At 37.7% G+C, this 72089-nt stretch overlaps 1 protein-coding gene across 1 annotated transcript; it reads right to left on the reverse strand.

Annotated features, from left to right (window-relative positions):
* Nucleotides 1-8102: 8102 nt before the first annotated feature.
* LOC122808107 lies at nucleotides 8103-47540 on the reverse strand. Its single transcript, XM_044079079.1, has 3 exons — nucleotides 47353-47540; nucleotides 19911-20112; nucleotides 8103-9346 (listed from the first exon to the last, which is right to left on the reverse strand). Exons 1-3 carry the CDS (start codon nucleotides 47528-47530, stop codon nucleotides 9016-9018), a joined length of 711 nt encoding a protein of 236 aa, XP_043935014.1. The 5' UTR covers nucleotides 47531-47540; the 3' UTR covers nucleotides 8103-9015.
* Nucleotides 47541-72089: the final 24549 nt, after the last annotated feature.

A 72089-nucleotide genomic window follows, 5' to 3' on the forward strand; every position in this document is an offset into this window, starting at 1 on the left:
AGATGCAAGGGCAAGATGATCATTCAAATGTGAGATGGAGGTGAAGATTGTGATGGAGAGCTCAAAAGACCATAAGAAGAGTAATTGGGTAAATGTGGTCAAGAATGTGGAGAAGGAACACATAATCAGGAATGTAGATATTGTTAGCCAGTTATATAGGTGAAAGTTTCCCTGAAATTTTTCCTCCAAACAAATTCCAGTTCTAGACTACTGTGGTCAAGCAACAAACATCTCCTCTCCTCACCATGTCCAAAATAAGTATCTCAGTTGAGGATTCTTGATACTTCCACCAAGTCAGTAAAAATTGGAGTCCTATTCCACTGCAAATACAACAGACAAGACACATACCTTCAATTTTTGCTCCAGCCCTGCATCTGGGTATAATAAAATTTGTGACCAGAACTGTTAGCTTTTACCTAAATTCTTATCTTTTCCATTTCCCCTTGTTTCTCCATCGGACCAGAAAGATACTCAGTGAACCACAAGGAATAACTTTGACTGTAAACTCAACATCCCTCCAATGCATTCTATCCTTCTCCTTCTATTTCTCCTTTCCACCTCACACATGAATTGCAACTGTAGTCACCTTTAGCCCCACTACCCTTATCCTTGCATTCTTCTCCAATATGCATTGTATCACCCCATTCATCTATTCCAGTGAATTATAATCCCTATTCTTCCCAGCATTTCATCTCTGCTTCTTAAACCTCTTACCTCTCCTTTCCATTTTTTTTAAGACATTAGCAAGGCCGGACAAGTTTTTTTCCCTAAAATATTTACTTGCCACTGTTGTCACTCCTTACCATACTTTTGTTTACTACTGGCTAATACCACTTCACTTTATCCCTTAAAACTGTAAAATGCTCCCTTCATGTATAATGAGCTCTTCGTGTACCAATCACATGTTCCTCCAAAATCCCTTCTTCCCTGCTTTCTGTGACTTCTAATGACATTTGACCTTACTGCATAACATATCCACTTATGGCCCCAGGACTAGTTTGAAATCTCTCCTTTACCACCCTTTCTTCTTCTCTAGAGGTCTCCCAACATATTAGCCCCAACAATATACCAATATCACAAAGCTTCCCCATCACATAATGAAGAACCTTCATCCAATCAAAATTAGCGCCAGTCATACTCATGTCAACAGCAGTGGAAGTTCTACTCCTTCTCCTCATTAAGACCTTAATTACTACGTACCCTTCAAAATAGTTATTTCTCCTTCAGCCTCCTCTCTTTTTCTTCGCATCTCTCACATTGCATGTTCACACACAGACACAGACACACACACACACACACACACACACACACACACACACACACACACACACACCTACACACCCTGTAGTACCCATTAAACAATTTAAAATATCAATTCAAATAATGTATGCATTTTCTAACAGGGTATACAATTTTAGATAAAGAAACATAGGATACGAATTTAAAGAAAAGAAGCAAGGACAGAGTTCGGCCTGCTGTTGATATAGATTGTGTGACTGCTTACAGATCTCACTTTCCTCATCCTACAAGTGATTGTCTATATGTGATATCTCACACATATCAGAAAAAAAGAATAAAAAAAGTTAGCTCTCCAGAACCACACACCAAATGTTTCCTAGCGTCACTGCAGGAATTACCTGTCCCACTAATCAATATTCATTCTGCAGACAACAGCATAAGACTAGACCAGCAGTATCAGAAATTTTCAATAATAGAAAACATTTCATGGTGTATTAAAAAACAAAGTAATTTGCTTTAGCAGTCATAGTAGTGCACCCTTAGTTTTCAGATGAGGAGACTCCAAAGCATATAAACAGCTTCCTGCCCACCCTTTTTGGAGCATATGTCTGCAGCATACATAGTAACATGGTACTGTACAGACTACCAAGCAAAATACAGGCTAGCATGCTGTTCATGTCCTCTGACTCTTACGCTCCCCAGTAAAACTGCTTCAGGTCATTCTTCAATAAGATCAGTAAGATACCCCTTTTATTTCTGTATTTTTCCAACAAATTTCACACCCAGACCCGTTCCTTTCATATGTCAGAAAATGCTGGATTTAGTCTTAAAATGATACAAGATGCCAGAAAAATCCCAGGCAAGTCCCATAAATCATAATTTCTTAGTATTTCCAGACTAGCTAGCCCGTGCATCATCAGCTTATGGCTCTGTGGCATAATCTACCACTAAAGCAGTGACTACAACTGACATGTGATTTCAATGCAAGGGGAATGATGGTTTAGTTAGTATTTCTTTTCCTGCTCATTTCTTGCTGGTGTTGGTAGTGGGGGACAGACGTATGTAGGAGGAACACAGCATGCTGATATCGGTCATCAATGTTTCAGTTGTGCCATGCTACCATTATGAAACCAGACAGATATGACTTTTTTTATGTTTTCTGTGCTGCATATTTTAATCCCACATTAGGCATTTGAATTGATCATAGTAAAGCTGTTAGCACTGTAAATTGTGTTGCATGCATGATTGCAGCCTGTAAATGAAAGCATGCAGAGCTGGCAGGCAGACTGGTAGCCAGACAGTTAAAGTTCTGTGTAACACTTTAATCTCAAGTGATTAAGACAGCTGTTGATGAATAAAAAGACAAATGCACACACAGCCAGGAAATGGAAAAGCTTGTTGTTAAGTTCACCAAGGCAGATTCAGTAAATCCAGGTAGGCACCAAACAAATTCAAATAATTCCTTTATTCAGAACCACAGAATAATAACACACAAGCGCTTTCGCTCAGAGGAATTCTGAGCTTTATCAAGTGACACCAAGCTGTTGAATCAGGTGTCTTATATACCTTGAAAATCCTAGGTTAATTAGAAAGCACTACCAATTAACATTTTAAAGAGACTGTGCACTATTCCACATGCTTAAAAATTCATTTAAAACAAAATATATAAAAAAATATAATAGATTGCTTAAAATAATGCATTAATGCATCAGTCACTACTAAAAATGCTAATAGCTTAAAAATAAACAAAACATTGTGCACTGTTTCCATAGTGTTTAACTTTGTAATAAAACTTGCTTTGTGCAAAAAGTTGCACTTCTTTTGAAAATTGGAATAAGATGGAGTGACTTGACGTACCAACTGTTGTTCGTGTAAGTATAATATAAGGCTAATGCCTAGTATGGGTATGACAATATTTTCCTTTTCTTGGTCTTGTTGACAACCCTGCTGGAAAAAGAACACTATATCTTAACCAAGTTAAACTATGCTGTACAATAGGTCTTTCCTTAACATAGACTTTGTATAGTGTAGCATTAAGTGAAAATCATGCCCATGTGTATGAGTACTTGCCATAAGTAATTGTGTGGGGAATGTCAAACTAAAGTCTTGCCCTTCTTAGTTTCAATAGCGGCTTGATACTGATCAAACCGTTAAGCCCAGGGGATCTCCCAGCATCTAACTTTAATTGCCAGAGGAGTTCTCGATATTCTAAAGTTGATTCCCAATCACCCCCCCTGGCATCAGGCTTAACTTGCTCCAGTACCATAAATTTCAGTTTTATGTTTGGACAGGTCAGGGAGTGCTTATAAAAAGCGTTGGTTTCCTTCTTTTTGTTTATATCATAAAAATGCTCGTATATCCGCTTGCGGAATTCCCTTTCCATTTTGCCTACATAGAAACTGCTGTATGTGGTGCAGAAGCCTAAATAGACCACCCCCTTGCTACCACATGTGACATGGCCTGCGGGGTAGATTTTAAACCTTCTGGATGGAATGGTGATACTTTTTTCTTCCAAGATGGCATGGCATTGGCTACATGCCCCACATTTAAATGTTCCCTTTCTTGCTGGGTTAGTTTTCCTTGTAATGTTCTGCTTTTTCTCAAACATTTCCTTGAGATTGGTACCCCTTCTCCTTACAAATGAAGGTTGGTCAGGCAATAGCCCCTTAAACTCTTCAAAGAGGGCAAGTACAGGCCAGTACTTTCTTACAGATTCCTCCATTTCCCTTGAGTGCAAAGAGTAGGTGTAGATAAAACTGTTCTTAAATTCATTGTTGATAACGGGAACGGAGCTGGCTGGTATGCCCGTTCCCTTACCCAGAAGGGGTGGATAGACAGTTCCTCTTTTGGAATTTACCTCCTCGACCAGGATTTTTAAGAGGTCCAGAGGATAGCCCCTTTCTAAGAACAGACTTTCCAAAAACCTGACCTCTGCCATGTAGTCGTCATGTCCACTGCAAATCCTGCTTGCCCTGATGAGTTGTCCTTTGACAATGCCTTTTTTCTGGAAAAAAGGATGTGCACTCTCAAAGTGCAGAACAGAGTTGGAAAAAGTAGGTTTTCGATACAGCTTAGATTGAAAACTGTTCTCCAAGTAATTTTTGTATATGGTGACATCCAAATAATGCAATTTGTCTGGATCGGTGGAGTAAGTGAACTGCAGAAAATTGGTACTTGCATTGATGTGAGCAAAAAAACTCAAAAGCTCATCCTCAGACCCTTGTCACAAGATGCAGATGTCATCAAGGTAATGTCTGTAGAGTAGTAGATGTTGCTCCCAACGGGGGATCAATACAAACTTGTGCTCCCATACGTGAAGCACCACGATGGTGTAAAAGTTGGCACAGGATGCCCCCATTGCTACTCCTTTACTTTGCTTGAAGATTTCTCCATTGAAAAAGATGAAATTGTTACGTAATACGATTTCCATGAATTCAATGACCAAGTTGCTTAGTCTGTTGTTCAAATCGGTTTCATTGGTGAGAAACTCACCAAACCAGTCCAGACCCTCATCATGTGGAATGCTAGAAAAGAGATCCTTGATGTCAATGGTCACCAGCAACAGGTCAGGAGAAAACTTGGTAGGTATATAAGACACCTGATTCAACAGCATGGTGTCACTAGATAAAGCTCAGAATTCCTCTGAGCGAAAGCGCTTGTGTGTTATTATTCTGTGGTTCTGAATAAAGGAATTATTTGAATTTGTTTGGTGCCTACCTGGATTTACTGAATCTGCCTTGGTGAACTTACAACAAGCTGTTCCATTTCCTGGCTGTGTGTGCATTTACTTCCTGGTTTGGTTCTCTGCTGTTTGTTTGAATAAAAAGACAACACAGAGTAAGAAACCTGTAAATTGTAAAAGAATAAAAGTATGGAGCATGGCTTAGTGTGTCGCACAGTAAATATTCAAAATCATGATTAAGTTAAGCATTTTTTTCCTACTGTTCCATTCCCGTTCCTTTTATTTCAGTCATTCCACATTTTTGAAAATGTAGCTCTTGATGGTTAACCACCTGAACTGCATAGCTGGACATTAACCCCTGACAGTACCATGTTGTATGTTCTGTGTCCCTGAGCCCTAATGACTATGAGGATGGAACAAGTCAATGACACATGTCCTGCTTGTAGCTTGATTTTAAAACTTGAAAAGCTATCTGCATTCCAAAAAGATTATAGAAGCTTACTTTTCAGCTATGTAAGATCAAAGAGCATTAGTGGATAAAGTTGCATTAAGAACTAAAAGGACAATGACTACTCTCTTCCTTTAAAATGCAAATGTACCCGTTGTTCATAAAGAAATTATATTTAGACTGTGACTACACAGGCTGCGCTCAGTCACATGGAATGACTGTCACTCATGAACTGGAATTTCATGCTGTTACTGAATGTCATTTAGTTCTGCTCTACATACACGGATGAAATAGTCCTAATCCTGTTTTTACCTTCTTTAATAATGGTGTTAGTAAGTTCTCTATTGCATGATGCACATAATTGTAATTAATAATTTTCTAACATCATTAATCCTGCTGGTAGGTACTCTTGACGTATTAATTTTGATGGAGGCTGTTGACTTCATTTTTCTTACTCTGATTCTGTTGACTGATTATAGTAATAATACCATCAACTTCCTGACCTGAATGATTGCTTTTGGACATCCATGACACTTAGTTACTGGGGCGTTTTTGATCCTCTTTAAACTTGCTGATAACCTTTTTGAGTTTTACTTCTGCTGCAGATCCTCATCCGTTAATTCCATGAGTAGCCCTTTCATCTTTAATCTTGCTATGGATTGACTGATTCCATTAATTATGTCCGGGCTACTTGAAAGTGTTAATTCTGTTGGGAAATCTTGAGTTTTTATGGAAGAATCCAAAAACTCTAAAGCCAGTTCCGTCATGCAAGGCTAGAATCGATGTCTTTTAGAGTGGCACTTTTTGTATTTAACTGTTCTAAACCGAATGCTACTGTGAAAGATTAAATTGGGGAAACCAGGCTTAGAAAGCTGGAAGCACCTGTTATTCTGACTTTTCTCTACTTGGAAGTGTGTTATTGTGATAACAGTGCAGGTTCACATTTCATTGGCTTGTTCCTGAATGCGGTGTATGCAACACTATAAACATGATTTGTGCTTTTGCATCTCGAATAAAAATTGAATGCTTGTGTGTTACTAGTTTCTTCCCAAGGGACATCATTAGTATTTCATGATTCCTTATAAAAAACGGAGGTCTTCAGCACCTTGCAGAAAAACAGAATCAACTCCTTCACATGTCTAAGTGACGTTATGATGTCACTGTCATTAGCTGACATTTGTTTTGGGCTAACAAATGGTTAGCAGCTACAAACGATACACGATAGGCAGCTGCTGACATTTTCTGCAAACTGAAAGTAAGAAGTAAAAGCAGTCGTGGTGCTTCAGTGTGGCAATGCGACCGATACCAAGAGACCCCCACTAACTGCATGTACTGCATATGCCTAGAACCAGCTATGGTCATTTCTCCTCAGCAAAAAAAAAAAAGAAAGAGGCTTACGCAGTATATGTATGTCACTTGCTTGTTAATTAAATGCTTACAGAGGCAATGATTGATTTTCAGTTTTGTTTTTCCCTCATGAATACTTGCTTGAAAAAATTATAAGTGAAGTAGTTATCCACCAGGTTCACAATAAAAGATTTATTGCACACATCTATGCAACGAGGAACTATTCATTGGCCCTGCGCCATAGTCTGCACTGAAAGCATGCATTAAACAACTTTTCATGCAGACAGGTTTATAGCTCTGTATATTAATTATTGCTTGTAAAGGTACAGTAAATCTCAATTCAGCAGAGAGAACATCCATTGTTAAGCAGTTGAAGGTCAGTGGTTTTATTCTTGTTTAAGTCCTATAATAGTTATTGCCTGTTAGCATTCTGTTTTATAAGCTGAGTATGAAAATTTTAGTTTTCAGTTGTGAATATTTTGATCTGCTCATGGATGGGTCTCAAGGCCAAGCAAGTTCTGTACTGTTGTGGACAGGGCCACAGTGAGACCAGATTAGACATGAGCATGTAATGGTACATACTTTTAAATTTTCTCGTAGTAGTACTTTAATTATAGAAAAATCACTTATCAAAGTACAGAACCTTTGTCCCAGCAGTGAGAAAAAAAATAGTATTTGCAGCAGGTTAGTTAAACTATTGTAAGCTGCAGCTGTTTCCCAAACCTTCAGAGAAACTGGGTGATGTTACTTTACTGAGGCTACACTGACTATATGAGGCATTGCTGCCTAGCAAAGCCATGTTTATTGGCTCTTGAGGTTCTTTCTGTGGTATTTTATTTGAAGATTATAGAGAATGCCTGCAATAGTGTAAAAGATCACAATAGTTAAAATATAACAATCAATGTGTAGAATTTCTACATTAAGCAGAATTAGGACTAGCATCTGAAAAAAATTCTATTTATTTATAAAAAATAGTATTTTATACCTGCTTACATTTTACTATCATAGTCAAAGCTTAATAAAACAATATTATTTTGTTTATATTTTGCCTAAGTTTGTCGTTCCTGTTTTTTAAACTTTTTAAATGTTATCTCTGAGTGGTGGTATCTCACCTTCCTATTGGAAGTTGGAAGAGTTATGATTTTGTTTATGCAATGGTAATGCCTATTAGCTTTCCAGATCTTTGGGCATTTTGCAATGGTAATGCCTATTAGCTGTCCAGATTTTTGGGCAGATGTGCATAGTTAAAAGAACCTGTTCTGCAATTTTCGATCTCTGCAGTTTGATAGATATGCAATGGATACAGCCACATTATTTCAACGAAGACCTTTATTAACCTTAACATAGAATGGTACAAATGATGCAATAGCAAAGTGTAATGGTGCCATACAGAAAACAGCAGCATTATGTGTTCATTTTATAGCTACAAGAGAGACATAATTGGAAAGTAGAGTGACATAATGTGATTTATGATCATGGCTCCCCAGATGCAACACATCTGGATTTAATCTGCGTATTATACTTAAATGTTTCTATACCATGGTAATAGCATTAGTTTAAACATGCTTTCCATATTATTACAATGCAAGCATTTTCTTCAAAGCTGTGTGAATTGGTTGCAAATTCCTGTATAGCATCAGTACTCAGAACTGCTGAATGTATATAATGAAACATTTTTTATTGGTTATCCCCAAAACATTTGCTTAGCCATTACACTACCATTACTAGATGAAGTAAATATTAAAAAAGAAATCCTAACTCTCATTACTCAAAATGAGGACAAAACTTTGCATAATTAGGAGCAAAGGTGCAGAAAAAGTGATGCTTATAATATATTGATAGTATTCCCTTTTAAAGTTTGTACAATAAAATGATTTATATTTATATATGCACTTTATAAATAACATGAATTCTACTATTCTAATGCATTATTTGACTGGTTACCTACATTTCATGAGGGACAGAATTACTTTTTCTTGCAAAATTAGTGAAATCCTAAAAATTAAGAATAATTGAAAGGCACATAATTTTATATACTTAACGAAGTATTTTGCAATTTTAAACTAATAAGTCACTGATCTTAGCATTTGTAAGTGTGGTCTAGAGATCTGGCATTCATTTGAAGGGGGATTGCAGAAATCATCACGCTTACTGTTGTTCAGCAATGATAGTTGAGCTAGTACAGCAGCAGTTCAATAAAAAAGTAAGCAGGTGTTTCAGTTTCAATATCACAATCGTTCTACACTTTAATTTCACAACTTTGCAAATTCTTGGCACAGTAAAGACATAATTTAACTTGCTATAACATGTTAAACAGCAATAACATTATCTGGATAACAAGGTAAAATACACAATTGAAATGTAGAGAATTCAACCCAGAAGCTAAACTTGAGGCTGAGGTGAAGATAGCTGGCTTGTCCTCTGCTGAAGCTGAGTGAGGAGGACCAGGTGCTTTGGTTGCAAGATGTGCTGTTGAAGTTGTATCTGCATTCTGGTTTGGCCCAACATTTTCCAGTAGTGGCTTATTTTTACTGACGTTGTTTACTTGTAAGACAGAATCATTTTCCCGAGTAGCAAAGTAAAGTGCTTTTTCAAGCCTGTATACAATGCTTTTCATCTCAAAGAAAGCTCTGTATTTAAACAAAAAAAAAAAAAAAAAAAAGAAAAGAAAAAAAAAACATGAAATAAAAAAAAAAAAAAAAAAAAGATGACTTCTGCATCGTTTTATTACATTAGTACAGTATTTTATATATGTGATTGCTTTAAATTGCATTTTATTACAGAGAAATCCTAATTAGTCATCTAATGCAAAATTATTTCATCTTTATTTACATATTTCTGGAGTGACGTTACTCATTACAACAAAGACTTATTTTCGGATCAGAGTTCATCATTTCAAACTGGGTTTTTGCAAATTGTTGAGGATGCAGATAAGAAAGATATCTCTTTTCAGAAAAAGAAAAATATAATCCCAAACTGCTTCTAATTCAAATTACTGCACTTCAGCAAAACTATTAAATGAGCCATTGAAACTGTATCAGGAGAAGGATATGGTAATTTTTTAAAAATTCTGATTGAATGTCAATAGTTGCATATGACATATAACAGTGATAACAGCTCTATAAAGCATGTGGCTACTCTTTGCATTAAAAAAGCTGCTAAAATATAAAATAAGAAAATCCCAAAAATTCATCAAATTGGGCTTCTCCCAACACATGCCCATTTGCAATTCAGGAAATATGTTGGCTACAATGAAATAAGACTTATTTATTAGTTAATTTGCATGTTTCTTGAATCACAATTATTACCACAATGTGCAGTTTATAGCTGATCTGCACATCACGGTACTAACCTGGTGCTCATACAGGCACGTGCATCCCTCCCAGTCATTCTCTCGCACTCACAAGTACACACACACACACACACACACACACACACACACACACACACACGCACGCACACACACACACACACACACACACACACACACACACACACACACACACACACACACACACACACACACACACACACAGATACACCACAGCTCCTATAGCTGCATTACCTCCCTTCATGTAGTTCCACCCATGAAACTTTAGTACAGTTAGGGCAAAAATCTACTAGGCCCTGGTGGTCTAATGTATTTCCCCTGCCCCTGATTCCTGTTACAATGTTGATGTCATTAAGGCAGTTTACAAAGTAATCCCTGGGGTCCAGCTATCTGCAAACATTGACCCCTGTTATGATTTTAGTTCTATAACAACACTTAAAGTATCCCTTGGCTTCTAGTGCATCCCCTTCCTCTTTATCCCCATAATACCATTGATAATAATAGCACTTAATCTAATTCCAGGTTATCTAGTGCATCCCTGACCTCCTTATCCCCATAATACCATTGATAATAATAGTACTTAATGTAACCCCAGGTTATCTAGTGCATCCCTGACCTCCTTATCCCCATAATACCATTGATAATAATAGCACTTAATGTAATCCCAGGTTATCTAGGGCATCCCTGACCTCCTTATCCCCATAATACCATTGATAATAATAGCACTTAATGTAATCCCAGGTTATCTAGTGCATCCCTGACCTCCTTATCCCCATAATACCATTGATAATAATAGTACTTAATGTAATCCCAGGTTATCTAGTGCAACCCTGACCTCCTTATCCCCATAATACCATTGATAATAATAGTACTTAATGTAATCCCAGGTTATCTAGTGCATCCCTGACCTCCTTATCCCCATAATACCATTGATAATAATAGTACTTAATGTAATCCCAGGTTATCTAGTGCATCCCTGACCTCCTTATCCCCATAATACCATTGATAATAATAGCACTTAATGTAATCCCAGGTTATCTAGTGCATCCCTGACCTCCTTATCCCCATAATACCATTGATAATAATAGTACTTAATGTAATCCCAGGTTATCTAGTGCATCCCTGACCTCCTTATCCCCATAATACCATTGATAATAATAGCACTTAATCTAATTCCAGGTTATCTAGTGCATCCCTGACCTCCTTATCCCCATAATACCATTGATAATAATAGTACTTAATGTAATCCCAGGTTATCTAGGGCATCCCTGACCTCCTTATCCACATAATACCATTGATAATAATAGTACTTAATGTAATCCCAGGTTATCTAGTGCATCCCTGACCCCCTTATTAACCATAATACCATTGATAATAGTAGCACTTAATGTAATCCCAGGTTATCTAGGGCATCCCTGACCTCCTTATCCCCATAATACTATTGATAATAATAGCACTTAATGTAATCCCAGGTTATCTAATGCATGCTCCACCTCCTTATTCCCATAATACAATTGGTGCCATAATAACCCTTAAAGTAATACCTGGTTATCTAATGTATCCCCCACTCTCCAATCTAGTGTATCCCTCACTCTCCAATCTCAGTAGTACCACAGATGCCACCAGAGTACTTTGAAGAATCAATCCTGATGTCTGTTGTACCCGTGAGCCTACAATCCCATACTGCTATTGCTCCCTATATGGTACTTTAAAAAATTCATCTCTGGTATCTAGTGTAACACCTCCTCACCTTCACCATCACCCCCCATGCTCCCATTACTGTTATGACGTCTGTGCCAGTATGGCACTTTAAAGAATCACCCCAATATCTAATTTGACCCCCCCAACTTGTGATCCCCAGTACAATGTCTGTGTAATAAGGCACTTTAAAGAATCACCCCTGGTTACTAGTGTAACCTGCCAACCCCCATTCCCTGTTATGATGTCTGTGCTGGTACTGTACCTTAAAGACTCATCCAAACTGTCTAGTGTAACTCCCCACTCTCTAATCCCTGTTATTATGGCTCTGCCATTAGGGTGTTTTAAAGAATCATCCCTGATTACTAGTATAACCTCCAAACCCCCATCCCCGTTATGATGTCTGTGCTGGTACAGTACCTAGTGGTCCATCCCTCCACCAGATTAGTGTTAGGCAGTTGAGCACAATGTTTTGACTGTGTTCAGTACTGTGATGCTGATCTACACAGTCAAGTCACGTTTTGAATCTCTCAACCATATAAATGCCTTCCTGGAAGTGTTATGGGGGCGAGACCACATATGCCTCTCCCCTCAGAATGCCTCATTAGCATTCAGCATGGCCATGGAGCCAATCCTTTGCATTGCTGAACTACGTAAGGATAGTTGCTGAATCAAGGACAGGTACTGAGAGATGTGCATCTCCATGCTCACACCACAGTACCAAAAGGAATTCAACCCAATGTTTGAAATGTATAACTTGTTTAATTTATCCTGGAGCTATACATACTATAGTTAAACTGTATTCAGATAAAATGCATACATTACTCCCTGCCAAAGCTGCCTTCCATTTTTTTGGAATTTAACTGTTTTCTATGTATTTTTGTTTAATAAAAGAACAAAAAAGAAAATCTTATTAGATTTGAAATGCTAAGTTTCAGATAAACTTGATCCAGGAATATTGAATGTTCTTTTAGTTGAACTATAGGCATTATGGAATTTGAGCAAATGGAAGCAATAAAGTATATTTACAAAGAAGGCTAAAAAATACACATTGCCTTTGCAAAGCCATTGACCTCAAATGCCATTTTTTTTTATGGGGGACTTTATGATAAGTGACATACTTGAGTATATAAGTATCTAGCTGAATGTCCAGCAACTTGTATCAGCTGAAGAGATGTATAAAAATGGTACAGCTGCCCACAAGAGGGGTTTACATAGCAATATATAAGATTATGTTCCACAGGTAAAGAAAAAGCTACCAGTTGCAATGCATGACAGGGCATTGGGGCTACTGTTTCTCAATGAAAGAAAGCAGGACGTCTATAGTCTGAATGTCCACCACAATAGCAGGTGGGGAAAAAGCCACGTAGGGAAGCCAAAAGAGGTATTAACATGGTAGTAGTGCAATGATTTTAACTGGAATTGCTACAGATTATCCCAACAGTCTGCACCTTATTTTATAGCAGGTAAAGAAACTATTGCTAAGAATCCTACTGCATCAGGCATATGTATGGTTAAAAAGAAACCACAAAGGGTTAAGCCTGCAGTTGTTCGAGGAGATAGTATTAGTTACCCTAGAAGTCTGCTGTCATTAGGGTTATGTACATCTTCCAACTACCACTGACCAGTATTCTCTTGGATTTGGAAGGGAAGCTTGTGGTTAATGATATCCTGGGAGCAGATCTGACTGGAAAATTACCTTGATGATGCATTATTTTTGTACAAGGAAGTACACAAAACAAGGCATCAAGATAAGCATATGGAGACGGCATTGCAGGGTGGCACAGGAAACAGACAAACCTCCTATAGGGGCTGCTGATGTGGCTACTTCAGTAAACATACTACTCAGCAGCAGGAAGCCTGAGTTTGAGCCACAAATGTCATAAATTACCAGACTGTTTCAAATTTGCTACTTTGGGAGAAGACATGGTTGGTAGCAGTAAGTTGCTGTCTGTTGCACAGTTTACATGAGACACTGGTATCATACATCTCAAATGACCAGATTTTAACAGATGTCCAGATTTTTGCTGCATATTTTTGTCCTGTACCTCATAAAATTTGTGGTTTTATAACAAATCATTGAGGATTGAAGTCATTAAGTAATAACAGACATTTGAGAGTCAGGATTCATATCCATCAGAAAATGCATGTTAATAAAAAAACATTTATTCTAGCAACTTTCTAAGTTTATAAGAGCAATATTTAAAATCTGTCTCTATCTTTGGCCTTTTGTCCTCCAATTATTTTTATCTCTCTCCAGATTTCTTGTTCTAAGAGGTTGAGAAGTTTGCCTGGTATTTCCTTTGGAAGACAAACTGAGGAGGACCAGGATGAGAGCTTAAACATGCAGATATGAGAGAATAGAAACAAACACAGCTCTATGAGCAGGGATGAGAGACTAGTAACAAGCACAGCTCTCTGAGCTTATACTGCAGGGATGAGAGAGTAGTAACAAACACAGCTCTCTGAACTTATACTGCAGGGATGGGAGACTAGTAACAAGCACAGCTCTCTGAGCTTATACTGCAGGGATGAGAGAGTAGTAACAAACACAGCTCTCTGAGCTTATACTGCAGGGATGAGAGAGTAGTAACAAGCACAGCTCTCTCAGCTTGTACTGCAGGTATGAGAGAGTAGTAATAAGCACAGCTGTCTGAGCTTATACTGCAGGGATGAGAGAGTAGTAACAAGCACAGCTCTCTGAGCTTATACTGCAGGGATGAGAGAGTAGTAACAAGCACAGCTCTCTGAACTTATACTGCAGGGATGAGAGAGTAGTAACAAGCACAGCTCTCTGAGCTTATACTGCAGGGATGAGAGAGTAGTAACAAGCACAGCTCTCTGAGCGTATACTGCAGGGATGAGAGAGTAGTAACAAGCACAGCTCTCTGAGCTTATACTGCAGGGATGAGAGAGTAGTAACAAGCACAGCTCTCTGAGCTTATACTGCAAGGGTGAGAGAGTAGTAACAAGCACAGCTCTCTGAGCTTATACTGCAGGGGTGAGAGAGTAGTAACAAGCACAGCTCTCTGAACTTATACTGCAGGGATGAGAGAGTAGTAACAAGCACAGCTCTCTGAGCTTATACTGCAGGGATGGGAGACTAGTAACAAGCACAGCTGTCTGAGCTTATACTGCACGGATGAGAGAGTAGTAACAAACACAGCTCTCTGAGCTTATACTGCAGGGATGGGAGACTAGTAACAAGCACAGCTGTCTGAGCTTATACTGCAGAGAAGGGAGACTAGTAACAAGCACAGCTGTCTGAGCTTATACTGCAGGGATGAGAGAGTAGTAACAAGCACAACTCTCTGTGCATATACTTCGGGGATGAGAGTAGTAACAAGCACAGCTCTCTGAGCTTATACTGCAGGGATGGGAGACTAGTAACAAGCACAGTTCTCTGAGCTTATACTGCAGGGATGAGAGAGCAGTAACAATCACAACTCTGTGTGTATACTTCAGGGATGAGAGTAGTAACAAGCACAGCTCTCTGAGCTTATACTGCAGGGATGAGAGAGCAATAACAATCACAACTCTCTGTGCATATACTTCGGGGATGAGAGAGTAGTAACAAGCACAGTTCTCTGAGCTTACACTGCAGGGATGAGAGAGTAGTAACAAGCACAGCTCTCTGAGCTTATACTGCGGGGATGAGAGAGTAGTAACATGCACAGCTCTCTGATCTTATACTGCAGGGATGAGAGAGTAGTAACAAGCACAGCTCTCTGAGCTTATACTGCAGGGATGAGAGAGTAGTAACAAGCACAGCTCTCTGAGCTTATACTGCAGGGATGAGAGAGTAGTAACAAGCACAGCTCTCTGAGCTTATACTGCAAGGGTGAGAGAGTAATAACAAGCACAGCTCTCTGAGCTTATACTGCAGGGGTGAGAGAGTAGTAACAAGCACAGCTCTCTGAACTTATACTGCAGGGATGAGAGAGTAGTAACAAGCACAGCTCTCTGAGCTTATACTGCAGGGATGGGAGACTAGTAACAAGCACAGCTGTCTGAGCTTATACTGCACGGATGAGAGAGTAGTAACAAACACAGCTCTCTGAGCTTATACTGCAGGGATGGGAGACTAGTAACAAGCACAGCTGTCTGAGCTTATACTGCAGAGATGGGAGACTAGTAACAAGCACAGCTGTCTGAGCTTATACTGCAGGGATGAGAGAGTAGTAACAAGCACAACTCTCTGTGCATATACTTCGGGGATGAGAGTAGTAACAAGCACAGCTCTCTGAGCTTATACTGCAGGGATGGGAGACTAGTAACAAGCACAGTTCTCTGAGCTTATACTGCAGGGATGAGAGAGCAGTAACAATCACAACTCTGTGTGTATACTTCAGGGATGAAAGTAGTAACAAGCACAGCTCTCTGAGCTTATACTGCAGGGATGAGAGAGCAATAACAATCACAACTCTCTGTGCATATACTTCGGGGATGAGAGAGTAGTAACAAGCACAGTTCTCTGAGCTTACACTGCAGGGATGAGAGAGTAGTAACAAGCACAGCTCTCTGAGCTTATACTGCGGGGATGAGAGAGTAGTAACATGCACAGCTCTCTGATCTTATACTGCAGGGATGAGAGAGTAGTAACAAGCACAGCTCTCTGAGCTTATACTGCAGAACATGACAGGGAGTAATGGATGCTTTTATTCTCAAGGCAGGGAAATCTTTGTAGAGCACAAGGGGTTACATTACAACAGATAACTGGAGGGTGAGAGTGGGAAAAATGAAGCAGCAGTTGATAACCTCAAGGAGGTGATAAAAGGCCCCTTTATTCATAACCCACGATGGCCCCTTATGGCCACATAGATATAGAGTGTACAGAAAGCAAGCATATGTAAAATTAGTAGTGATCAGATACAGGTAAAGATCTGAGTGGCTACACAATGATATGTCAGCAGTACCAAAACATTGGCAAGTCAGGAGACAAACTATGACTGTCAGGCCTTTGAGTGTTACTGCTGAAACATTTCATATTTTTTATATACATCTTGTGGATCCTCTTAACATCCCAAGAAAAACAGGTAAGACATATAGCTTGGCTATGGTAGATTTTACTACTCAGTACCCTAAGGTGGCGACTTTGAATCTACTCTGCAATAAAGGTAGTAAATGATCTTTTAGAAATTTTCAATAGGGTGTATTTTTCCAGAAAATCCTGATAGGTAGAGCAACCAACTTTTTCTGCTTGGCTGTCCATAGAAGTGCTACGAGTAAAAGTAGCTCAAAACTAATCCCCTACTACTCACAAACAAATGGTCTATTGGAGAGGATTAACACAACTTTTAAGTTTAAGGTGAGAGCATTCAGGGGCAAGTTTATGTCAGAGTCAAAAAAGTATGTGCTACATCTTCTCTTTTTCATACAGACAGGTACCCCAAAAATCTACACATATTCACCATTTGAACTACTTTATGGTCACAGGGTGAATGAGTTCCTTCACTTAATTTGTGATAAATAGGAATGTGAAAGTGAGACCCACAACAAATTTATTGTGGAGCGTATGATACATTTTGGGACTAGCCTTGCAGTCTCATGGGCTGACAAGCTTGTGGAGTGGCCAGCAGGTGCCAGAAACACAAACTCCATTATGCTAACATGATGAAGCTGTAGCATGACAGAGAGGTATAGATGCTCAGTATCTGTGCCCGGATGTGAAAAGACCCCTAGGGATACCTTCTGTAGATGTTGTTGGCAAGGTTTAAACTGAATCTTCAGTGGATGAGCTTGCATTATTACAACAGCTTTTTCCTGGCCAGGTTGAGGTAACCCAAGCGGTGCTACAAGGCCTTGGAGAAATGTCCACTGCTATGCCACAGTATATTCAACTAATGGGCCACTATCTAATCACATGAATTCAATGAACAGTCAAAAGGGTAGCATTATTTTTAAGCCTGAAAGATGCAAGTTGGAAATGGCAAAAGGGTTTTATCATGTTAGAAAACATGCCTACAATGATATAAAATGCAGAAAACATGTGTGAAATGTATAGTTATTCTTTTAGTAATGATGCATCTGCATATTCTAGAAAATAAATGTTTTCAGAGATGACATACACACACACACATGCAGACTTCCCTATATCTAAACCTGAATTATCTTATCTGACATGGAAGTCTGTGTGATCTAAGCAGCATTACTTAAAAAAAAAAATATATATATAATATATATATATATATATATATATATATATATATATATATATATATATATATATATATATATGTATGTGTGTATGTATATGTATATGTATATGTATATTAATTTGGTTTTCTGTTGTCTGGTTTTGTTTTATATTATTTGGTAAAACCCAACTAGGTGGGGGGCTAGCCCCAACCTCCCCCAATGTAGGGGCTGTGCCACTGCCCCCCACCCCCCCAACTATATATATACTAACACCAGGCTCACATTACAGTGGGGAAAAGGACATATAACTTTGACTTGCCTTAAATTTGTGTGTGTGTGTGTGTGTGTGTGTGTGTGTGTGTGTGTGTGTGTGTGTGTGTGTGTGTGTGTGTGTGTTTTAAATATGAAACTTATAACCTGCAGAAAATGTCAAAGCAGTGTAAGAGTACATTCCTCTTTGTTTACACTGTGAGTTTGAGGGACATTTAAACAAGCATGTAAATAATAATGGGTCTTTAAATGGACACTGGAGTAAAGGGAATACAGTTAGTAATGGAAGGCTTATTCAGGCATGGCAGATATTGGTTGATAACTTTAGAAAGCATTGCACATCTGCAGAATGGCCTTAATATAAATTGCCCTTCAGAGATCATTTGGTGGTCGGAGTTGCAGAGCAAGATGCAATAGCCATCAAGTATTTAGTAACTGGTGCCATGCATATCCAGAAACCATTGCATCTGACTGTTGTGTATTATTTATTGGTCAACAGTGTAGTTTGAGATCATAGCCTTTGACCATCAGAAGTTAAACTAAATCAAAGTTTGTATTTATTTATTTACTGTGCTGAGTTCAGACATGAAACTCTAATAAAGACGGTAAATAAGGAAAAGGCCTTAAATATTCTTCAGCATGCATTACTCTTACATTTTGGATCTCCTCTACACAACTATCAAGTATAATGATAATGTTAAAATGGCGGCACAAAACTCTTAATCTACAGTCATAGAATTGTTTGTTCTTTTTGCTCCTAAAAGTGCCATCTATGTTAATGGCATTTGCCCCTAGTCTATCAAGTACTTTGAAAAACATTGTATACATGTATTCATTTATGCAATGGTTTTATTCTGTTTTAGATGATGGGATATTATCATAAAAATAAGAGTTTGTTAGCATTTTATGGTGCTATTTGTAAAAAAGGTATAATTGTAAAAAAAAACTTGAGAATAAATTTGGGATTCCTGTCTTTTTTTTAAGTATGTTCATAGGTTTATAGGTTCATAGGTTCATACTAGGCTATCTGCCCTAGGGCATTTATAAGCCTAGCCAGAGTGTGTATGGCTTTCGCCACCCATTTTAAATTAATTTTGCTATGCCCTTTTTCGAGGTTAGTATACTGTGCCTCTGTCTAACAGTGACACAGAAGTGATACCCGGGGTAAACCTACGATCTCCCATCCACTCATCAAGATTCCTCTCGAAGAGAGTCAATGAGGGACTCTTCCTAACCTGGACTGGGATTTTATTCCAGAGTGAAGGGAGCCTCTGGGTTATGAATCTGTCCCTCCAGCATGTCCTATTTATTTCAGTGCTGAGGTTTAAGTCCCTCGAGCGCGTAGCTCGATGGGAGTTGGATTTTCTGAGGTGCAACATGTCCATTAATTGTGCTATCAAATCTTAGCAGGATAAAATTTTTAAATTATCACCAGAAAAAGGAAGATGGCTCCAATTCATAGATAACTACTCAAGACTAGAATTTTAATATGACACATTTTAAAGTCAATAATATGGAAATCTAATGATATTAAATACTGAAATGTATGAATAAAAACATTTGCTTGTTTAAAGCCTTCATTTTAATGTAAGCATTATGAGCACTGTACTACGAGACTTATAAGGTAGAATGTAAAACTATTATCCAAAAAATAAATTAAATAAGTATGGTGAACACTGTCATTACATGTAAAACAACAAGACAGTTTAAGAGACAAATATTCATAGTTTTTATGAAGAACATGGCTATGCCCTTACATCAGAGTTGCAGATCCATTATAAGTAACATTGACTATCCATGTTGCAGAAAAGGGTAGTAGATTAGATCCTTGGCTAGCAGGCTTGGTCCATTCATTAGGGCATCCTCCATTACTGTTCAACCACTGACCTACTGAACCAGTGGAGACATTCATCTGTAGCACTACCGCATCAGGCTGTTTTATGGTTGCATCAACAGTTACTGTATAACACAGAAAAGAATAAATTAGCTCTTTTACTATGATATCAGTAGTGAGTTTTTTTATAAAATTCTGCATACAATAAAGAGACTTGTACACTACTACTGTTAACATTTGTTTCTGAAAGCAGATTATTGATCTAAAAACCCTCAGTTACAAAGACAGAGTCATAGCTCACTCCCTGAACAGTGTCCTTGATATGCTTTCACAAGAAATCTATGTCTAGCACGTTGTACCATTAAAGACCCAACACTACTGCATATATCATACCTCCACAATGTAAAGAGGTCCACAAAAATTTAAAGTAAAAAGTTATAGCTCCACAAACACACATATAAAATACATTGGAGGGACAGCTATATTACCCAACAGTTGCCTAATCTTTGGAGCTACCTTTGCATGTTAGGCAAAGCATCACCCTTACTTCTTTCAAAAATAACCTAGATGATTAGATGGGAATTTGTGAATACATTTGGCCTAGTGAGATTTGCCATCCTTGAAACTGGAGTTAAATTGTGAGAGCAGATACTCTAAGACAAAGATGGTATCTTATTTGTCTTGTAACTTCTATGAGTCTAACCACAAATTTGCTATATGGAATAATTACAGATAATTTAGGAATATATAAATTCCGTCTAAGCAAATTATTTAAACTTAAAGGAAGTAATTACATTGTTGAGGCATTTTTTCATTGGTTCATTGGAGTGTACTAGGCTAACAACCTCTAGAGCCTTCTTAAGCCTAACCATATATCCCAAATCTCTGACCAAGTTCTGGTACAATTGAGAAGTGTAATCTTGGGAGATGAAACATTTACAAGCAGAGGACTGGGAGATAAATGATTTGCAGATTGCCTGTGTCCATTAGAGACAGAGGTGGCAAACCAGGGATGAATTTCCTGTTCCCCATCCAATTGTCCAAGTTATACTTGAATTGGGTTAGGTAGGAACCCTGCTTCACATGGATGGGGAGCCTGTTCCAGAGAAGGGATAGCCTGAGATACATACCTGTTTCTCCAGCAAGTCCTATTTATATCACACTTAAGGTTTAAGTCTTTAGAATGGGTAATTCTAGTGCTGTTTGTTTAATGGATATACAGGAGGTTCATCAGGGTGGGGTCTGACAATGCCTTGTATGCCAGACATAGATCTCTCCTGAAAAGCCTGTAGGATACATAATATAGGGATAGGGCTTTGAGGCCATCTGCAAAGGACATGTAACTTATGCTCTGTATTCTTTTAATGAGAAATATCTGCAAACATTCCAATTGTTTTGATATGCCTGGTTAAGTACATACCAAAGGGAGCATTGTATTCAATGACAGGTCTGATGAATTCTGAATATTGTGCATAAATGACCTTGGACCTAGATGCCATGCCTTTGTTTATAAGTTGTACAGCATAGAATGATATTCTCACTACTACAGACGTGATGGTCAAAAGCTAGATTACTGTCTAGGTGTATCCTCAAGCCCCTGACTAAAGGGTCGACCTTTAGGGGTGTGTTGTCAATATGATAATTACTAGAATTAAATGACTTCCTGAAGGATGCTATAATAAATTTCTTGGCATTTAGTTTTAATCAAGTTATTTGTCTGTATCAGCCCTTCCTGAAGAACATTAGTGTCCGTGGGGGATACAATGGCTGCTCTAATCTGTAATTGTCTGCAAATTTGATCAGCTAGAGGCCATTGACTTTGGCCTTGGCTTCAGAGAAGTCCTTTTGTAGTGTAGCATTTAGAAAGGGTACTTCTAGAAGAGAAGAACAAACTCAGTCCTGAAATTAATGACATGGTAAATTGCTTAAAAGTTATAAACAAACATATATGGTATAATATCTGATTTTATTCTTTATAAATATGCAAAGCTTTGTTTGAGTCTTACATATTTTGACAAAGCTATAAAATGCTATCTGTTATAAATATACATGTACACCATGAATCCAAAAATATTTCCGGATGTTGTAAGAAATCATGTTCATATGGATCTACTTTGGAAGCTCGAACTTTTAAAACTTCAAACTTCGTATGGTCAAGATCATAACTCTGAAGCTTTGAAAGTTTGAAACCTCAATAATAATAAATAAAAGCAATTTTTTTAATGTTTATGCAAGGGGAAGCCCACTCCATCCCCCACACCCCTGCTAATTAAATATATCAACTCTGAGATCTCACTACAGTGATGAGAATGGTAAATTCCGCATTCCATGCTGGATGGCGATCTCCATTTAAACCATTTGAAGTTTTAAAACTACAATCTTATGGTCTCGACCATAAGAAGTTCAAAGTTATGAAACTTTGAGCTTCCAAAGTATATCCATTCATACATATGTGATGAGTTTTATGTATTAAATCCATGACAATGTTTGCAGAAATATTTGTGATTAAAGTTATAGATCATAATACTAAGCATTTTTAAAAATAATGCGGATACATTTGCCAAAAAGTTTACTCCAGAAACATGTTTATAACAGTTTCAAATGAATACATATCATTTAATGTTTCTTCTCTGTATTCATAAGTGAAATAAGTGATGACCTTTCCCCTTATAACCTTTCTATGTACTCAGGTGAAGGTAGTGACAATAAATCTGACTTCAACAAAAAATACAAGCTTCCTTCACTGCACTATGCAATTGGATGTGTACTAATAGGGTCTATATTATAACCTCATATAATTAAAAGAGCGAACACACTTTAATCGACCCCTGAAAATCGAAAGAAAACACTAAATCCCAAACACACGGAACAGAGATTTTTTTCCCAGAGGGAAAAAAATCACTGCTCCGCAAAAAAAAAAAAAAATCCAAACACAAAATAAAGTGGAGGACGTTGCCCACCACATCCCCCAGGAATGCTATTTTCCATGTTTCAGAGCACAGATACCAAAACTTAAAGCTAGACCCCTTCCTAATTATAGGATAATAGGATCATAGTATCATAGGAACTTACTAGGCTAATGGCTCTAGGACCCTTACAAGCTTAGACAAGTCCTATCCTTATTGCCATGATCAGCACCTAATGCCTGTGTCCAAGAGGGACACGGGTGGAACCCCCAGGGTGAATTTACAGCTACCCATCCAGTCATCCAGATTGCTTTTGAAGAAGGACAATGAGGTGTTCTGTTTGACATGAAGTGGGAGTCTGTTCCAAAGTTGTGGTAACCTCTGTGAGACAAATCTGTCCCTCCAGCAGGTTCTTTTAAAGTCAAATACCAGGTTAAGGTCTTTAGAGTGAGTGACTCGTGAAACATTTGACTTGCAGATATGCAGCATTCCAATTAAGCAGGGTCAGGGATTGCCTTGCATGCAAGGCAGAGATTGCCTCTGAGTAGTCTGTATGAAACAGAATAAAGTGACAGTGACTTCAAATGATCTACATAGGACAGATGCTGAAGACCTTGAATTTTCCTTGTGAGGAACTTTTGTGGTTTCTCAAATTGCTGCAGGTGCTTGAAAAGGTACATACCAAAAGGGGCATTGTACTTAATTTTTGGCCTGATGTGGGAAGAGTGCGGGGAGGTTATAATTTCTTTTTTTTTTCTGGAGGCAATACCCTTACTTATGATATGAGCAATATAGAATGCCCTTCTTACCACTGTGGAGACATGGTCATCAAAGATAATGTTGCTGTCAACCAATGTGTCAAGGTCTCTCACCACTGAGTCCATACTTAGGGTGTTGCTATTAATGTGGTAGTTAGCAGAAACATCACAATTACTGAAAGGTATGATAATACATTTTTTGCATTGAGTTTAAGGCCATGATTTTGACACCAATCATTTGTTTGTGTAAGACCCTCTTGTAAGATGTTGACATCATTTGGAGAGTCTATGACCACTCCCAGTTGGCAGTCATCAGCAAACTTTGTCAGCCACAGATCTTTAGTTTTTGCATGTACTTCAGAGAAATAGATTCCAAACAGTAGAGATCCCAGGACTGATACCTGTGGAAGACCACTGGTTACTGGTATGCTGTTGGAAGTGGATTCCACTATTTTGACTATATGGGTTCTATCAGTGAGCCATTTAATGACCCATCTAATGATATATGGGTTGATACCTAGCTGAGTGAGTTTTTCAATGATGCCTGAGTGGGGGAGAGTATCAAAAGCAGGCTGTATGCACAGATTTCCCCCTCTTCCAACACCTTGGGGACTGTCTCAAAAAAGTGCACCAGGCTTAACAGGCATGGTCTCCCTTTGACAAATCCAAACTGAGTAGTGTTAAGTGCTTGGAGTTTACCTATATCTTTGCTGATAAGGTGCATGATGATTCGCTCCATGACTTTGCAGATAAGGCTAGTCAAACTAATAGGTTTATAAGTCTCAGGGTCAGTGGAAGCACTACCTTTGTGTCCATCATCAACATACCATTAAGGTTGTTAATAAAGCTATACAGCAGCTTAAACTCTGCTAAGGGATTACTCACCTTCTTTCACCAGTTGCACGACAATCCACAGGAACGCAATTCACATATTCCTGAAGAACATGACTTCCTTTTAATAGCTTTCCATTCTAGGCACAATACACATATTGTCCTGACTGCAATAAATATAATTTGCAGATTTACCGTGCCTGCTGATCTCGAGACCCACCACCGTGTTTTAACGTAACATGTGGATTCACTGCCCACTAATAGTACAGCCACTCTATTATTTACAAGACTCTTATTTAAAATAACCTCAAAAGGACTATGTTCCCATTAAAATCATAACTGAGATTTATGAATCCAAGCTACTCCCTGAGAGACAGTAAGGATGATGCCATTCTCTTTGGTAGACTTTGGTTTAAAATTACAGTAAGAGAAAGAGTCTTTGCTAATCTTCAATGAGCCATCTGGAATCACCTGTAACAGCAAAACACTTTTGAGCAAAAACTTAGTAAATACCTAATGAAGGAGCATACCTGCACATGCTTTTAAGACAAAAAATAAAAAAGCTACAAGTGCACACCCACCTATTTGATTAAGTTAAAATTTATCAATATTCAGAAAACTCATCTTTTTTCATTTATGTATATTTTGTATGTTTTGCATAACCATTTTTCTTTGTATATATTTTTTCCATCTATATATACTGAAAATATGTCATTCTTTTTTGTTCTAATACTGATCTACTCCAGAATAATATATATATATATATATATATATATATATATATATATATATATATATATATATATATATATACTCAATGTAATCTGCGCCTGCAAAAAGCACTTGATATTAATGCTTTTATTAAGTTTTGGAAACTGATCTGCTCTTAACTTAATCTGCCATGCTGATTCACAGTACTCCAAATGTGTTTTATAATCACAAAACGTATAAAACACATTTGGAGTGCCATGAATCAGCATGGCAGATTACGTTAAGAGCAGATAAGGCTCTGTGATTTAATGAGAACCTTAGTTCCTCATTTATTACTGCATTGTGATTTAATAAGTGTTACTGGTACATTTTTGCATAGTCTGCTACCTTAAACTGCAGTAGAATTTTAATAATGAAAGTTTTGTTTTTTTCTGCTCCAGTACTTGGACATTGATACTTTCACAGTGCTAATATTCTAATTTTGCTTCTACTGTTTAATATTCTGCTTAAAATTTACCTACTTAAAGTTGCATTCCAGTGCCTTCTTTTTTCCTGTTCTTTTCCCCATCCCCCACTGAGACATTAAGCTAACGCTTCTGAAAGAGCTACAATATTGCCTTCATTGGATTTGATCTTGCTCTAGCTAGCCTGCTTCTTCCTTGGAGAAGATTTCCCCAAAAAGTTATCTATTTGTATTTTTTAGTTTCTTCTGAAACCTTAGTCTTGCATCTTAATTTGCAGTGGTGGGAACACTGTGTTTCTACATTATACTAAACTTCTAACCACAAGTAGAATTATTTGTAAAAGCTAGTTGCTTATATTTTAAAACCCGCTGGCCCTTAGTCTTGCATTTTCATTCATAGATTTCTCAGAACTGTGAACTACTCCCAGAGTTGAGCCTCCTTTACTCATCTATTACTGTATTTTTTCAATAAACAGCATTACTGATACATTTCTGCATATTCTGGTGTGTTAAACTGTAGTAGAACTTCAATAGTGAGAGTATTGTTTTTGTCTCTTCCAGGATTTAGGCTTCAGTGCTTTTACAATATTGATATTCCAGTCTTTCTCCTACAGTTCCATATTCTGCTTATCATTTACCTGCTTAAAGTTGCATTTCACTGCCTTCTGTTCCCCTGTTTTTTCTGCTTTCCCCATCCTCCATTAAGACATTAAGGTAAAGTTTCTGAAAGATCTCCAATATTGACTTTATTTAATTGGATCCTTTTCTAGCATGCCTGTATCTGCCTTGAAGATTTTCCCCCAGAAATTATGTTTGCATTTTTCAGTTTGTTCTGTGACCATGCTCTTGTAACTAAACTTGCAGTTGTGGGAAGATTGTGTTTCTACATTATATTGCACTTATAAAACCGCAGTTAGAACTACTTGTAAAAGCAAGCTGTTTGTATTTTAAACCCTGCTGTGACTTAGTCTTGTGGTTTCATTCACAGTTGTGGCAGAACTGTGAAGTAGTGCTAGATTTGAGCCTTATTTACTCATGTATTACTGCATTTCTCCATAAACAGTGTTACTGGTAAACATCTACAAAGTCTCGTGTCTTGAACTGTTGTAAAATTTCAATAGTGAGAATATTGTTTTTTTCCTGCTCCAAAATTTGTGCTTCAGTGCTTTTACATTGTTGATATTCCAGATTTGCTCTAATAGTTTTATATTCTGTTTATGAACTTACCTGCTTAAAGTTGCATGTCCTTGTTGTCTGTTCTCTTGTTCTTTGCATCCTCCCCATCTCCCACTGAAACATTAAGCCAAAGTTTCTGAAAGAGCTCCAGTATTGTCTTTATTTGATTGGATCCCTCCCTAGCTAGCCTGCTTCTTCCTCCACTCTTTATCATAATCTGATTTCCAAAGTTCCTCACTCACCTCTTTCATTGATATTGTCTGTTGTATAAGCTGTTTATGTACTCTTTCTACCCATTGTTTTCCCTATATCCATGATCTGTGATACTGAGTGCCCACCTCTTGCTCATTTTCCCAGAGCTCAGTAAAGTTTGGTCTATTGAGGATTGATTTTAACAACTGGATGTCTTTTTGGTATCATTTTAAGGGGATTTAATATTTGTTACTGGCAAATTTCTGTATAGTCTCGTACCTTAAACTGTAGTAGAATTTCAATAGTGAGGCTATTGCTTTTTTCTGATCCATGATTTGTGATTCAGTGCATGGTTAACAGACCACATTGCTTTGCCAAGGATGTTCTAAACCTGTCCACTCTAGTTTTTCAAATACTGGCTAAGAATTTAGCCACCCCCATAGTGCATTTTTAGGCAGTGCCAAATTGAAAATCCTACCAACATAGCAAAATCAACTCAACTGAATGTCAAGGTGTTACTGGTCAATGCCAGGACACTAAATAAAAAAGTATTCTCCTTACAAGCCTTCCTCACAATATAGTTTATAGACATCTGTGCAGTTAATGAGACATGGTTTAAAGTGGCAGAGAGTACCCTTGCAGTACAAGGATTCAATGCTTTCCACACTTTTAGACCAGTAGCCACAAAGGCAAGGGCTAAAAATGGGGGCGTCTTGATATACATCAACAGCAAACATATCACTATGTTGGTCAAACAGTATGATACTTTGGAGTTCCTCCACATGCAGTTAACTATAGACAACATCCCATTTCATATTCTAGCCAATTATAGGTCAACCCCTAGGTCCCAAGAAGCTCACAATACATACCTGGACCTCTTGGAAACACTTACCATCCAATCTAACACCCTGTTCATGGGAGACTTTAAATACCTTTCTACAGACTTGGAATCTTACTCATCCTCAAAGCTACAAGCACAGAGATTGCTGGACCTCATAAATACAAACACCCTTGACCAAATAGTGAATACGTTCACTAGAGGCTCCAATATACTGAACCACGTACTGACAAATATCAGAGAAAGCTGTAACCCCCCAGGTCTCATTCTCCCTTGTAATGTCCAACCATAAAGCTGTCTCCTTTGAAATAAATCTCTGTAACCCCAGTAAAACCAGTTTGAGTTAGCAATTATTCCAAGGCAAACTACCTTTTAGCATGTAATACTTTGTCAAAATTCAATGGCCCTTCAAACTGCAGGAACACAGCAAACTACACTGAGTTGATCTCAGACACTTTGTACAACCATATTATTTGCTTCATAGATACTGCTGTACCTACCAGAAGTAAGCCCAAAACTAGCACCAGAAACAAACTGCCCTGTTGGCATGCCAAACTAAACAGGATGTAAAACAAAAGGAAAACAATTATGGCAGAAATCAAGAAGGTTAATTCTCATTAAGATAAACACTCTGTCATCAATCTAAATAGGCAACTAAGAGGTATGATTAGGTCAAACAAAGTCAACTTTGAAGTTAAGATAGCCTCCCTTGTGAAAGATAACCATAAGGATTTCCTCAGCTATCTCAGAAACCTCTAGGGCAGCACACAGAAATGTACTGAACTTGTGGTTAATGGTGCCACATTCACCAAGCTTGGCAATATAGCAAACTTGTGAGTGGACAAATTCAGTTCCACATTTACTCTCCTCTCAACCCCAGCCACCCCTCAAGAAATAGCCTTAAATATAACCCCTCCATTTATACCTAGGGAACATGTACTGGCTGCACTTTCAAAAGCTAAGAACATAGCCTCAATGAGCCCTGATAGCATCCCAGAATTCTGCTTGAACAGTCTAAAATATGACTTATCAGGACCTCTGGAGTAACTATTTAATTATAGTCTTAACACTAGCTTTGCGCCCTTAGAATAGAGGACTGCAACAGTCATCCTCCTTCATAAGGAAGGGCCTTCAACAAATCCTGAAAACTACAGAGCCATTAGTCTGACTGGTCTTATATGCAAAGTCATGTAAAGAATTTTCATTGAAATTATCATCAAGGACACAGGAGACCTCTGGGCATGGCACATCAAGGACATAGGAGACCTCCAGGCATGGCATATGTCCCTCTTTGGCTTTGTCAAGGGAAAGTCTAGTCATGCTTACTGAACATGGTAGACTTCTTTGAAAAGCCAATGGATGAGAAGAAAGTGGTGCCTGCTGCCTACCTAGATCTGGCTAAGGCTTTTGATACAATACCCCACTCGGGCATTCTCAACAAACATACAGAACTAGGCATAAATACCTTTATAACACACTGGTAGCTAGCTGACACACTGATAGGACCCAAGAGGTTATGATCAGTGAGGCCATCTCCACAAAGAGGCCAGTCACCAGTGGAGTGCCTTAAGGCTCTTAGCTGGGTCCACTCCACTTTGGCATCTACTTTTCACAGGTCAAAGCCAATGTAAAAGTCCTCTGGCTGGCCAAGTTCACAGACGATTGCAAACTGGGAGCAGTTATTGAACCTCCTGACGATGAGAACACCTTTCAGGAAGGTCTAACAGAGACAAATGCTCAGTGCCCAAGCCATGGCTTAACACTCAATAAAAAGAAGTACAATATAGTACCTTTTAGGAAATTGACCATCCCAGCTAACTATGTCATACATAAATAATCCTAAAAGCTGATTCACTAGTTAGGGATCTGGGAACGCATGTAGACAGCAACCTAGCCTTCAACCAACATGTCCCCAAGGTAGTAAGAAAATCATTCCGTGTTGCTCAGCTTATATATAAGATCCTGGCAGGTCATCATACTATTGCACTCAGCCCTCATCAAACCCATCATACAGTATAATGCCCCTTTCAGTATGTACATGACCAGACACATGCAGCAACTGGAACATCCACAAAGGTTCCTTACAAAAAATAATACAGGGAGTAAACACATTGCCCTATGCTGATAGCCACAAAGCCTATCTCTTTTTCTTGGCATCATACAGATTTCTAAGATGATCTTTGCCTAGAGTACAGGGCATCCCTGGAGCAAATTTTGATGAACCTTTTGCACTGCCACAAAACAAACAGCATCAGAACTACTAGATTAAAAGACCTACATTTTGTTTGCAAATAAATAGGACATTTTGGAGAGAAAGATATGTTTCTAATGGAATTCCTATTATCTGGAACAGCCTCCCTATTCATGTGAAGTAGAGGTCCTAATTAAACCTATTTAAGAGCAACTTAGACTAATGGATGGATAATTGGAAATTCGCCCCTTTTATGGTGCCCATGTCTCTGATGGATAATGGGAGTCAGTAAATAACGCTTATATACATCATATTTATGGGTCACACTTGGGTTGCATGGCTAGGCTTATAAGGCATTTGACTGTTTGCATTTAACTGTCTCTGCGTTTTACATGTTAACTTCCTACCTCTTGTTATCCGACTACTATTATTGCATTCAACTGTCATGCCTGCCTAAAATGTAAGTATTCTACATAATGTTAGTATTTAATCTTTAACAACCTATGTATTTCAGCTGTAACTTCTTGGAGCATTTCTCCCCAGGAGTCCGCTGAAAATGGGCACTAGCTTTCCAGTTGGACTATCCTGGTAAAACAAGTGTTAAATAAATAAATAGCACACCTCATCACAAAATGTTTCTCATCCAGGAAAAAAGAGGTAATTGTTCCCCTCTGCTCATAACTCATTAGACCCATTATAGAGTACAACACCCCTTTTGGTATGTACCTCACAAGATATCTACAACAACTGGAAAGGCCAAAGAAATACCTCACAACAAGGATTACTGGCCTCAAACAGATGTCCTATGCAGACCATCTGAAAAAACTACAAATTTACTCTGTTGCATATCGCCTAGAGCTGTTGGACATGCTCCACTTAAAGAAATCCCAATCACTCTGAGCTGCATGCTCTAGGGACCTAAACCTTGTCACCACAATAAACAGAACATGCTGGAGGGAAAGATTCCTGTCCCAGAGACTTCCCATATTCTGAAACAAACTACCGATCTATATCAAACAGAGCTCCTCATTAGCACTCTTCAAGAAAAATCTTGATGATTGGATGAGAAACAGGAAATTCACCCCGGGGATCACCTCTGTGGCTCTGCTTGATAGGGGCACAGGAAAATAATTTTCTTGGGTGGCGAAAGCCAGGGTACCTTTTTGGCAAGGCTTATATAGGCCCTAGAGCCAGTAGCCTAGTACGTACCTATGAACCTATGGTCACTAGCTTACCATAAACCTATGAACAAAGGGTAAGAAATTATAAGGAAAATGAAGGCGGGAAATTAAATCTTAAAACTTATAAATCGTGTAGTTTTAGTTGGTAGCTTATCATAAACCTATGAACAAAGGGTGAAAAATTATAAGGAAAATGAAGGGAGATAATTCAATTTAAAACACATAAACGGTGTAGTTCTAGGTGGTTAAGGGATATTGTGAGGAAGTGGTTGAATATATGAAAGTAAAAGAGAGGAAGCAATTGTTAAAGTTAATTTAAAAGTAAATAGATATTTGGCAAAATGAGATATAGAAGAAAAAAAGAACATAATACAATAATAGAGCATGGCAAAAACTAGATTAAGTATTCTGTTTCTAAAAATGATTAAGATGTTGTGGACAAGAAGGTTAGTAGTAATCAAATAAGGGACATATATAGACTAGGATGTTGCAGTAGGCATTTCCACTGTGTATTCTATCAGATGAATAATGTGAAAAATTCTATATATAACTGAATGGGGCTAGATTTAAGAGTATATGCCCAGATATAGCGATAATAAATTATGGTCTGTTTAAAGCCAGAATGGGGAGTAATGTGAAAGAGAAGCTAAGAGTTTATTTTATAGTGAGGTGCAAAATTCGGGTTGAGAAGTCCGACAAATCATGTGAGTATATAGTCCATAAAGACAACATACACTTGAAGCACTAGATATAAATAAAATATTAAAATAACCGGTTATTCTTTGTGAATCACCTGATGATTTTCATTTCTATTCTCACTGTTAGTTGTGTTGTATTTATTTTCACCTTGAAATGTGTGGCTTTATGTGTTTATTCATTGTCTCTTATTGTAATCAATAGGTTCTTCTTCTGTAGTATGGAGAAATCTATATGATACAGGAAGTAATTATGCAAAAAATTCATTACCTGATGAGATGATTTGGGATGGAGCTAGCAACATTTGTTACAGATTGTTCATATGAAATATTTGTGATGAACGGAGTAATGAGATAGTGCTGAATAAAGGACTGAGAGTACTGAATAAAGGAATAAGTAAACTCTATGAATTAGTGGGTGATCTCTCAAAGGAAATCGTCATCAGCTTATAGTTAGAAAATTTAATGTCTTTGATTGAAGTTCATATGAAAGAGTTTGCAGTGCAGGAATGTATGATATTTGACAGGAGGAAGGTGATCAGATAGTTTAAAGAGTTGCATAATCTTGGGAAACTACATGTTATAATATGAGGAAGAATTAAAAATATCAGTATTCTCTGTCATAAAATTTGGAGGAAAATGTCTAAATAGATTTACTTTAATATAATGAATGGCCTTGTACCAAAGTGTATAATGTGTTGGATTACAGTACAGAGATTTTAGTTTTGGAAAACATATGCATTTAAGGATTAATTAGATGGCGCTAATGTAATGATTTGGGAGGAGGATAGGAAGGGGATGGTAATATTGAAGAATAATTCACTCCACCTAACTTGGTCAGTCAACTGGAAGACATAAACTAACTTCAATGGGCAAACACACGCTCAAGCTAATGCCATATGATTCAGTTCTGCCTATGAGTTTTCATTACTTACATTATTTTGCATTCTTGATTTTAATGAAAAATAAGTAAGTCTAAGCAGTAAAACAGTTATGATGGTTATTGTCATTCCAAAAGCTATAGCTAATTTAATTATCACAGTCATTCTGATATTTCCCTCTAAATTGAAACCAACAGACATGCTTTGAGCCCAGTGACTATCTGAAGAAGATCTTACTCCTCTGCATTATCTTAAGCAGGTAAAGGAAAAATGGATGAATGAACAAATGAATTAAAGCAGCAGAAATATGTGGTGTTCTTAACACAGGATATTTACATTTACCTGACAGAGGATAATATTTTTTTCAAAAGATCTGGAACACAAGTTTTGTTCTAAAATGCCATACACGTAATACATCCCTTAAGTGTTGGGAAAGCCATAATTTGCCATAGTATATCTCATTAAGCCTAAAAAGTTCAGACTAAGCAGAAGCTATAACCTGTGGAGTAATAGCTGAATCCCTTCCTGGGACTAAAATGGACAGTCTGCTATAATACGTTTTCATAAAATCCTCAAGGACAGCACAGTCTTATACTAGTAGTATACTTTACTGTAATGCCATCATGTATTTTACTGTCGTGACATTTTCCTTCACTATGGGTATTGCTTTAAATTGCAGTTAAATGACTGCAGAGATGTATTTTGACAGTGAAGCAACTATGTAAAAAACTGTAATACATCTGGGCAAAAAGGGCCAATGATCTCAGCTTAGGAAAATGAAGAGAAGAACAGCAGGTTTGTAGCTTTGTAAGTAAGCACTAGGCTAGCTACCCTTTCAGGCCATTTTAAGCCTAGCCAATCTCCCTTTTGTGCTCAAAGCAACCTATCCCATTTGGCTACAGATTGGCATTAACCATACCATGGTCGATAATTATATATTTTCCTAATGAGAATAATTGGGATCATGCCATAGAAAGTTTTAGGGGACCCTTGCATGGGATAAAGCATTTAGGAGCTGCACCATCCACTAGTAGTACAGGAGGCAGTCCTGGGATAAAATCTTAAATTCCCATCCATTGATCTAAATTGGTCTTGAAAATAGACATGGGTGAGCTTTATTTTATGTGGATGGGGAGACTGGTCCATAGCAGTGGTATTCTCTGTGAAATGTACCTCTCCCTCAAGCCATTCTGTTGATGTTGCAGAACAAATTTATATCTCTTGCCTGTGTATTTCTAATGCCATTTGACATACTGATGTATGCCAGACAGAGGTCATCTCAGTCTGTAGGATACTGAGTATATTGACAGGCCTTTGAGTGGGTCCATGTAGGACATGTTGTTTAGTCCTTATATCCTTTTAGTAAGGTATCTCTGAGCATATTCCTGTTGTTGCATATATCTGGACAGATATATTCAAAAGGAGGCATTATATTCAATGACTGGCCTAATATAGGCTGACTAAAGGGGGACAATGACATCAACAGGTCTTGACACGATCCCTTTGTTTATAAGCTGTGCTATTTAGAAGGACTTTAATACAACAACAGACATACTTTTGGCCAAAAGTTAGATCACTTTCCACCTAAGTTCCAAAATCCCAAACAACTGGATCATTAGTGATATATTTTCAATGTGGTAATTCCCTCAGACATAATATTCCCAAAGGATACAATAATGCATTTTGGCATTTAGTTTCAGACCATGATTTTGACATCAGTTATTTATTTGAGACAAACCTTCCTTCAGGATGACTAAGTCATTTGGGGATTCAATGACTGCTCCTAGCTTGCAGTCATCTGCAAACGTAGTCAGTCAGTGCCCTTTGGTAATGGCTTTTACTTCAGAAAAGTAGATGCCAAATATGAGAAGTCCCAGCACAGAACCCTGAGGGACTCCACTGGTAACTGGTCTCTCTGTGGAGGCAATCTCCCCTATTTTGATTATCTGTATCCTATCTGTGAGCCAGCTGGCAATCCACTGGGTGACAAAGGGAGTTTTTTCCTCATTTTCTTTCAGCTTTTTTACTATGCCTGAGTGGGGAATTGTGTCAAAAACTTTGGCTAGATTGAGGAATGTGGTGTGTACCATTTTGCCTTCATCCATTGCTTTTGTGACTTTTCAAAAAAAATCCGCCAGGTTGAGTAATCATGACCTGTCCTTGACAAATCCAAATTGAAACGAGTCCAGAATTTGGAGGTTCCCTATGTCCTGATTGATTAATTCCATGATAATTCTTTGCATAGCTTTGTATTTGAGACTGTTCAGACTTATGTGTCTGCAGTTGCCTGGGTCTATGGACGGTCCTCCCTTATGCAGTGTAATGACTGTAGCTGCTCTCCATTTACTTGATACCAAACCTGTATGGAGGCTACCATTTTGCATTGTTGTTATGGGTGTGGCTAAATTGCACATCATACTGTTTAAGATGCATTCAGGGATACTATCAGGATCCATGGATGAAGTATTGTTAGCTTTTGATAGCACTTTTAGGACGTTTGGCTCAAATAAAAAGAGGAAAAGGAGTATCATTATTTCCTACAAAAGTGCAAGAAATGTCTTACCATTAAAAAGTTCTGTTGTAAAATTAAATAAGTATGAAGTCATGCAAATAAATAGTAGAGAAGAATTAAGCATCATGCATATAGGCATTACTAAAGCACTAATTAAACCACAACCTTATAGCTAAATAAACAGGACTAGTTAGCGTGTTCACATCAACTCATTCACATAGTAAGACACTGCAAAAGAAAAAGACTACAGCAAAAAGGAATCAAAATGCATAGTATAGTAATCAGATGTTAAATATTTATTTCAAGGAAGTATGAACTAACTTTACACATGCAACAAGCAGTTCACAGAAAAATAATGGCTACATTCTTAGCTACTGAGGGTTGAACTATAGTGTGGTATGCCTGTGTGATGCAGTGTGAGGGTCAGTAAGGATTAAAGCAGCTAATGAGTAGAAGATAACCTTTATAATCATCACACAAGGGGATGAACAACAGAAATAATGTGCATTCAGCCCTTCTGCAATCTGATTCAGAGTAATGCAGTAAGCAGTTATGCACTACCATTCAGAGATAACTGAACAGTAACCTAACACTGACTGGCCCAGTTTAGCAGATACTTTTTCTTTATTCCCAATGTTCTACAGGTGTGAATTTAATGTGCAGTAGGACAGAAAAGCTATAACACAATCATACAAATCACTGCCTTTTTGAAAACAGCAGCTTATTTAATTGCTGTTACCGCCCAGATATTTTTATTAAATCAAAGCACCTGAAATGTTTACTTACTCAATACAGTTGCTTAATCTGGCAACTCTTGACTGCTAAAGGGTTTATAAAAACATGGTATGCAATGTTCTGTTACAATGCAACATAAATATCCAAATTCTGGTTCATAGAAGGCTTGTGTCTTAAGAAACAGAACAAGGAATCACTTAACATGGCAATTTGTTAATAAACTCTTTAAAATCAGGCAAGCACTTGCATGCTCAATGTGTTTCATCTGGTTGTTAGCAAGAGGGGATCCTTATTACTTTTAAGCAACACACACACACACACACACACACACACACACACACACACACACACACACACACGTATATATATCTATATCTATATATATATATATATATATATATATATATATATATGTGTGTATGCAGAGAGAGAAGTGCATAGGTGTTTACTAGGCTAACAATCTCTAGGGCCTTTTTAACCCTAGCCATGTACACCAAATCTCTGACAAGTTCTCATACCCTTGATAGGCATAAGCAGGGGCTTTGGAGATGAAACATTTACAGGCTGCCTATGTCCATAACAGGCATAGGGACCAAATCAGGGATGACTTTCCTGTTCTCCATCCAATTGTCCAAGTTACACTTTTATTGGGTTAGGGAGGAAATCTGCTTCACATGGAGGTGGGGTGGCTGTTCCAGAGAAGGGGTAGTCTCTAAGATACATACCTGTCTTTCCAGCAGGTCCTATTTATATCACAGTCTTTAGAATGGGTAATTCCTATGCTGTTTTTTAGGGAGGAGGTCCATCAAAGTGGGTCTGACAAAGACTTGTATGCAAGGCATAGATCTCCCCTCAACAGCCTGTAGAAGCAGCATACAGGGATAGGGCACTGAGGTAGTCTGCATAGGACATGTTACTTACACCCTGTATTGTTTTAGTGAGAGTGTTTGTGGATGTTCCAGTTGTTGAATATGCCTGATTAGGTACACACCAATGTGGGGTGGCCACAGTGGTGCAGCAGTTAGTGTTGCCACCTCACAGCAAGAGGTTCTCTGGTTTGATCCTCGGCTGGGGTGCCTTCTGTGCGGAGTCTGCATGTCCTCCCTGTGGTCTCGTGGGTTTCCTCTGGGTGCTCTGTTTTCCTCCCACATCCCAAAGACATACTGTAGGTGGACTGGACACTCTGCATTGGCCCTAGGTTTGAGTGCATGCATGTGTGTGCCTTCTGTGGAAGGTTGGGTGCCGGGTTGGCAACTCAACACCATAAAATTCCACTGCCAATCATGAGCAGACGGGTGATCCACTGTGCTGACCCCTAACCGGGAAAAGCTGAAAGAAGATACATACCAAAAGGGGCACTGAACTCAATGATAGGTCTGATGAATGCTAAATACAGTGGAACAATGACTTCCTTGGACCTAGATGCCATACATTTGTTCATAAGTTGCACAACACTGCAGACCTGTGATGGTCAGAGGCTAGATTACTGTTTACATGTGTCCCAAAGTCCCTGACTACTGAGTCAACTATTAGGGGTGCATTGTCAATATTATATTTACCAGAGGTGGGTGACTTCCCAAAGGATATTATTATGCATTTCTTGGTATTTTATTTCGGCCCATGTCTATGACACCAGTTATTTGTCTGTGTCAGCCCTTCCTGGAGAATATTTGTGTCAGTGGGAGATTTAAAGACAGCTCCTAATTTACAATCATCTGCAAATTTAGTCAGCCAGAAATCATTATCATTGGCTTTGAATTCATAAAAGAAAATGTCTGAAAGGATAGGTGCAGGACCTATCTATAAGAGACTCTGCTTGTGAATGGCCTCTTTGTAGAGGTAGACTCTGCAATTCTAACTTTCTGGATCCTGTCTGTAAGCCAGCTAGCTATACATTTGGTGACAAAGGCTTGCAGATAACCTCCTGAGTTTTTTGACAATGTCTGAGTGGAGTATTGTATCAAATGCCTTGACTGGTTAAGGTAGGCAGTGTGAACTATTTTGCCATCATTCATTGCTTTGGTGACCTTCTCAAAAAAGTCCTCCAGGTTGGGTAGGCATGACCTGCTCTTGACAAAAACAAACCGTATTGGTTCCAGTGCCTGAAGGTTTCCTATGTGACTACTAATAATTTCCATGATAACTCTTTCCATGGCTTTGCATATGAGACTAGTGAGACTTATGGGTCTGTAGTTTCAGGGTCTGCAGTTTCAGGGTCTGCAGATGGCCCACCTTTGTGCAGAGAGATGCGTGTTGCAGTTCTCTCTTCATGAGACATAAAGCCTGTTTGGAGGCTACAGTTAAATTGCAAATCCAGAGGACCTCATAAGTTATGTTTCATGCTCTTTGAAAGGCATCCTTTATTTGGGTCCACTGATGCAATGTTCTTGGCCTTAGAGAAAGCATTAAGGAACTGTTCCCTAGTGATAGCAGGGGGAGTTATATTTGATGGTATTTCCTGAGAGAAGGTTGAGAGGAGAGAGGAGCAAAGTTGGAGCTGAATTTGTCGACAGTAAGTTTGCTATTTCTTCTGCATTGGTGACTCCATTAACAGTAAGCTCTGCACAGAACTGTGTAATGTCTTCAAGATTGTGGACGTAGCTAAAGAATGCCTTGTAAATACAAATTACCTGGGAGGGAAAATTTAGCTTTGTTAGACTTGATTTGTTCTCTGAGTTGCTGGTTTAGTTTGATGAGAGTGTTTATATCCTGCTGGGTGCTGCACCTCCTAATTTTTGCCATGATTTCCTTCCTTCTATTATACAGCCTGCTGATGTTGTGATTCCACCAGGGTGGCTTGTTTTTGAGTTAGTTCTGTACTTCTTCCTAGTGGGTACCGCTGCCTCTATGCAGTTATTAACATGCTGTATAAGATTTCTGTGAACAGTTCCATGCAGAGAGCAATGCTCTCAGGGTTTATGTTAACATTTGGAGTAGTTCTTGAATATTCCAGGGTTAGCTGGGGTTCCAGGTTTTATTTTGACTTTGAAGGAGAACATTCTGTGGTCTAACCTTACCAAAAAAGACATTACACTAGAGGGTGTGCAGCACTCACCCATATTAGTGAGGACCAGATTCACTATGGTTGCACCCCTGGTTGGTGTACTGACAATCTGGTCCAAGGAGTTTGTGTTTACAAAATCCAAGAATCTCTGTGCCTGTATCTGCGGTGTCATATATGATTCCCAGCTAATACTGGGGTAATTAAAATCACCCATGAAAATGGTATCGGGTTGGATGGTGTGTACTTCCAGTAAGTTTAACTACATGGTATGTGTTTCCTGGGTCATAGAGGGGGACCTACAGCTTGCAAGAAAGTGGTATGGGATATTGCCTATGGTGATTTGAATATGCAGAAGCTCAAGAATATTGCCCTGTTTGACCAGCCTTGAGGTATATTTAGTTTTGATGTAAATCGGAACACCTCTACCTTTAGTCTATGTCTGTGTATTAGTTGTTCTAAATGTGTGGAAGGCATTACAATTTTGCACTGTCAATGTGCTCTCCATGGCTTTAAGCTATGTCTCAGTGATTGCACAGATGTCAGCATTCTATAAGGTGAAGAGAGCTTCTAGGGCATGAAGTCTTTTGTTTAGACTCCTAGCAATGAGCAGTAACACCTTCAGATTTTTTGGTTTTAATTTGCTATGTTGGAAGTACTTTTAGTCTGATAGTGCCTAAAAAGATATTATGGGGGAGGACAATGTTTTAGCTAATATTCAAAATAAGCCTTGAGGGGAGAAGTACCATTCCTGGCAAAGCAGTGTGGTCTGTATATAATCTTTCCCATGCTTACAAATATTGCACACCCTAAAAATTACATCAGAAACTGCTTACAAATATTGAACTCCCTAAAAGTGACACCAGAAACTAAGTTAATTATTAAAGTCAGTCATCTTTTCTTTGTACTGTGGCATTATGCTTTGAGAAGGGAAAATTATGCTCAATGCTAGGTTCATACCAGCCTGGGACACATATTCTGAGAGCTCCATGATGTCTCTCTTCATATAGTCTAGGGAGGTAGATCACAGGTCATTTGCACCCACCTGGACTATATGACTGTGCCATACCAGTACTTGTGGTCCAATGACCTGAGTTTGTGTGCAATATAGCAGATCCTGTCCACTGAGAAGTAACTGACCATGACTTTCTCCTTAATAAGCCTGGTAAGAAGGACATCAGTGCTTCTCACAATGGAGTCTCCAATGACCAAAATGTTGAATTGTGTGGTGGCTTACCTTATGGGCTTAGAGGTAGAGGCTCCAGGAGATATGACTGTATGTGTTGATGTGGGTGTTGTTTTGAAAGAGTGCATTTGGGACTGCTGAGGGTATTTGTTATGTGTACTTCATTTAGGAGGTCTTTGGAATTTATGAAGGTTACATTTAAGCACCTCAGCATATGTAGGTCTATATGTGTGCATTGAATTGCATGTGATGGATACAGAGTGTGTACTACTGACTTACCTATTAACATTAGGAGTAATTTTATGCAAGGTCTTTGCCTCCAGTGACAGTGTGCAAATACATCTCTCACACACCATGTCAGATTGATAATTAACTGGTTGCCATGAAACATGAAGTAATTTGTACATTGTCTCAGGATGCCTATACTCACAAAGCTGGTAATGGAGATAATGGAATTGTTCATATCCATGGCAACAGATCCTATTTTTATTGATTAGATAGTTGAAGTGAGAATATAAAGTAATGTTAGGAGTATCTGGTTTGCCACTCTGTATGCAGTGTCTGTCACTGCAAACTAGTTGTGCTGTGTGCAACTAGATAATTTTCAAGGGTGCTTTTACAGGAAAATGTCAAGTCAAGGTGTCTCCATCTATACAGGGAACTGCCAAGCATGTGAGGGGAAACTAATAAGTAGATCCTGATGATTTATGGCTGAAGTATTTAGACAGATATTCTGAAGTCAGGTTAGACAGCAGGATATCAAGTAGTATTCACAGAAAATAAATTATTTTTTTATCAGGAATGATGAAAAAAGGGGAGTCACTTGAATGGCTACTGCCTGGCTACTGCTAGTGCTGGTCTCACCACACTTCACTCTGCCGGGATATAATGTCCCTTTCCTTCTTCTCCCACAAGAAGCAAAATGATAGCATCAAATCCAAGATGAGAAACAGGCTACATGCTCTTTGGTGATCCACAGTTTTGTCCCAGCTGATACAAGGGTCTGTAGGCTTATTGTAGCAGTTTCCTGGTAGTTGCCTTGCAAAGCAACCAGATCAATCAGGAAAGTCAAATACAGGCACTGACTGCCCAATCAGAAACCATCAGGAATCATTGCACTCTGCTTCTTCTCTCACTAGGAGAAAAAAATAAGCACAGATTTCAAGCTGGCACCTATGAAGCAATTAATTATTAGGCTTCTCCATAATCAGCAATATCCAGTAAATAATGTCCCTATGCTCCTTCTCTCACCAGGAGCAAAACAGATGCACCAATCCCAACACAACTACTGAGAGGCAGAATGTGGGCTCTCCAGTAGCTGCTGGGTTTGTAGTAGATGTTTCAGATTTTAAAATTAACATGGAAAAAATGTGTTACTATCCTAAGAGCTGCTGTATGCACTAAACAATTAGATATAAAAGGGGGAAAATTAAGCTTTAGCCACTAAATTTAAATGAGGAATATAGACTAGAAGGGGGTAGCACTTTACATTCCTGTTCTATAGAATACAGTGGGATGGCCAATAAATTTAAATAGCTGTAGGGACGTGATTTGACAAATAATTTTCTGCTTACTCACAATAGCCAATGAAAGAGGAGTGGGAAGAAGATATGTGGTTAAATTAAAATAAAGGGTAGTCAACTATAAAGTCCATTGAGTTTTAAAATGCAACAGCAATGGGGTGGAAGGGTGAGGAGAAACTTAATTTCTGTCTGACTCACAAGAGACACAGCTGTGGTCTCTTTCCTAGTTTAAATATTTGATTAAAAGCAGACTACAAGTAAAGCACAGTGTAAAGAAAATAAATAATAGTACACAAAACAGAAGGCAGTAAAGCAATAGAAAAGATAAGAAAGCAAACACAAACTAAACTTTCCCTCACAGCAAGTTGTGGAAGAGTTGGGATGAGCAAAAAGCCACAGTTTAATTCAGATGATATATGCATATACTGTATAAATATATATATATATATATCTATGGGTCTACTGTATTTGGTCGAAAATGATTTCAGGCAGCCCACTTCACTGAAAGCTCATTTGACTAAAAGCACATTTGGTCGAATTACATTTGGTCAAAAATGGAATTTAGCCCTTGCCCCACTGCAGTGCGACCCTGGAGTATTCAGAAAAAAATGTTACATTTACATTAAGGTCCTAAATATCCCCAGTAGTAGTATAATAAAACAAATCCAGGTTTACATTTAGAAATTATGGGATGGCAGCTGTGAGCATGATTTAAAATATTTGATAAAATTGCAGATTGCTCTAGGTGGATCATTTCAACTTGCTTTCAGGAGTACAAAAACAGTGATTATGGATATACGGTCATTCCCAACCACATTGAACATAGAAGTTGGAAATTAGGCAGCCATTACCAGTAAATAACAAAAGGAAATTGGTGGATGCATTGATCCATAACAAGGCAGCATTCATGCTTTGCTGATACAGAGCTCTCTATACAACAGGGCATTGAAAAGAAATGATCTTTGTGGATGCATGGTAGGATTAGCAAAACGTTCAGGTAACAGCTTGTAGTACAGGAATACGAGTCTCCACTGGTCCTTGCCAGTGATAATACTAAATACTAACTGTACTCTGACATTTCTTTTCTTTTCTTGTCAGATGTCCTACACAGAGTCTACAAGTTTTATGTGCAGCTCATTTTCTCTGTAATGCAGTTCAAGAAACTACTTATTTCATTATGATAAACAATGCTCACAATTTTCATGCTACTGATACTTTACTTTAGATTTCAAAGCAACAGCATTTTTGATCAGTGTAGCAACTATATGTCAAAATGTGATGCTTCCAGGATTAGAATTGCCGAAAGTCATGATGGAACCTTCTAGAAATGCTTTGCATTCTATTAACATAGTACTACACATTAATAACCATTTACTCAGTTGGAACCATCAATATAAAAGTAACAGATGAGCAGAAAAGTAGTCATATAAGGAATTATACCCTCTGTCCTCGAGAATCCCAAACTGTCCCTGCTGTCCCATTTATCACTGCTTAGTCCATCCCAATCGATCATTATGTTAAAAAGCACTGGGACTTTTTGCATATTCAGTAGTACTGTTCCTAACTTACTTTTATTTTCTGTTGTAACCACTGTGTCTTTTATACATTTTTGCTGTTCGAAGCACTAGTTACTATGCTGAAAGACATTTTGTATGCTACGTCAGTGGCTATATTTATTTTTGTATGTCCTCTCACATAAAACACTCATAGATGAAGTTAAATTACTGACAGCAGATCAGAATTTGCCTTCTTATAAATCATGCTATAATAGAAACCAGTCTTGCACAGAGTAGAACTTAACATAGCAAGCCACTTCTTGACAGAAAATACTAGACTAGATACTTTTAGAGTCTGTCTTCTACCCTGTTTAATATATTCATCTCACCTCCTAAATTAATTACCCTTTCCACTCCAGTACAAACTAGAATACTTTCATCATAGCGTAACAGATTTGGTGTACGTAACCACCACCTTGTATATCCCCACTAGACCATTACTGGCTCACATTTAAGCAATAATTTTACTTATCTTTACCTCTCTTGCAAATTATAATATAACCTAATATGGACAGCATTATTCAACATTCTCTACTTCAGTGATACAAAATGAGATCTTAGAAAATCTACATTCCTTTTACTGATATCATAAAATCTGCCAATACACTTGATGATTCAATTTATAATGTATTTACTACCAAATTCTGGAAGAACCTCCCACCAAATGTAGGAAGTGGACCCAGCATATGTGAATTTCAAAATCTCCTTTCTAAACATCTGCAATATCAATGGAAAACTGATGACAGTATTAAGCCCACTTTCCACATAATTTTGAATCAGGTTTGCCTGTGTTATTGCTAAAAGTATTTAATTTGTTCATCATCTTGATACTTCTACATTATGGTGCTTCTATTACTTCTACTGGTGGTGACATTAATATTAATCTACAGTGTTCAGTATCAATGCATTTACATTGTTGGTTATGTGATTTATGACTTGTATTGCTACATTAATTGTCGGACTGCCACTTTTATACTTCAGTTTAACAAATTAAAATAAATAAACTATTAAGCAAATAACAAACCATGGACCTACCCTTTTGTTCTCTTTTTAACCAGTATTATGTGCTGACTCTATATTCATGTTCATTTCCGCAACATCAGCCAAAGTACTAAAGCTTCTTTCCATTTCAGAAACTGTTTACTGTAATCAGCGTGGGATACGCATGGAACAATTATATGTTCATAGGTAAGTAGTAGGCTAGCTGCCCTTGCGGGCCATTTTAAGCCAAGACAACTTCCCTTTTTCTGCTTAAAATAAGCTATACCATTTGGTTAGAGATTGGCTTTACCCATACTAAGGTGGATAATTACATATTATCCCTATTGAATGGTATCATATCATAAATAATTTGAGGGGATCCATGCATGGGATAAAGCATACAGGAGCTGACTCTGTCCATTGGTTACAGGAGGCAGTCCTGGTGTACATTTTCTGTTTCCTATCCATAGATCCAAGTTGCACTTGAATTTAGACTGTGTTGAGCTTTGTTTTATGTGGATGGGGAGTCTGTTCCACATCAACGGTAGCCTTTGCAAGATATACCTGTCCCTTCAAACCATTCTGCTGATGTTGCAGAGGTTTCATTGATGTCATTTGACTTGCTGATGTGCAGCAAGTCCATCAATAACAGATCAGTGGATGTCTTGTATACCAGACAAAGGTCACATCTTAGCAGTCATTAGGATACTGAGTATAATAACGACAGGCTTTGAATCAGTCCATTTTTATTAAATTGGTTTGTTTTCAAAACCTCCAAGTTTCAGTTTCACATTTCATATAACTGAGTAAACAAACCTTTCACCCCATTTTACTATCATAGCAATGGTAGTATTTAGAGAATTGGCACCTATCCTTAACAAATGCAAGATATTAAATTAAGAAAATGAAAAAAATATAATACATGTCCTTATCTATAACAATGCTATATAGGTTCATAGGTTCATAGTTAGGTAATAGGCTATCTGCCCGAAGGCATTCATAAGCCTAGCCAGAATGTATTGGCTTTGCCGCCCCCTTAGATTAGTTCCCTGTGCCTCTGTCCAGCAGAGCCATTGAAGTGAACCCCGGGGTAAGCTTTCTGTTTACCATCCACTCCTCAAGGTTTCTCTTGAAGAGGGTTAGCGAGGAGCTCTAATCATATGACCCTGTTGATCTTCATGTAATGGTAGCACATTTATATTCTTGCCTTTTGTAAACATCTACAACTGTATAAAGTAGGCAGATTTGTACACATAGAATATAATTTGAAATTAAATAAAATATGTCACTCTGGTATGGAGAATTTTTTCTTCTAAATTAAAATGTTCATAAACCAGTTAACAACAGCTGCACAACACATTTTTAACTTTTGTATTTTATTTTTCTAATCAGTATCAGATTAAATTACACAATTTTTCAATAAACTCATTTGGAGTTGAAGGGCTGGGGACATCATATAAGGGAATACAAAGAGTTCCTGCCTTGGTGGGAGGTGCTGATGAGGGCATCATCTCTGAAAATTTATAATGCTTTTTATAACAGTTCTCTGCATGGTCATGCCCTGGACATCTACATTTAGGTTCAAAGGAATGTAGGGGTATGATCTCAAGTTTCCATCACTCCATTAAACTGGAGTTTCTCTTCTCTGCCAAGCAAATCCAACCAAGCTAAGCCCCCAGTGGCAAAAAATAAATAAATAAATAAATAAATAAATAAATAAATAAATAAATAAATCCCACTGGGTGACAAATTTTTATCAGAAATGCACACACAAATTTCACAAAACCACTCGTCTTAGTTCATCCAGTATCCATTTGTGATACATTCCATTAACTAAAAATGTGATGAGTAAAATGCTCTGTCACACTACAGTTACATAGAATGGTACAAGTCTTCATTTAAAACCACAACTGCCACTTGGGCATGCTTTTCATTATATTTGTGGTAAATTTAGACATATCAGCACAAGCAGATGCTTTAGCCAGTCTAAAAATAAGATTAGTTGTTGTGTCTTTTGGCTTTTCCCAGTTAGGGGTCACCACAGTGGAACTCCGGCCCGCAAATGATTGGCAGTTGATTTTTACGTACCGAGTTGCCAGCCCTGACGCACAGCCTTCAACGAAGGAATGCCCATTAACGCATGTCTCCATGCAGAAGACGTTCTAGCTGAGAGTCAAACCGGACAGCGTCTTACTGTGAGGTGACAACGCTACCGCAGCACCACCACCGCACACTTACTAAATATTTATGTCTGTACAAGTATTGCTTGCTGATTAACTGAATTACATGTAGATGGGAATATAAAGTCAATGACTTGAAGACTTAACAAATGTTAATAACACTGATTGCTCGTTTGCAAACTTTTGAATAACTGTAAAATTTATCTTGCCCTCTAGAAGGTGTTAGCTGTATCTGAAGATTTTACTTACTGTGTTGTAGAATACATACATTCACACACATTTATGTGTGTGAACATTTTATATATACACATATGTCTTTAGGCTTTTCCCAGTTAGGGGTCGCCATAGCAGAACTCCGGTCCACTAATTATTGACAGTGGATTTTTACGATGCCGAGTTGCCAGCCTGATGCCCAACCTTCAAAGAATGCACATCCATTCATGCATGTACCTACCTGCATGTCTTTAGATGTCCCTTGACCACAGATAGGGCATGCAAACTCCACACAGAAGGCACTCCAGACGTGAATTGAACGGGAGAACCTCTTGCTGTGAGGCAACAACGCTAACTGCTGCACCACCATGGCTTCTCTAGACACACATATGTATGTATGTATGTATGTATGTATGTGTTTATATATATATGTGTGTGTGTGTGTGTGTGTGTGTGTGTGTGTGTGTGTGTGTGTGTGTAGTTCCATGCCTATTTTCTAGGGCTACTTCAACTGAAAAAGGATAGTTTATACATGTCTGAGTACTTTTTAAATATGGAATTTATACTTTGACATACTTTTTATCGATATTCTTCAGCTGTTGTATACATTACAAAATATTTCATAACCCCTTGAGCACCCAGCTGTTACACTTACCATTGAAGCATACAACTGTAAAACACTTAAAGTTACTGACTGTTAGATTATATTCAGATTGTGCAGGTTTTGTATTCCCTTGATATGGACAGTTAAGTGTTAAAAACACTGGATTGATTAAAAATCCTAAAAGGTACATGACAGAAGCCTTTGCAGGTGCCATTTTAAATATTCCCATGCTCCTTTTCATCAACAGCTTCAGAAAAGAGTGCACTGTCAAGAAAATAAAACAAATTTATATACTGTCACACAAGACTTCTGTTGATGTCAGCTCACACAGTCATAAATTTGCAACATACATGTGACTTCATACAAATAGACTACAAGACAGCTGTAAATATAAATGTAATGCAACAATTCAGCCACATTCTAATGCCCTGATGCAAATATTTTCTTGTTTGTTGTTCTGAGGTTCAGTGCACCTATTTGATTATGTAAAGAGAAAGCATTTAAAATGAACATCTATAGCTTAGTAACTATAGAAAGTGAACTTAAGGCAACACACTTTTTTATTTCTCTCTTTATATGTGTGTGTGTGTGTGTGTGTGTGTGTGTGTGTGTGTGTGTGTGTGTGTGTGTGTGTGTGTGTGTGTGTGTGTGTGTGTGTGTGCATGCGTGAGTGCGTGTGTGTGTGTGTGTGTGTGTGTGTGTGTGTGTGTGTGTGTGTGTGTGTGTGTGTGTGTGTATAGATAAAAAATACTGACATACTGGATAGCAAATAATGTAACTCAGGAAGGTGTGTTTAAGTTTAGCTGTTATTTCGACATAGTTGGAACATGCTTTTAACAGGGTGTGAACATTCTAGGAATTTCTGCAGGTGGTACGGTAAGATATTTGTGTCTTAGAAAACACTAATATTGCTAGACATTAGCTGTTTGAAGTATATCTATCAGTGGGATTTGACATCAGTTGTTTTGCATGCTGCAGTCTTATCCTGATTCCTGTTAAATGTATGTATTCTTTTGAAAAACAGGTGAGAACCAGAATAACTAGTTATTCACCATGGAAAAAATCTCTGAGAGAACTGTTTAACTGAAATATGAACTCAATTTCTTTCTAAGGAGAAATGTTATGACACTAAGATAAACAGGATTTTGTTTATTTGAATCACTTGACATCATTATGCACAACCTGTGTAACTGTTAAATAAAAAACTGCAGATATCCTATGCAAAGTGCAAAGTGTTCTATAGTCTGGTATACCTTTTCATGGTGTAAACTCACCTGCAGTCTACCAAGAGTGCCTCTGAAAGACAATAATTCCATGAAACTCAACAAAATGATTAGCACCATCTTCCATTTTGAAAAATGACATTGCTGATGTCAGCTTCAGTAGTGCACTGACAGAGCACCTAGTGAGTAAGTTAATACTGATGTATTTGAAATGCAGCCCCTATAATTTTCATTACAAGTACTATTGGTGAGAGTGGAGAGGACTCTCTCATCTTGAATGTGTTCAGTTTATACCTTTGCTGAACTAAGTAGAAAGACATACTTATTCAAAGAAAATTGTGCTACTTCAGATAGAAGTATGGCTCCCTCTTCGATATATTTTCCACCAGAGCTAAAACTTAGAGCACTGTTTATTTGATGCTAAATGTTACATTATTTTTAATTATGATTGATGGAGGTAATTGTTCTCTAGAAATCATTATACTGAAGACTATATTCTAGACAGTTGCATACTGTCTTCCTGTTTTATTTTAATTTCTTTACTTTTACAGACACATATTAAATTGCTCTGTCCTAAAATAATGGCTAGATATTGTTTTACTTTTCTACAGGACATAAACATTCACACTATCATTTTCTAAACTTTACTAAAGGAGATCATATAAGTACTTTTGAACAAGATTTATGGACCACAAAAATTATTTTTGCGCATGTAGCTTACAACTCATTAAAGGTAGCAAGGAGAAGAAAGCCAGACTATATGGATAGATGCAGGCAGCAGTAGCAAATGATGAAAGGTACTAAAGAGCATTTTGTATTCATTGATTAGAGAATGTTATGCAAAACAGGAATAAGTGCAGTGTTAGACTACAATGGCTTTGAAGGGCATACACTCAGTACTCCTATGTGTTTACGTTTGTTTCTGAACATCCCTCAGAAATGCTTTGCCTTATATAACCCACAAGAGGTATTTAATTCTCAAATGGTAGTGCCTACAGCAAAGATTCTGTATTCTTTCTAATTTGTTAATTTATTTGTTTTATCACACAACCCACCATCAAGACATCAGGTTTCCTCTACTGTGAGATCCCTGAAATGCACATAATTGGCAGGTCTCCTCACCAGAAGGGTCTCTTTTGCATGAGATCACCGTGAATTAATTCTCCAGTTCATCATGCATGAATTCTTCACAGAGTGATCAGACATGTACTGCTGAGTGGGGCAGAGACAATTGAGGAGTTGTCATACTGCAAAGCACAATGGACTTTTTAGCTTTAGGTCCTATGTGATGTGAGAAGAAGGATGTGCAATGGTAATTTGAAGGAAACGCCCCCACATATGTGGTCATATGTCCATCAAATACCTGCCCGTCTACACTGGAGCACCAAGTTAAAGGCATAACATTTGTATCACCACTAATGCCTGCAAGTTTTTCTCTAGTCCCCCTCATCTCCCCTCAGAAGAAGAGAGTAGACTCTGTCCTATTACTCTTCTTCCAGCAGAGGTCCAAGGCATTAGTTAAAGTTATAGTCGGTGTGTTATCCCCATGCCAAAACAGCTACCACTCCATCTAATTTTCAGCATGGGCGCCGGAACCATAGGGTGAGGGGGAGGGAATGTCCCCCCACTTTTACAACTGCAAGACCTGTAAATGCACGCAAGACCTGTAATGCATGCATACTAATGTGAATTTAAATTTAAACATAAAAGTGCGCAGTTCCTCCTTACCCGACTCAACACCATTTAAGGCTAATGACTGGAGGTCGACCACCACGTAAAACATTGATTTATGTGGCTACACAAAGAAATGAATAGCTTAGTCTTGCAACAATCTTTTTACAGAGCTGACTTTCAGTTTAAACTCAGCATCAATTAACTAATTAATCAACTAACTTTTTTATTGGATCTATTGATTGGAAGCAATTAAGAGTTTTATTTAAGTATATAAGTGAGCTTTTTGTCTTGTATTATTAATCTGAAGAAGATTCTAAATAAAGGATTGCTGTTTTACGTGGTGGTCGACCTCCAGTCATTTCTTCGTTATTCGTTTTGCCTCTACTCTGGAGTCACCTTTGAGGGTCAGGTCTACTGTTTTGCTACTACCACTTAAGGCTGCTGGTGGACTAAACCTCACAGTAAGCTTAAGGCTGCTGGTGCTCCGTTTTACTTTTATGAAGTTGTGTGTGTGGACTCAACCCCATGGTAAGCTTAAGGCTGCTGGTGCTCCGTTTTACTTTTGTAAAGCTGCTGGTGCTCCATTTTAGTATTATTTGTTTAATAAAGCGCTCCATACATGAAATGAAAAAAAAATCATACACAAAATTCATAATACAGCAAGACAAACACAACTGTAAATACTCCAGACACCGAGGAGAAAGTCACCCCACCAAGAACACACAACGTACACGGTAATCCTTTCAAGTAAAGTTATGTTGAAAAAAAGATACAGACTGACTTTGTTAAACTATGAACTAACTTAGCTGCACCTTTTCCAATTAAACCACCTGACTGAATTACCTTTTCTGCCATAACAAATGACTGATCTTTTGCTACCAGGTTAAAGACTGCAGTGCACCAGACTCACAAGAGATACACTTCTGACAAGAAAATCACACAATAGCAGAACACAAACTAGTAAAAGAAAAATTTGTCAAGTTATATTGTTGCATGAAAATCTGGCTGTCATCTTGGGAATGTTAGTACTTGAAAAGCATTTTGTATAAATTGTCCATGTGAGAGTTGATAGTGATACTAAAAAATGTTACTGTGTGGTACATTATAGTGTGGGTCAGAAATAAATAAGCAATATACAACTAAACCAAATTCAATTTATCAGGAAGTATTGCAGCATTGCTTGTGCTTAGCCAATATTCTTAGGTCTTGATGCCCTATTGAGGTTCCTTTCAACTTGTTTTGCTGCCGCTGTTCTGGTCATGCTGGTTAAGGAGAGTTTTGTTTGTGTTATGCTGCAGCTGTTTCGGTCATAACAGTAAGGAGCATTTTGTTTGTGTCATGCTGCTGCTGTTCCAGTCATGCCAGTAAGGAGCGTTTTGTTAGTGCTGATAGTTGCCCAGATCATTGCTGCCCAACTAGCTGTAGCTGTGTGTGTTATAGGAGTTATGCTGCCACTGTTCCAAGTTATGCTGCCCCACCAAGTGCTGATGGTTGCCTAGATCATTGCTGCCATGCCTGCACTATTGCTGCCAGAGAGTTTGTGTGTGTGCATCTGCCAGAGAGTGTGGGTGGGTGTGTGTCTGTATCTGCCAGTGAATGTGTGTGTCTGCATCTGCCGTGGTGTGTGTCAGTGTGGGTGTCTGCATCTGCCAGTATGTGTGTGTGTGTGTGTGTGTGTGTGTGTGTGTGTGTGTGTGTGCCTGCATCTGCCAGTGGGGTGTGTGAGTGTGAGTGTGTGTGTGTGTGTGTGTGTGTGTGTGTGTGTGTGTCTACATCTGCCAGCGGGGGGCGTGTCTGCATCTGCCAGTGGGAGTCTGTGAGTTGGTGGGTGTGTGAGTGGGTGGGTGGGTGTTTGCATCTGCCTGTGTGTGAGTGGATGCATGGGTGCCTGCATCTACCTGTGTGTAAGTGGGTGGGTGTCTGCATCTGTTTGTGTGTGAGTGGGTGGGTGTCTGCATCTGCTTGTGTGTGAGTGGGTGGGTGTCTGCATCTGCCTGTGGGTGGTTGGGTGTCTGCATCTGCTTGTGGGTAGGTGGCTATCTTTCAGGAAACACATGGTAACACAAAACAGTTTATCTTAGCAACTTTCTAAGATTATACAAGCAATATTTAAAATGTGTCCCTGGTTTTGGGCCTTTGCCCCCCAAATACATTTTGGCTTTTTCCAGATATCTTGTGCTGCAAACTTGAGAAATTTAGTTGAGTGTCAAGTGGATTTTACAAGGAGCTGAGAGCTTCAGGGGAAGAAAAGTTTAGTGCTGCTTATGCTAAGGTGTTTCCATTGTTAATAGCACAACAGGTAGTATACTTGCTTTTGATGCAGAAGGCTGTAGGTTCTACTTCCGCAATATACAGATGGATCGCTGATGTTGTACTTTAAAGGGAGTGGAGGCTGCAGTTCTGTAAATGTCATCCTTTGGAAGAGTTACCTAGTAACTATGAACCTGTTATCAGTTTGCCATCCATTTCCCATTGCAACATTACTAGCTTATCATTTTTTAGTGTAACATAGGCAATTTGTTCTTCAAGGGCAACAGGCGGCACTTTATTTGTCGATGAAACAGTGAAATATAAAGTTGTTTGCTACCAGCAACCTCTTCATTAGTTACACAAGTCCATAAAAAGCAGTTGCCAGTGAAGAAGTATTTAAAATATAAATCCATGGATTGTATTTACTGCTTTTATTTTTGTACTTGCTGTTTTGTATCAGTGATGAATAAATACTTCTTCATACGATGCCTTTAGTGAAGTTTTTCTGTTTGGACTTTATCTTCATTAGTTACAGATCCCCTTAATGTGGAATTATTTAGAAGACTTACTTCTGCAGAGATTTTGCATATTTACTGATATTGGTAGATTATAATGACAAAAGTTTGAGTGACCTTTTGTGGTTGAAATTTTCTGAAATGGGTAGTTTTGTCATTATTTTTGCATACATTTTGTTTCATTGTTTATTAGAAGACTGTTCAAAACTACAAATTTTAAACACATTCTAACAAGTGGTGCTGTATTATACTAGGAATATAATTTAATATAATCAGGAAGGTGGCAAAGCAGACAAGCAACGAAATATCAAACCAGTAAAGTAGGATATCCAACAGCTACAGGCAAGGTTCTTTAACGTAAAATAGTTTATTGTCAAAACTCCACACGTTGTTTACCCCACCAGGATAACTTCATCAGAAATTACAAAAAACTTGTTAAACAGTGAAAGTGTCAACAAACAATTAGAATATTTAAATTTAAAAAGCAAAATATCTAAGTAAAACTTAATATATGTAGTAAAAAATCACTAATAAATACAACTATGCACATATATAAACACCCACGGGACTGACTCATGCATAAAAAACATTGAATCAAGTGAGTACTCCTTAAAAAAATTAGTACGTATTTAATATAGATTTTGAACACAGTCTAGAATCAACAAAATATTGATGTAAATGGATAAATATTCCTGTAGTAATGTATGTGAACTAGCTATGTAATATTTTTTGAAACATATATTTTATTGATGTAAATTACGTCAACTCATGAGAACAGTTAAATCATCTCATGAGGCTTTTTCGTTTCAGTAAACAAGAGATGTTACAGTTGTCATTCAAGCCAGGATGAGTGAAGGCATCCAAGGCTAACTGCCATTCTAATTAATTAGGTCCACCCCTAATATCTGGCATTAGTTGGTCAATGGCTTGAAAACAAAATGTATGGCCATTGTTTAAAAGGATATGCTTAGCTAGGGCATTTTCACTTTTGTTTTTAGCTATTGCATATGAATGCTCATAAATTCTCTCGTGGAGCTTCCGGTCAGTTTTACCTATGTAAAATGCCGGGCAGTTGTTACAGCTTGCTAAATAAATAATGCCCTTAGATTCACAGTTCAATTTATGTTTGATGAAATGCCTGCAATTATTGCCTACCTCAAATGAGCTACCAGTCTTAATAAACTTACAAATCCTGCAAGCTCCACATGTGAAAGGACCATTAGAGCTCATACCAGGTTTAATATTTTTACTTTCAAGGAGGCTTTTCAAATTAGACCCCCTTCTGTAAACAACTTTAGGAAGCTGACCAATTCTTTCCAGTATTGTACTATCCTTGTATAAAAAGGACCAATTTTTATATAAAATCAATTTCACTTGTTCACGGTCATTATTGAAAGTAGTGATGAAGCACACATTGTAAGAAGACATTCATGTCTTTTTTTATACCATTAACTGACATATCATTGTTAGTCGTGGTTAACTGGTAGATGTTATCTTGAAATGAAACTAAAGAAGTACCAAGTTGTGAAACTTGACTGACATCTGTCAAAGGTAGTAATGGTGTAAAAACCCCTCTATGATGTTTACATTTTATTTCTTCAATTAGTTCATCTATTAAAGAAATGGGATAACCCCAGTTGTAAAACATATCCTTCAACAGGTGACATTCTGCTGAAAAATCACAATCCAATGAACACATTCTTGCTGCCCTGATAAGTTGACCTTTAACTATAGATTGCTTCAATGCAAGAAGGAGTTACAATAGGAAGGTTTCCTATAAATCCTGGAACAGAGTCTCATGTTAACTGAATCTTTAGTTTATTTAACATCCAAGTAATCTATACAAACAGGGCCAAATTTACAAGTGAACTTAAAAAATGTAGTGGTAGAATTGAAATAATCAACAAGTTGTGATACTTTATTTTCGTCACCCCTAAAGATGATGAAGATGTCGTCTAAAAATCTAGTGTAGTACAGTAAAGAAGCTTTAATATCAGGTTTATCAAATATGAATAACTTTTCCCAATATGCCATGAAAAGATTTGCCAAACTGACCTCACACGGAGAACCCATGGCTACCCCGTGTTTTTGTAGATAATATTCTCCATTAAACATAAAGAAGTTATAGGTAAGAGTGATGTCAATGAGTTCTGTTACTAAGTCAATGTCCCCTGATAGTGCATTTTTGTTTTCTAATGATAAGGCAATCCATTCTACTGCTTCCAAATGGGGGATAGAGGTGTATAAATCAATGACATCAATAGTTAAAAAATTATTTTCTTGGTTAAAATCTAAACCATTTAGCTTCTGTAGAAATGACCATGAGTCTTTGCATACTTGTAATTCAGATTTAAGGTACTTTTGGAGTATTGAACCAACCAGTTTTGCACAAGGATAGGTCAAAGAGGCTCTACCATCTATAAGTGGCCTCATAGGAGGATTAACCTTATCATTGTGTATTTTAGGCATGCCAAACATATTTGGCGTTTTGGGGTAGGGAATATTAATTTAATTAAATGTATCAAGATCTATTCTTGCTTCAATAAACAAGTCTCTAAAATAACTTCTGATTCTTGACTGTGCTGTATGAAATTCATTCAGTGAGGTCTTAGAATAAGCATCACTATTTAACACTAACTCCATTTTGTTATTGTAATCGATAATATCGAATATTACTAAACCACCTCCCTTATCTGGTTTAACAATACGTACTTGTAAAGATCTACGGAGTTTTAGTGCTTGCATTTGCTCATAACTAGTGTTGTTTTGCTTATGAGTACCAGTATGTGCCTGTACATATGGTATATGCCTAATGTCAAGTTCGCACACATTCTCAAATAAACTAAGGAGGGGATGTAGTGGAGGATTAAACGTACTTTTTGGTTTAAAAGTACAATTAGAGTAACCTGTGTTGCCTAAAAGGATGGTTAAATTCAATTTCCTTACAAAACATTTCAAGTGAATTAAAGTTTTAGCGATGTTAATGTTCTTACTCGGAACAAAGGTGTTGCCAATAAGTCAAGCAAAGAAGGCTCAATGGTAATGGAGGAGAAATTGTATATGTTAAAGTCTCCACGTGTGTTAGTAAGAATTTCCAGTTTAGTGGGATAAGGTAAACCCACTTCTGCTATCTCTTCTGTCGGTTGTTCCATGCTTTGTTCCTCTGATTCTGTGGACGACGTGGTCCCGATGATGACCTGGAATTCATATCCTTCTGAAAATTTGATACAGGTCGGATGCTATTGTGAACCTGGCCATTAGACTGAATGTTGTTAGATTGCAATCTTTCACTGCATCTAACAGTATCAGCTGTGTTTATGTTATTAACATCATTGTCAGTGTTAGCTGGAGAATGGTCAAGGTTATTGACTATACTAGTATCACTTTTAGAGTTCACTGTATTGTTAACCTGTCAGATTTGTGCCATCTGTGGTTTAGGATATGCTGCACAGTTACTATAAGCAAAACAATCCCGATTCATCTTTTTAATTTTGTTGTTCTTTAATCTATCTAATAGTTGTTCAATGCTGGTGAAAACTCTACTATAGTCATATCTGTACCTATCAAAGTCTAGGTCTGCTTTAATGTCTTTATCAATTTGCAACGAATAATGTTTGACCATTAGTTCCATTAATTGGAAACCTTGTTGGTCAAATAGTGTTATAAGTTCTTTATGGAACAAAGAATCTGGTATCAACCCATTAGGGAATTGATGGTATCAAAGCCCTTTAGGTACCAATTCCTCTACCAAACATTGCTTAAAATAGACTACTTCAAGCTGAAGTTTTTTTAGTTTAAGAATTTTAATGTCAAACAATTTCAATTTCTCGGAAATTGAATGCATACTCACTTGTGGAGAAATGGTATTCAGAGTCGGTCGTTCCTGATTATGAGTGAAACCCGAAAAAAGTTTCACTGTATCATTCATCCAGTCAAGAAATGAAGGAGCGCCAATAAACTCTGTAGTAACTAAATTGTTGTCAGCTCCTATTGCTGTAGAACTTGCATTCAAAAGAGGATGTTGGCCTGGTGGTATCGAAGCCACACTCGATTGCACTCTCTCGTCATGGGTTAAATTAGGTCCAGGAAGATTTTGAATACATAAATTTTGATGGTTCAAACCCCTTGAAGAGTTATTACCTGCTGACACTTCACACTGTCATTTGTCGACCAAATCAAGTCGAGAAGCAATATTGTCTATGCACTGAGTAAGCATACTTAGTAAGGCAGGTATATCCATTTTGACAATAAACTATTTTACGTTAAAGAACCTTGCCTGTAGCTGTTGGATATCCTACTTTACTGGTTTGTTTTTTGATAATCAGGAAGGTGAATCCAAGAATGCATGCATGTATGCATGGTCCTAAAAATGTGTAAGGAGCCTGTGGTTTGAAAAAAGCCCAGAAGTAAGTTTAGTCATTCACTGGCCAGATGCAAAATGAATGTGGGTTTTCATGCCATTTCAATGATTGTGAGTTTCAAGGGCAGAGATGTTTACTGCTCATGCTAAGTCTGTTTTCATTGTGAGGCAGTATTGTTTGTTTAGCAAATCACTCAGTGTTTTTCTGAAACTCAAGTGTCTATCATTAAGTTTTGCAATCTTCATAAATTTGCCAGAAAATCATACATATCAGGAAAAGACCAAAATCTGACACAAAATCAGGGACAATCAAACATATGCTCTGATCTGTGAACCTTTTAGGGCAAGAATCAGGAGAAAGTGTGAAAGGCTCAAAATCATGGGCAAAGTTTAAGCTTTACTCTTGTCACCAAAGCAATGGATGAAGGTAAAGCAGTTCATACCACATTACCTTGACCTAACCAAGCCTTTTGCCGCAATCCCCTACTCAGGTGTAGCACAAAAGATGAATAATGCAGGAGCAAACACTTACGTCACTAGCTGGATTGCCAACTTGCTTACAGGATGCAGGAGATCAAAATAGGAGAAGAGACCAGTCACCAATAGAGTCCCCCAGGGTTTGTTGCTGAGACCTTTTCTGTTTGGCATGTACATCTCAAAAGTAAAAGGAAATACCAAAGGGATTTGGCCAACTAAGTTTGAGATGACTGCAAGCTAGGAGTAGTTGATGAATCCCCAAATGATTTAACCATCATGCAGGAATGCTTGTCCCAAACAATAACTGGTGCCAGAATCATGAATTGAAACTAAACTCAAAGAAATACATTATCGTATCCTTTGGGAAGCCATATACTCCAGGGAACTGCCAAATTGACAGTTCCCCCTGAGAACAGACCCAGTTGTGTAGAATTTGGGAATGTGCGTGTACAGTGACCTAACTTTTGACCATTTGTCCAGAGTCATAAGAAAGTCTTTCTATATTGCACAGCTTGTAAACAAATTGATTGCGATTATATCTAGACATGTTATTGTCCCCCTTTACAAAGCCCTCATTAGGTCAATCATTTTGTATAATGCCCACTTTGGCATTTATCTGTCCAGATCCATGCAACAATTGGAATACCCATAGAGGTACCTTACTTAAAGTATATAAATCCTGAACAATAGGTCTTCCGTGGGCCACCTCAAAGATTTATCACTATACTCAGTATCCTACAGAGTGCTTAGAGGTGATGTGTCTGGCATTCAAGGCATCGTCCGACCTAATACAGATGGACCTACTGAACATCAGTAAGTCAGATGGCATCAGAAATACTCAATCCAGGTATCTAAACTGAATGTTATGGAAAGATGGATATATATTACAGAGGCTACCACTGTTACAGAACAGACTATCCATTCAAGTAAAACAAAGCTCATCCATGTCCATATTCAAATGCAACTTGCATCTAAGGATGGGTAATAGAAAATGTATTCTAGGATTGCTCATGCTCATGCCACTAATGGATAGAGGCATTTCCTAAATGCTGCATCACTTACATGGGTCCCCTCAAATTATCAATAGTAGGATCACAGTTATACTCACTAGGACTAATATATACTTATCAGCCATGGGATAGGTAAGACCAATCAGGAAATGTTAATTCAAGCACCAAAAGGGAAGTTAGCTAAGCTTAAAATGTCCTCCAAGTGAATCTATGTTGAGGTAGTAAATAGTTTTAAAAATTGCCCTTTTTAGATCACTAAGTGCCCCTCTCACCCTCCACCCTCCACCCCCCCCCAGTCTTCAACAGCTTCTGGCACCTCTGATTTTCAGATATAGTTAGTGAGCCACATGACATCAGGTTGTTGTGCGGTTATCAGCAGGTCATTCAATATGATGTGGTTTAGAGATGTATACTATGATTAATGTGTTAACAATATATTCATATAAAGTAGATATATTTAATTCATCTACCATTCACATAAATGTGTTGCCTAATAATAATGTAATATAACATAGGGAGATCCATTACTAGATTCTCACAGTTATTGAGTTAAATGTATGAAACAGTACTTCTAAAGTAAATCCAACATATTTGTTGAGATCAATGTCTTTCCTTGTTCCTTCTTAAAGGTCAATGACGTAGCACTTGCAGATATGTGACTGGGAACATTGTATGATTTTAAATATATGTAATAGTACACCACTGCCTGTTTTCCTTGTCTTGTATTTTGGAACTTTTGTATTTCTGTATTTTGATGAATATCATGACGGGACGCATGCAGATACAATTGCCAATGCCTGAGTGACTGACGACAGCAGTTTGCAGACTACATAAGTGCTGAATACTTTGGGTGTCTCCCTAGGAAATTATAAGCAGTGCAAAGGCTGGGAGTTTAACTGGGCTCTTTAAGGGAAGTGATAATAAGGCAGGAGGTTAGAGGGATACTGTTTTGATAACAGTGTGTGGTGAAGTTTGCAGGGTTGGGCAAGTTCTTAGAGGTAGATTAGCAGGGTCTATATTACAAGATCAAATGTTTAGGTTACCGAACACCTAAACATCGAACTTGTAATTTCGAACCTAAAAACAATGAACGGCACAGGGAAAGACTTCCGTTGGCCAGAAAAATAAGAAAATAACTTTACACCCAAATGAAGTGCCCCCCCCATACCCCCAACTAAATATACCAACTCTGAGATCGCTCTACAGTAGAAAAAATAGCAAAATCCAGCGAACTCCAAGGGAAATCTTTCCCTGCGTTAAATTGGCTGTTCTCTGTGTTTTGCTTTCGATATTACAAGTTCGATGTTTAGGTGTTCAATAACCTAAACATTCGATCTTGTAATATAGACCTCATTAGCAGTACTGAGCAATGCTAGCTGGTGGGACAGAAGAATTAGTTAGATCTTAAAATGAAGCTAGTTGCCCCGATTTACCCTTCTGCTCCTCCTCAAAAGTTCAGCATTTTAGCATACTGATGTTGAATCCCAAATGGAAGGAAGGCTTCCTCCACATTTTGAGGTACTGGTATGGTATACAAAAAGCAAAAAACTGTTCATGGATAAAGTACCTCACAAAAAATATATAGATAAATAATCCAAACAAAGTTGAGGCCGCATCAAGACTTGAGTGGAGGAAAACAAATTTTAATACTAAAAATTAGACATAAAAATATAAAAAAAACATATAAAACATATTAAGCAGTGCACAAAGTAAGCACTTTCGCGTTCAACATTAACGCTTCATCAGACTATAGTAAAGTACTGTAGAGCCCACCTAAATACCTGCTTCTACTAAAACCTGCTTCCTAATTGGGTAAAAAAGTCACACATTTAAAAACATGAGAATCATATAAACCCATTGAACTGGTCATCTTTTACAATCTTATTTCAACCATTCCTAAAAATATTTATAAAACTTCTAAACTATATAAACGGACATTCTGCACTTTAATAATGATACTATAGATTCATCAGGCATGCAGACATAACAAAACTCAATAGATGGCAGCACAACCTCATGCCTGACCTCCTAACAAAGTTTCTACACACAAAAACACCTACTCTAAATTCAAATTTATGACTACATACTATATAGATATATATATATATATATATATATATATATATAAAACGATACACACACACATATATACACACACACATGCACACACACACACACACACACACACACACACACACATATATATATATATATATATATATATATATATATATATATATATATATATATATATATATATATATATATATATATATATATATATATATATATATATATATATATATATATATATATATATATATATATATATATATATATATATATATATATATATATATATATATATATATATATATATATATATACATATATATATATATATATATATATATATATATATATATATATATATATATAGTGGGTCTATGTTAAATAAACAAATGCTTAAAATGTCGAGAATAACATACTCAAACACTTTTAAGTGACAGTTTATTTAACCGACCACTCAGAAGATCGAAAAATACAATCCTGAAAAGTTTCATTTGGCCACCTACCCCTCCCAACTGCTACAGTACACAAAACCAACTAATGCCATAGTACAGACACATAAAAAAAAAAAAAAAAAAAAAAAAAAAAAAAAAAGAGAAACGCACTTTAACGTTGCAAGCAGGAGGGCAAGCCCTCCTGCACTCCCCACTTCCCCCCTACTTAAATATACCAACTCCGAGACTGCACTTCAGTGCAGAAAGGGAAATTCTCCCATTCCGCACCATACGGCACCATTAGCACTAGCTTACATGACATATTACATCACATACGTCAGTGCTGGCCAAACAAAATGTTTCAGAACTGTTTTCTGAGGTTCTGAGCAGTCGATTAAGTAAACGTTGGCTTAAAAGTGTTTGAGTATGTTGTACTCAAGATTTTAAGTGTTTGTTTATTTAACATAGAGACTATAGTGTGTTAAAAACATGTAAATCATATACTGCACATAGAAATTCACATACACATCCTTATAAATACACACACAAATCTACCTAACAATGTGAGTGCATGTATACATAAATAAATACAAGTAAAACTGCAACTAAAACACCATATAGTGTACTTGCTAGAGATATAAAAAACATTGTAGGGTCAAGCAGATGTACAGTAACATTATTCACAATGGTATATGGTCAAAAAAACAACTGTTGAACTGAGCAATACTGCATAATTGGCTATATCAATGCTGCAGTGGTCTATCTCTCAGAAAGGGTTTCAAAGAAACCCTGTCACATATAGTTTATTGAATAATAAGCAAGTAAACAAAAGTATTAAGAGGATGCAAAGTGATTTATATGATTTTTTCATGAGTAATGTTATCAATAGTGAATTATATAAGTATTTTTAGTTGAGTTACCCTATATTCTCACATTCACAGGGCTACTGAAGATACATAAAGTTTTATACAACCCATCACTTAGACCTATTGTCTCTAGTCATGGGTGGATGATAGAACCCATGTCAATATATGTAGAAAAGATGTTAAGGATAATAGTGAATGAGACTAAAACAGTCATTAGAGACACACAGCATTTTTTAGAGGATTTTTCACAGTATGTTTCATCGGAAGAATATAATCATAATATAATTTTAGTGACTCTTGAGGCAGTGTCACTTTTTACTGTGATTCCAAATTATATTGGATTGGAATATGTTAGATTATTTCTAGTGAAAAAAGGGGTGTCTAATGATTTGATTATTAAGTGTACGATGTTGATAGAGCAAATATTAACCAACAATGTTTTTGCATATGGAGACAAATATTATCTGCAAACACTGGGGGTAGCCATGGTCACTCCCTGTGCTAATTTGTACGCCAATGTTGTAAAGGCTTACTGGGAGTACTGTCATGTAATGGAACACCCTGAGTATGTACGGTATATAAAATTTTATAGATGATTTGTTGATGATATTTTTTTTAGTGTGGTATGGGAAAATTGACTCCCTAGAGATTTTTATTAAATACATCAATGAAACCTCTGGATTTTTTACATTTAAAGGGAACTGGTCCAAGGTAAGCATATAATTCCTAGATTTTGTGATAGAGAAAGGACATAATCTACATAGGTGTATGTTTAGAAAAGATTGTAAAAAGAACAACCTATTACATAGGGGTAGTATGCACCCCCCACATATATACAAAAACATAGTTAAGAGTCAAGGCTTGAGAGCATCTAGACTAACCACACAGGATCATAAATTTCAACGTACCTTGAAAACATTAGAAAATGAGTTTATTGACAGGGGGTATAGCAAGGAAAAGTGTACGTTGTTATATGACCAAGAGATAATAGATAGGAATGGAAAAGGGAAGCCCTTTTTGAAGAGGACAGATAAGGTAAGCACGATGTCCAGGAATGCTCATTTGAATCAAAGGAATTACAATAGGATTGTTTTAAGTTTCTCAAATAATAATAAAACAATAAGGAGCATTATAGAAAAAAATTGGACTATATTAACTATTGATAAAGAGATTACTGAATTAGTAGGTAGTAAACCTAAATATTCATATAAGAATACTAAATCCTTCAAGCTGTTGTTATACTATCAAGATCAGAAAATTTTGGATAATAGAATTCAATTGAGAGGAAAGGGACATTTCCTTGTCGCAACTGTAATCATTGTGATTATATGTCCAAGACTAATTTTTTCATACATCCAGACACAGGTACGGAGTACAGTTTCAATCACTATACAGACTGTAAATCCAGGAATTTGGTATACTTAGCTAGATGTATAAAATGCACTGCCTTTTATACAGGCAAAATAAACTGAATGCAATGAAAAAGGGTTAGGGAGCACCTATATGCAGTGAATAAGGAAGATGAAAGTAATGCCCTAGCCAGACATGTTACTAATGATCTCACAGATAAATTTACGTTCTTGGTGTTAGACCTAGTGCACAGAAATTTAAGGTCAGATAATCTGAAGAACCATACTGTGCAACTTGAGATTAGATGGATTATTAGAATGCAAGCTGATAAAGGCAGTGGACTCATTGACAGGGTTTCTTTGAAACCCTTTCTGAGAGATAAACCACTGCAGCATTGATATAGCCAATTATGCAGTATTGCTCATTTCAATAATTGTTTTTATGACCATATACCATTGTGAATAATGTTGCTGTACATCTGCTTGACCCTACGATGTTTTTTATACATCTAGCAAGTATACTATGTGGTGTTTTAGTTGTATTTTACCTGTATTTATTTATGTATACATGCACTCACATTGTTAGATAGATTGGTGTGTGCTTTTATAAGGGTGTGTATGTGAATTTCTATGTGCAGTACATGATTTACATGTTTTTAACACACTATGCAGATATATATATATATATATATATATATATATATATATATATATATATATATATGTGTGTGTGTGTGTGTGTGTGTGTGTGTGCGCGTGTGTGCGTGCGTGTGTGTGTGTGTGTGTGTGTGTGTGTGTGTGTGTGTGTGTGTGTGTGTGTGTGTGTGTGGGTGTATCTTTATATATGTATGCGGTCATAAATTTAAATTTAGAGTAGGTGTTTTTGTGGGTAGAAACTTTGTTAGGTCAGGCTTGAGGTTATGCTGCCATCTATTGGGTCTTGTTATGTTTGTATGCCTGATGAATCTATAGTATCATTATTAAAGTGCAGAATGTTCATTTATATAGTTTAGAAGTTTTATAAATGTTTTAGGAATGGTCAAAATAATATTGTAAAAGATGACCAGTTCAGTGGGTTTATATGATTCTCAAATGATTAATGTTTTTAAATGTGTGATTTTTTAACCAATTAGGAAGCAGGTTTTAGTAGAAGCAGGTATTTAAATGGGTTCTGCGACACTTTGCTATAGTCTGATGAAGCGTTAATGTTGAATGGAAAAGTGCTTACTTTGTGCACTGCTTTATATGTTTTTAATGTCTAATCTTTAGTATTAAAAGTTGTTTTGCTCAGCTCAAGTCTTGGTGCTGCCTCAACTTTGTACTGGTATGGTATACCACTTTTCCTGTTCTCTTTGGAAAAAAAATAAAAATCCTACTTTGCAAATAAACTTAAGGTAAATAAATAGGAAAAAATATATAAATATATTAAAGACTTATTCCTAGCAGCACAATAGGTGGGCAATATGCTGTGATGCAGCATTGGTGGTACTGGAGGAATCAGACACATACTTGGGGTGAGGCTAGCACTGAGAGGGGGTTGTCAACTTCTTTTGGCAGGTAGAGCCGATTCTGGATATTAGTGATGGAATAAAGAGGGCATTCATGCTCTCAGTGTTTGCCATGGTCCTATTAATTCAGAAAAGCCTGGACAAATGCTGCATTGGTAAGTGACTTCAAAATGCTTGTGGGGGGGGGGGGGTTGAACCATTGTAGCTTTCGACCATAAGCATTTCATGTTGTGACAACCTCTACTTGAAAGAGAGCAGGAGATATTCAATCCCAGGAGTCACTGTGATGAATGATAGCAAATACAATTTAAATAAATATACATATGTATCAACACGGTAACAGATGGACATGATAAAAGAAGGCTTGGGGAAGAGTAAGGAAATGGGCAAGTGGGAAGATGATGAGTCCTGCTTAAATGTAAAACAGATGGTCTTGTCTTCCAGGGAGTGGGCTGGACATATGTTGCAACATACTTCTGTACTGTCCTTGATTTTCAGGGGGCTTCACCTATGAGGTTTTCAATTTTGTTAACTTCCTGATGACCATTACTACAATGGGCAGTGTAAGAGGTATCTGGTAGATTACACTTAGAAAAAAAAGCAAACATATTTCAGTGGGGAAATTTCTGGTAGGGCAGTCAGGGAAAGCATTCACTGAAGCAATAGATATGGTGGTTGGGGAAAGAAGTAAGCTAAGGACAGTGAGTGGTAGGGAATTTGTTTGTGGTTATAAATAAAAAAATAATAAAGAAATGCAGAAACAGGGGAGAGTGGCATTTTTGTAGGTTAGGTTTATATATCCAGATATTCTGACAGGTAGGTTTCTCATGTTCAGCTATGGTGTACCATGTTGTTGTGTCTTTCGGCTTTTCCCATTTAGGGGTCACCACAGTGGAACGCCGGTCCGCTAATGATTGGCAGTTGATTTTTACGTGCTGAGTTGCTGGCCCTAATGCACAACCTTCAATGAAGGTACGCCCATTCACGCATGTCTCCACAGTAGACGCTCTAGCTGAGAATCAAATGGGACAACGTCTTGCTGTGAGGCGACAACGCTACCGCAGCACCACCACCACGGATCATATATAAGCAAAAAAAAACTACAGGAGGCAAGGAATTGTGAGGGCTAGGGGAAATGGGGGAGGTCAGTCTTAATACAGACATTAATTTGTGAGGGAGTTAATATAGTTAATTGCAGTAGTAGCAATGCAGTTTGAGTGACCCATTAGCAACTATGTTTTTTGTTCCAGGATATCAAATTTGGCAGAATTGCAGAAGGAGTGGAAATTCATTGTTTCAAAGGCAATAGCCTTCTTCCATGAAGTAGCAGAACAGTAGTGCTCTGAAGAACCAAAAGCACCAATGAAAAAGGCAAAGAGCAGGAATAAGCACTAACTGATAATTTTGAAGCAAAAAGGCCAAAGGAGCAGAGACAAAAGGCCAACAGGATGTCAGAGGAAGAGATAGTACCTCTGCTGATGGAATCACAGAATGCAGGTAATGAATTTGTGTCATGTAACTATTAGGGCGGGGGGTATTTTAGCCAGGAAACAAATGATCTGTTACGAGCTGTATGAGATTTTCTTGCAGATAGCAGACTGAGGTTTCATGAGTTTTTGCAAAGGACTGCTTGGAGTAAGGCCAAAGAGGAGAGGATGAGGTACACAGCAGGTGCTGAAAGAAACACTCAAGTGCAGTGGAGTCACCAGTAGGTAGGGCCAGTTTCCCCAGTTTCTCGCTGAATAAATAGGAGCAGGAAATGTGAGAGTGTTGTGGCCAGGTGAGGTGCCACCTTAGTCAGCAAGGTGCTCATTCCTTCCTAGAAGGTATACAGGGTATGTTCAATTTTCCTCACATACTAATAGTTGTGAAGGAAAAACATTGGGTAAGGGGATATTGTTGATGTTTTTGATCTTAATTACGTGCATAAAGCCGAGCAGATCACAGAGGCTTCTGGGTCTAAAGATGATATGGCAGCCTTAGCTGAACTGAGAAGATGGAGGCCAAATAGCTTCAGGATGAGGTTGTGAGGCAGTTGGGTGCTGGGCTATGTGTAATTCATGGCAGTTAACACTGAAAAGTACATTAACTAAGGTATTCCCTTGTTAGTGTATGTACTGACAATAAAGGAGGCATAAAGGTTAAGAGATGGAAATGCTAGGTTGTGGTATGACCAGCATTTTAGGAAGCTGAAGGCAGTTGACAGGTCTTGCCACTGGGAGTATAGACATGCTGACACATGGTTAAGTATGACGATAGATAAGATAGAGTGAATTGTAAACACAGATTAGGATGAGGGTTGAAGAAAGCTAAGTTTTGTTAGGCTTTTAATGCCAGAAGATGCAGTTTTATTGGTGCATGTCTGCTCATTTTGTGGTGGTATGCATAGTGGGGTTAGATGAAGTGTTAGATGAAGGAAGCAGGTCAAAGGGGGTGCATTCCCCCTGGAGCAACAGATAATAGACCAAGGATAGTAAGTGAGGCTAAAATTAGGGTAGAGACAGTTCTAGTGGGTGGAGGGGTCAACACCCTTTTTACTGGGAGGAGGATGGGCAAATGAACGTGACACTACCTTATTAGGACTGAGTTTTTTAAAGCTTGTTTCAGAGAATTATCCCAAAAAAAGTTGCTGAGAGATTAATAAATGGGTTCACAAGATAGTTTTCTATTGCATCACCAGTATGAGGTTGTGAGTAAGTCTGTAGTAAGTTAAAGTAGGTACATGTTAGAGAGGATGCTATTCAAGCATTATTAGATAAAGAGATGTGTGCAGGTAGGGTTTTAGGAGTTTTAGTTTCGATTCTCAGTTAGAGCGGCTTCTGTGTGTCGACATGCGTGAATGGGCGTTACTTTGTTGAAGGTTGCGCATTAGGCCCAGCAAGTCAGCACGTAAAAATCTACTGCCAATCATTAGCGGACCAGTGTTCCGCTGTGGTGACCCCTAACCGGGGAAAAGCCGAAATTACAGTTTCTTTGTTTTTTCTTCCATTTCTAAAATATAGGATTTCACCATTAGGTTTAGTCCCAAAGAAGAGGCTAGTGAATATAATTTGAGACACCTCCTTTCATTTCCAGAAGGCCTCTCAGTGAATAATCATATAGACAAATGTGAGTTAAGGGTGCTTTCAGGGGTCCTTGGTAAGTGAAGTTAGACTCTTTGTCAGCTTTTCATTTGCTGTCTATCAAAGAGGAGGATTGGCTGATGTTGGGCATATACTCAGGGATAGATTGTTGTTTGATTTTTTTCTGTACACTGTGCAACCTTCGAGAAGTTTTGTTCAGCCATGAAGTGAATTTGGGAGCAAAGAACCTCTGGTCTGAAGGCAGTATATTATCTAAATGATTTTATCCTAGTTGGAGAAGGTAAGCAAGGATTAAGAAAATTGGGGGATTTTTACAATTGTGTAAAACACTGTGGTGCCTTCTGCAAAGGAAAATAAAGGGGTGTGGAAAATTGTTGACCTTTTGAGGTTTATCTGGGGATGTTTCCTTGGGCCTTTTCTGGGTGCCGGAAGGCAAGCTACTCAAATTGCATGAAAGAATTGAAGGTATTCTATGCAAGTAAGAAACTAGGTAAAGGAGGTGATGACTCCAAAGGGTCTATTCAATTTTGGGTGTAGAGTGACAGGGCCAAGTAGGACCTCTGGTAGGTCTTTGGAAAATCTTTGAGGGGGTAAGAAAAAAGGATTGTAGGGTTAGTGTGTCTGCAAATGTTAAGAAGGATTTATTAATATAAAGCAAGTTTTTAGTGCATTTTAATGGTGTGGCCATGTGACAAGAGGAGTGGGTTTTGTCAGTTGATTTGCAGATCTATACTGATGTAGTAGGGGGCTTAGGCAAATGGGGCTTTTGTTTTAAATTGCAAGTGGCTTTCATTTGCAAAGCTTCATGATTAGTCAGGTACAAGGTAGAGAAACATTACTTTTTAGGAGTCGATGCCAATCTGGGCAGCAATGGCAATTTAGTAAGAGGCATTGCATAACAAAAAGGCAGTTTTTCATTCAGACAGTGAAGCAGTGGTACAGGTATCATTAAAAAAGTCTACAATGGCTGAAACGGTTTAACTGCTTTAGAGTAAATTGGTCTTAAATTCTCTTAACGTCAATTCTAAGTATGTCCTAGGGATATTAAATTCAACTGATGATAGTTTGTCCCAGTCTCAGTTCTACTATTTCTAGCCTTTAATCTTGAAGGTAGAAAAGCTTGCAGAGCACAATTCTTGACTGAAAAATTATAACACAGTGATTAATAAGGCAGTTTTTGTCAGTCTATCAATAATCATATACTGTTGCATTACTGCATTGCAGGAGTTTGACAAATAATCCACATGTGCACTATAGGAGGTGGTCAGTGAGCTTGGTAGCAAGGTATGTGGTGAATAGATGAGAGATTGGTATGTTGGTGAGGTCAGACATTTCCATTTGGCAGTGTTAAATGCAGTAGCCAAGTGGGAAGGCACATCTGACTTTAATAAGCCTTGGCTGGTTGGGAGAATTTTGAAAGTATAGGAGAGAATTAGGAGTGTATCATTAGATGGCAGGATGTCTATTCACAGACAGATGTTGAAGGTGGTTTTGAAGGGCATGTATATGGAGTTTGCTACTGCTGACTTGTATGTGTTGTGGAAGACTTTTCTGGTTTGTTTGTTTCAGGGTACCTTTTATGATTACTGATTTTTAGGGAGTTTAAAATGATCTAGTGTTTGTTTAACAGATAATTCAATTTTCATTTGGCTGTCAAAGTCTAGGACAGACCAGGCTGGCAAAAGGCAGCTTGTGGTGGTGGAGGGAAATCATGAGACTTCCTTATGTCCATTAAGATTAATTGGCTTATTGAGAAGGTAACTTTGGAAAGACAAACTGATTTAGTTTTTCATTTATCATATAGTAGATCTGTACTGTCAAGTCATTTTAATGTGGTTTTCAGAAGGCTTACACGGCATATATAAGACAGCTAGGTGTTGGTGTCAGAGGCATGTGAAATGATGATAGTGTTTTGTTTCTTTACAGGGTGTATGACAATTTTAATTGTAGGTCATTCTTACAAATTCTAAGTAGCCAAATAAGCTGCTAAAAGTCCAAGAGAACAGTTGGGCCTCAGTGCAACTGCATATGAAGTCATATGAAAAGAAAATCAAAGTATGCTGTGGAGGCACATTTTACCTTTATTAGAAAAGTTAAGGTGGACAACTTCTAGTTTTAAGGTTATTTTTGATCTTCTTGGGAAGTAATGGTTTGAGTATTATGTTGAAATGAAAATTACTTTCTTGGATAGTTTTAAAACCTATTGTTGTAGACATACACATAACAAATCAGGCTTGTTTATGAATAGGACAGCAGCATCATGAGAATCTCAAGAACATATCTAATCTAATCATAGCAGACTAATGACAACCTTTACATACATAAAGTACAAAAATCAGCAGTTTACAGTCCCTCAGTTTAGGTGATTCACCTGGAATATTCTCCACTGCAATTTACATTTCTTAGGTGAATTATATTATTCAATAAACATTCTTTTTTCATCTAAATGACAGCTACCATTTTGGAAGGTTTGTTATCTCTTGATAATGACATTTCACATGTCTCTATACATTAAAGTTTCTCATGCTTAAAACTTCTTTAACATAATATGGTCAAAGAGCAAGGTCATAGTATCATATATATTGATAACTGCTTCAACAGCCTAAGCTAAGTGTGTTATAGCACTGGCTGTAACTGCTGTCTAGCATCCAAAGCTTTGGGGCACCTTCCACACTCCCAAACTGTTAATCAGCTGGAGTTCCTTCTCTGGGATTTTGATGGGATCACTGGTTGGCTTGTGTTATTCTTTTGCTTGTCAGATAATATCTCTTTGGGGAAAACATTCCACATCTTGTTTTAATGTTTAAATTTCCTTTCCTATGTGGGAAAGTAATTTTTAAGCTGGGAAAATTTGTTTTTTTGAATATCATACGACTTTTCTCTACTTTTAAACTGGAGCACAGTTTTGTATTTGGTGGTTTAAAAGTTGTTTTAAACATTCAGACCTGTTTTTTTCTGTAGAGAAAATTTTTGAAGCTAGTAAAGTGTATTAGAATGCTTTTTACTCTGTTGTTATTAGGAACAGTAACTTTATACTACTTTTAAATTTTTACCAGCTTGTACGGATTAGTTCACCCTGAGAAAGAGACGCTGTTTTCAGTGTGACCATGAAACAAAATACCAGTGCTATGATTGTCCTTCTTCCAGGCACAATAAGATAAAAGTAAACTAAACAGACTTTGCCACTACAGCAGGCTAGCAATCTGCATGAGCCACAGGTGGGTGACTCTGCTATGGCCAAAGCCGATTCCTCATATCACTCATCTGTTTCCCCGGTTCACTTTGGTGCTGTCCATACAAATACCATGGACCAGTGGTTAGCCACAGCCTCTATAGTCTTTGGGGTTCCCTCAGTGGGCAAGAGAGAGACACTAGTGACAGTGTTGGGAGAAGGGGTAGGGTAGGTGCCCCCGTTTAATCAGAATGTTTTGTCTATCCCTGGGGAAGTTGTTGCTGCTATGACAAATTCTGGTTTCTGTAATTTTCCTGTCAAAAAGAACATGACAACTAAACACCTAGCTTCTCTTGCTCCAGTTTCACTGGCACAAGTAGTTTATTAAGTGTGGGTCTTGTACAGGCTATTCACCCTTCTTATCAGGTGGTTTCTGGTAAGAGAAAAAGGCATTAATCTTTCCTGAAGAGATTCAAGAAATTAAATCTAGAGAGAAATGTGATCAGTTTTTTTCTCCTCAGATTTCTGATTCACAACAGAGCATGCTATCTGACTCTCCCCATTTCCATAATGTGACAGCGTTTTCGGCAAGACAATACTGTGGTTTGTCACTCCTACAGAACATGCCTCTCAGCTGTAAAGATTTTTAGACTGTGCAGATTTTTGACTTAATTTTTTGGTGTGTTCCTCATAAGATTTTTGGTTTTCAGGCAACTTTTTCAGGATTGAAGGCAGTATATAATGTCAGACATTTGAGTTTCTGACTGTATATCTTTTAGAAAATGAATGCTAATACA

Source organism: Protopterus annectens, chromosome 8.part0 (genome assembly GCF_019279795.1).
Source record: "Protopterus annectens isolate FY-2018-M chromosome 8.part0, PAN1.0, whole genome shotgun sequence".
Taxonomy (NCBI): Eukaryota; Metazoa; Chordata; order Ceratodontiformes; family Protopteridae; genus Protopterus; species Protopterus annectens.

Coding starts and splice junctions, on each gene's coding strand:
- LOC122808107 (XM_044079079.1), bottom strand. CDS start 47,530: ATGGGAATATTTAAAATGGCACCTGCAAAGGCTTCTGTCATGTACCTT. Junction 20,113..47,352: donor TACAGTTGTATGCTTCAATG/GTAAGTGTAACA, acceptor TGTGTTATACAG/TAACTGTTGATGCAACCATA. Junction 9,347..19,910: donor AATGGATCTGCAACTCTGAT/GTAAGGGCATAG, acceptor GTTTAAATACAG/AGCTTTCTTTGAGATGAAAA.